At 37.2% G+C, this 60,948-nt stretch overlaps 8 protein-coding genes across 11 annotated transcripts; 6 read left to right on the forward strand and 2 right to left on the reverse strand.

Moving 5' to 3' along the window:
• Positions 1-10,084: 10,084 nt before the first annotated feature.
• On the forward strand, positions 10,085-11,491 carry LOC137748846 (UDP-glycosyltransferase 91C1-like). The gene has a single exon (XM_068489068.1). The coding sequence runs from the start codon at positions 10,085-10,087 to the stop codon at positions 11,489-11,491; it is 1,407 nt and encodes a 468-aa protein (XP_068345169.1).
• A 1,415-nt stretch (positions 11,492-12,906) lies between these two features.
• Positions 12,907-14,316, forward strand: LOC137748948 (UDP-glycosyltransferase 91C1-like). The gene has a single exon (XM_068489167.1). The coding sequence runs from the start codon at positions 12,907-12,909 to the stop codon at positions 14,314-14,316; it is 1,410 nt and encodes a 469-aa protein (XP_068345268.1).
• Positions 14,317-16,033: 1,717 nt separating this feature from the next.
• On the reverse strand, positions 16,034-18,103 carry LOC137738151 (uncharacterized). The gene is made up of 5 exons (XM_068477784.1): positions 17,951-18,103; positions 17,654-17,822; positions 16,708-16,791; positions 16,421-16,624; positions 16,034-16,308 (listed from the first exon to the last, which is right to left on the reverse strand). Exons 1-5 carry the CDS (start codon positions 18,014-18,016, stop codon positions 16,220-16,222), a joined length of 612 nt encoding a protein of 203 aa, XP_068333885.1. The 5' UTR covers positions 18,017-18,103; the 3' UTR covers positions 16,034-16,219.
• A 5,770-nt stretch (positions 18,104-23,873) lies between these two features.
• Positions 23,874-25,759, forward strand: LOC137742820 (protein ALP1-like). Its single transcript, XM_068482774.1, has one exon. It carries the CDS (start codon positions 24,087-24,089, stop codon positions 25,623-25,625), a length of 1,539 nt encoding a protein of 512 aa, XP_068338875.1. The 5' UTR covers positions 23,874-24,086; the 3' UTR covers positions 25,626-25,759.
• A 2,414-nt stretch (positions 25,760-28,173) lies between these two features.
• LOC137744598 (uncharacterized) lies at positions 28,174-33,535 on the forward strand. The gene is made up of 13 exons (XM_068484376.1): positions 28,174-28,604; positions 29,794-29,968; positions 30,204-30,287; positions 30,434-30,675; positions 30,816-31,059; positions 31,238-31,317; positions 31,422-31,506; positions 31,790-31,915; positions 32,012-32,125; positions 32,245-32,292; positions 32,638-32,722; positions 32,861-32,911; positions 32,998-33,535. The coding sequence occupies exons 1-13, from the start codon at positions 28,423-28,425 to the stop codon at positions 33,087-33,089; spliced, it is 1,608 nt and encodes a 535-aa protein (XP_068340477.1). The 5' UTR covers positions 28,174-28,422; the 3' UTR covers positions 33,090-33,535.
• Positions 33,536-34,835: 1,300 nt separating this feature from the next.
• On the forward strand, positions 34,836-45,054 carry LOC137738097 (uncharacterized). 4 transcript variants are annotated; one of them, XM_068477729.1, is made up of 16 exons: positions 34,836-35,152; positions 35,469-35,658; positions 37,051-37,587; positions 37,665-37,944; positions 38,612-38,910; positions 40,020-40,202; positions 40,387-41,142; positions 41,254-41,348; positions 41,451-41,510; positions 41,595-41,683; positions 41,858-42,424; positions 42,676-42,735; positions 42,924-42,994; positions 43,076-43,133; positions 43,422-43,641; positions 43,918-45,054. In XM_068477729.1, exons 3-16 carry the CDS (start codon positions 37,172-37,174, stop codon positions 44,631-44,633), a joined length of 3,870 nt encoding a protein of 1,289 aa, XP_068333830.1. In that variant the 5' UTR covers positions 34,836-35,152; positions 35,469-35,658; positions 37,051-37,171; the 3' UTR covers positions 44,634-45,054. The 4 variants fall into 4 exon arrangements, with proteins under 4 accessions (XP_068333830.1, XP_068333821.1, XP_068333804.1 ...); XM_068477720.1 differs by having other exon boundaries at positions 41,460-41,510; positions 42,661-42,735; XM_068477703.1 differs by having other exon boundaries at positions 42,661-42,735; positions 43,918-45,053.
• Positions 45,055-50,188: 5,134 nt separating this feature from the next.
• Positions 50,189-53,147, forward strand: LOC137734623 (protein phosphatase 2C 77). The gene is made up of 4 exons (XM_068473870.1): positions 50,189-51,530; positions 51,641-52,015; positions 52,235-52,340; positions 52,427-53,147. Exons 1-4 carry the CDS (start codon positions 51,006-51,008, stop codon positions 52,759-52,761), a joined length of 1,341 nt encoding a protein of 446 aa, XP_068329971.1. The 5' UTR covers positions 50,189-51,005; the 3' UTR covers positions 52,762-53,147.
• A 137-nt stretch (positions 53,148-53,284) lies between these two features.
• Positions 53,285-56,910, reverse strand: LOC137734630 (mitogen-activated protein kinase kinase SIPKK-like). The gene is made up of 9 exons (XM_068473883.1): positions 56,622-56,910; positions 56,441-56,525; positions 56,068-56,202; positions 55,359-55,583; positions 55,081-55,263; positions 54,761-54,984; positions 54,232-54,277; positions 54,023-54,122; positions 53,285-53,550 (listed from the first exon to the last, which is right to left on the reverse strand). The coding sequence occupies exons 1-8, from the start codon at positions 56,696-56,698 to the stop codon at positions 54,033-54,035; spliced, it is 1,065 nt and encodes a 354-aa protein (XP_068329984.1). The 5' UTR covers positions 56,699-56,910; the 3' UTR covers positions 53,285-53,550; positions 54,023-54,032.
• Positions 56,911-60,948: the final 4,038 nt, after the last annotated feature.

Below are 60,948 nucleotides of genomic sequence, written 5' to 3' on the forward strand. Positions count from 1 at the left end.
GTCGATTTTTTCGGTGAATTGACCAAGACCACCACCTGTACTCGACCCCACAACCCTCATTCTACCATTTCCACCCCAAACTCGATGAGATTTGGTTTCATTTTGTGAAGAATAGTACTACCAATGGGTGTGATGGGTCTCATGGCGGCGATCCGCCATTCCTGAAGCAAACTCAGCCAACCACCACTGCCCTCAGGTGTCTCTTGAGCCTAGGAACAAACCCCAAACAAGTTTGGGGGCGACGGAGCTTGGAATTCGACGAATCGAGGTTCACCCACTTTCGGGGTCCAAGGTTGATTTGAGGTGTTTTTCGGCCTAATTGGCCTTCGACCCAGGTATGAAAGTTGTTCCTCTAATTGAACTCTACTTGCTCGTAAAATTTGGTAATTTTTAGAGTTAGTCGAAAAATTGGGTTTTCGTTCGTAGAAACCACCACCCGCAGCGGTGCGTGGCCAGTGGGCCAACGTTGTTTTTTCATGCAAATTTTGATATTTTTAATCCATAGTTGGTACCCGTGTGTTGTGATTCAATAGTGAAAGCTAATGTTGAATATTTCCATTGCTTGAATATTTTCGGAAATGGATAAAACAATGAATGGTGAACTACAAAAGGCTTGATCCCGCATCAAAGGTACATAGGCAGTTTAACAGGAGTTAGATGCAGCCTCATATAATTGAGATAATCTTTTGTTGGAAATTTGAGGGAAGAAAAGAAATTATGGTGAATAAATTGAAAATTAAATCTTACGTTTTTGGTAAGTAAATTTTGGTTTTAGATTTTGTGAGTGATTAAGAAATTTAAATAAAGAATTATGATTAATGGTAGTTTATCAAACAAGCGTTTAATTTTGGCCTATCCCACAATTATTTTCCAAAATAAATTTTTCGAGTCGGGACGTCACAAACACCTCCTGGATTTTGAGAAGCTATGAATCGATCTCTTTGTTCGCTAAAAAAATGAAAATCTCCAAATAGAGTGCGGAAGCCATTGCTTGGAAGGCTTATACAAACCTTAATGCATTTAGTTTTGAAAATGATGAAATACAGTGCTTCAATGTTCTGCCAAACAATGCAGAGAACTCGAAGTTTCAAGATGCAGCCGACATTTGGTGGTTTGAAGATGTCTCGTTCATTCGAATAAATCATTTCGTCAAAGTGATCCAAGCCCATTGGACTGCAAAATGGCTCTCGCGAGTCACCTCAGGACTTGAAAGAATGTCCGTTAAGCATATGACACATTAGTTCCTAAGAGTTACAACCGAGTGCTTGGTTAAGGGTGTAGTAGATGGGGGCAATTTGTTTAATACTACTTGATGAGCCGATATTTTACTCTAATTTTAGTATTAGTTTTATTGATTATTTTGGTGAGATTTTGATGCTTTGAAGTTGAACTATATTTTTAACGTAGAACATTCAACTTCCTCTTAAGCATAAAGTAGTCAAATGGACAAATTTTGGAGCAATTGCAATTGGAAGATATTCTTGAGTCTGTTAAGATAATTGTTCAAAGTTTCAAATTTTTCTACTGAGCCATTTGACCGTGGCAATGAAATAAAGGCCCAACGCAAAGTTTTTCTAGATTGACGTTTTTGGACGTTTTGGACATTTTGGAGGTCAAGATGTCATATTTTGAAGAAGATTCCTTCTGATAATTTGTTGGGAACGACTTAATCTTTCAAAAAAGACATTTTTGGGATCAAATAGGAGTTAATTTGGTTGGTCAAAAGTCTGATTTTCTGAGAAGTTTGAATTTCAGTTCAAATAGGAAATCTTTTATTTGCTAGTTTATTATTTTATTATATTTCGTAGTTTAATTCTAAGACCTTTTCTAGGTAGGGTTTTACTTTATAGTAGCATAAACAAAGCTTATTAGCTAAGAGGGGAAAAACACATGCATTATGGTTGGAGAATTTCAGATTTTTTACCTACCAAATGTTTTCAATCCTTTTTCTAGTTAATGATATTTTCTTGGCCAAATCGGATAAATGATCCATGTGGTCATAAGGTATTCAGAAGATAGTCCATGTGCTAAAAAAACTCGGATTTAAACCCCTGTGGTGTACTCCGTTAGCAAATTTAGTCCAAAAGTGATTTTTCCATTAACTATCTGTTAATACATGGGTAAAATTGTATTTTGACATTTTTACTGGGATTTTGGTTTAACTACCATCTGAGTTTTCAATTTCTGATCGGTTAGAATTCTATTAGAGTTGGCATGCAACAGGAATGGATTCTTGCTGTGTGGCTTTGAAAAACACCCATTTGAGAAGACCAAGTGGTTTCTGCAATGGTGGTTCTGAGTTTTTGGGGGAGAGGGTTAGAGGGAGTTTCAATAACAGGCTTTGGGCTAATCAGTTGAGAACTGACAAGAGGAAGGTGATACCTGGAGCCGTTCTTGCTGTTCTTACCTCAAAAGATGCCGAGGCTGTCGTAAGTTAATCCTTTCTTACGTTCGATTGCCCATTTGATAATTTTTGAGATGAATAAGTAAATTTGTATGATCACTGCCATTTGTGTATGTTAATATTTGTTATTTCGTTAACTTTATATGTATGATGAATTATGAAAAATGTTTTCTTAATCATGGGTTCAGTCTCAGACTCTGCAAATGCCATCGTTACCTAGGCGGAGAGTAGACCTGAAAAATGTAGCTTCGATTATATTAAGACGAGGAAGAAGAAGGTGCACATGTCAAAGTACAATTTTATCCATGTATTAATTGATAGTTAACAGAAAAATCACTTTTGGACTAAATTTAATAACGGAGTACACCACAGGGGTTAAAATCCGAGTTTTTTTAGCACGGGAGCTATCTTTCGAATACTTTATAACCGCATGGATCATTTATCTAATTCGGCCTATTTTCTTTAGTTTTTATTATGATTGTTCGTAACTAGTTCTTTTGCTAGGGCAAAGCCACGAGCCTTAGCATGAATATGTGATTTTATTAATTTGCTTCTGAATGGATGCATGCTTGTTTTGAATTATTAATCACCGTATTTAAACTATCTAATCATCTTAATGATTCTCAACAATTAGAGTATTTAGACAAGTAATTTGATGCAATTTTTGTTGGAACATCACCCTCAAATTGAGGAAGGCTTCTTGTGATTAGTAATTGTAAGTTCACTTAAGGCAAACATCACGCTCTTAAGGGTTGCATGGTTTTTCAAAGGGTTTTCACAAAGCTTAATGAATCTTGCATGTTAGATATACATTTTCACTTGAACATCAAGAGAAAAATATGCATTAGGAAAACCTAACATTCAAAGCATGTATGTGGAAATTCATAAGTAATTGGTAAAGTTGCATAGGATTGTTAGTGGTGACGGCGGAACCCTAGTGTTTAAAATGCTTTCCAAAACCGTTTTCTTTTGCTTTCTTTACTTTGTTGAATTATTTAATTATTTTTATTTAAATTCGGTTTTGTTATTTTAAATTCCAAAATCAATTTTTTCGAAACTTTATTTCAAATAATTAGCTAAGGATTAGTTTAAATAAAAAATTTTCATTCAATCCCTAACGAAATTATTCATTCAATCCCTGAGGGACATTGCTTGAGCTGCTATATTATGATAACTTTGTACTCTTGCAAGTATTTTTAAGTGTTTTTATTCCTACTTTTGCAGGTGGTAAAAATCTTATCACTGCTCTCCATATGTTAAAATTGGATTATGGGAAATAAGGGTCTCATTAATGATTGTAAGGAAACTGGCTATTTGAAATTCATGGGATAAAGGTGGGGAAGTTGACTTAGAATGTGAGGAAGCAAAGCAATTAAGATTACTCTATGGTCAATACCATTGCTCATCTTTTTTGGGAGGGTGTAATGTGGAGTCAACTTTTTAAGCGTTGAGCTACTCTAGAGAAGCAATGCTGCTGCTATTGATGTGTGTCCAATGGCAGAACCATTTCAGGGGTGATGTTAGTAGGGAGTTATACCATGATTTGAAGATCTGAAGCTCCAGTTTTCAGAAATTGTTGATCTTTGAGTTGCTTTGTTTTCATTGTAGTTATATACTTGACTTTTATTTCCTAAGTTCTGTTTTAAGGGGGGTATTGTTAGGATGCCAGATGACATCATCTTGTGGTGACAGTTAGAGTTGGGTATTAGCATAAATAGTACATTGTAAGAGAAGAAAGGCAGTTAATGAAGATGTAGAGCAGGGTTCTAAGGCCATCTCCAACCGACCCGGCCAAATGGTTGTAAGGCTAAAAATAACCCGTTTTGACAAGAAAACCCTCTCAAACCGAGGGCTAAGCCAAAGAGCTCGTGGCCCCAACCTGGCCAAAAATGGGAGATCCGGGCAAAGGGCTGTGTAATACCCTGAAAATTTAAATATATGAATTTTATATTCATAATTGTGAATATGTGGGAAAAATTGAAAATAAATCGATTTATGGTATGAAGAATTTAATCGAGAACTGTTAAAGTTTTGTTTCCAGAAATTATTATAATTTACGGTTTTGTATTATTGAGATTTTATGTTATTTTTGGAGAAATTATATTAATTCATTTAAGTTTAGTTTTAAATTAAACTAGTTATGAAGTTTGGGAATTAATTATTTAAAATCCATAGGCCTTTCGAAGCCAAATTCTCTAATTTTTGGGGTGGAATTGATAGAGGGATCGATTGGCCTCGAGGTAAAGATCATTTTGACACCAACCTCGTCATCCATGGTGGCCGGAGTTGGGAGATAAAACTGGGTCGGGTCACGGTTCCTCAAGGGGATCCATTTCCCCTTCCTTTTTTTCCTCTCATTTCCCCTCCTTTCTCTTATTTCTTCTTGCCCTTCTCCCCCCATCCTTTCTCTTCTTTCTCCCATTTCTCTTCTCCCCTTCTCATCACAACCGTCCCTTCTTTTCTTCCCTAAATCTTAGCCACACACGTGGCTTTCCCCATATTTGGCTCAATAAATCTGGAGCCTTCTCAAAAATATATTGACCATTTTGTCATCGACTTTAAACGTTAATAACTTTTTGGTTATAACTCTGTTTCACGAACGTTGCGCTTACGTGTTCGTGAGATTGAGCTCTATTCAAAAATATAAATTATGGCTTCGAAAGGCCTACGGATATTAAATAATTAATTCCCAAACTTCATAACTAGTTTAATTTAAAACTAAACTTAAATGAATTAATATAATTTCTCCAAAAATAACATAAAATCTCAATAATACAAAACCATAAATTATAATAATTTTTTGAAACAAAACTTTAAAAGTTCTCGATTAAATTCTTCATAACCATAAATCGATTTATTTTCGATTTTTCCCACATATTCACAATTATGAATATAAAATTCATATATTTAAATTTTCAGGGTATTACAATTACCACCCATTAAAATAAATCTCGCCCCCGAGATTTCAACTGTCGCATTAGGAGAAGGAACTAAAACTATTTACACCATTTCTTTTATGGTGAATACAATTAAAATCTCTGTCTACAATTTTATTCAAGTTGAAAATAAATAAATCAACGAAGAATTGATCGTGATTCTCACAACCACATTCTTTGGTAAGGGAAAATATCAGAAGTTCTAGCCACACACATTGGCAAGATAGATATCCGAAATCCCAATCACACTAATTTAAATTTTAAATCATAATTATGGGTATTACCACTTACCATTACTTTTGGCAAAAATAATATCAACCATTTAGTCATAATTCTAATTGGCTACACACAACCGCTATCACAATTCTTCCCAAAATTTCTAACCACAACCATTGGCGATACCAACATCAGAAATTTTTTGTCATACTCAATATTGGCAAAACTAATATCATAAATTCCCACCATAATCTTTCTTTCAGCCAAATCAATATCAGAATTTCAAGCCATGATCATTAATAGTTAGGTAAATATCAAAATTTTCAAGCCAAACCATTAGAATTGGCAAATCAAATACCAAAATTCCAACAAAAATTATTGGAATTTCCAATCTCATTACTATGTGATGGAAAGAAATTTAAAACCCAATCCACAATACCGTTCACACTGAACGAAATCAAATCCCGTTCTATGATTTCATTCATATCCACAATTAAACTAAATTACCCTTAGTCATCTTTAAAACCTTTTTAAATCTTTCATTTTAATTGATTCTCTTGTAAATTGTTTCTAAGGGCAGCCAGATCGCCTAAATTAAGGACTCACAATTCCAGAGCACTATTCACATTCCATCAACCAAATGAGAGAAATTTATATATCGCGACTCTATCAGCTTAAGAAATTAACCCTTATTAATCACATAGTCATGAAAATATGTGCTCTTCATCAACTCTGTTCACAAAATCGAATTCAACAACGACAACTCATGACTATGATAGCCGAACCAATCCAAATTGTATAATCAATGTTGTGATCAAACTAATGAAGCAAACTCAATATAATTTGCTCCAACTTATCTGGCCAAATTTAACAGCTATAAGGTTAAACTTCAGTCAACAACAAATTTTATAACTTTCACATACTCTAACACAATGAATAAGAAAGTAATAATTCAACCAATTGGTTCCCGATTTCTCACCAAAACAGATAATGCATAATCTTAATTTAATCATATAAACTTTACACCATTATGCAACCAGTGCATGTATCAATTTAAAAATAGTCTCAATCATAGGACTAACTTATCTCACATAAACCCAAAATCACCAGTTCTAACAACGACCAAAATCAAAATATCAATCATAACATTTTTTTTTTCATTTAATTTGGTTCTATTGGTTCATTATACATCAAACAAATCAACCAAAACTTTAAGGATGTCTAAATATCGTCATAATATATCTTGATTAAAATGAGATAATCAAGATCTCATGTCTTTTGAAGTAAGTTAAGATGATCTTCCAACAAATATTAGTATACATAATACATTAAATTCAAATCACTTGCAATAGACAATACCATATAACAATCTCCACGGTGGGAAATCCACAAACACTTCCCATATATTTCATCCATACAATTACATGAGTTATTACAAACTTCTCCATCAATCATTTCCATCAAACGTAAAAAAAAACAACTGGGAAGTCGTTTATATTAAACGAACTCAAAGTCTCATTCCATAATTTTATTCACGTCCACCAATAATAAATGAAGAACACCTCATAGTTTTTTTACAAAACCCACATCGGAGGGTGCGACGGGTTTATCTTCGAATCACCAAAACCTAAAACAATTTCCTTCAACCACCACCACCAATAGGCTCCCCTCAACCTTAGGAACAATGCCCATGCATTGGTTTGGGCATCGGAGATGTAGTGGAGTCAAATAAAAAACCCCCAAAATCAAGGGTTTCCGATGGGTTCGAGGCAAATTGGAGCATTTCCAGGCCAAATTGGACTTGGCCGCAAGTATAAAGTTTGCTCTACTCTTTGAGATTTTTATTTTTGTAAATTTTGAGAATTTTTAGAAATAGTTGAATTTTCCGGCGAGCCAGGACAGCCGACCGCCACCTGCGGCGGCGGGTGCCAGGGAGCCGACATTGTGTTTTTAGGCTAATTTCGTTATTCTGATTATGCTTTTGAGACCTAACTGTTGTGGTTTGAATATTAGTACGATTGTGGTATATGTTGGATTAAATGAATATATTTGGATTTGGTTTGAATTTTTGTATATGTGAACTACGAATGGCTTGATCCCTGTTTAGGGTACATAGGCAGTCTAACGAGAAGTTAGATGCAGTCATAAAATTAAACGAGGTTAAATAATCGAGAATTACAATTTAGTTGAGAACTATTCTTAGTTTGAAAAAATTGATCTAAAAAAAAGTAAAGGGCAATGAATCGGGAATAAAATTTTTATGTTTTGATAAGAGAATTAAGGTTATAGAACTTGTGGAATTAAGGAACTTAATTAAAGGGTCGTGAATATTGGTGGCTAAATAAACAAGAGTTTTATTTTGGGCCTATCAACAAACTTAATTTCCGAAAATAAATATTTCGGGACCGAGCCGTGACAGGCTAGCCAAAAGCAACTAGCCCAAGCACATGCTACAGCATGATGTCAGGTTACTGTTTGACTTTTTTTTTTTTTTTTTTTGACAAAATTAAAAAAAAAATCTAATATTTTTTTTTATATAAATACCTAAATCATTTCTATCATATTTCTCACATCCTTTTCACAATTTCATACTACCTTACCTCATTTTATTTCAATTTTTCACCAATTTTTCACATCCTTTTCTTTCTATAAAGATAAGAAATCCGAAAGCTTATTAATTTAGTGACAAGTGACACTCAAAATATGTTTCAAAACCTTATTTTAATATGATAGTTCAATTCAATTAACCATATTAACTCAATTAAAATAATAAATTATGTTTGGCCTATGGCCTTTTGGTCCCCTCGGTTGGAGAGTTTTTTGTCAAAGGGTTATGTTTGGCCTATGACCTTTTGGTCTCCTCGGTTAAAGATGGTATAAAACATGGTCTGATACTGTTCATTAAAATATAATTTCTTGTAGAAATATAGGACTAAACATGATCCTTTGACCCTTTTTTCGGTTGGAGATGCCTAAAAGCAAGTCCACCCCTAAGGGGTAGGTTGACTCAAAGACATAAAATGGCCCGGCAACCCCTAAAACTCCTCCAACCCAGCCTAATAGGCTAGTACCCAGCCCAAGCCATCTGGTAGGCCGGCCCAGAATGTGTTGAGCCAAGGTCCGGCCTATGTGACGTCACAGGCCGTTTGAAATTTTTTTCGCCCTTTGCGGCAACATCCACGATGGCTTTCAGAGCGTGGGAAATGTTCCTCACCTTATCCGGCGTCATCGACAGTTGGCACAGTGCAATCTTAAACCGCACAAAAACCCCAATTCTAATTCAACCTCAAAACTCTAAAAATTCACCACAAAATCACCAAATACACACATAGATTAAAGAGGCAACTTGCCTTGGTGACGGGAGGAGTGGGCAGGAGAAGAGCAGGTAGGACCCTGGCTTCTTCGGGCTTGTAAGCCGACACTTTCATCGACAAGAAATTTGCAGAGCGGGTCTAGGACTTGCGGCTAAGACTGATGCGGATGTTGGTAGTGATGGCTTTGGATGGTGTGATTGGAGAGAGGAAAGCCAATGGAGGAGAGAGAGGCTTTGGTTGGAGGCAGATGGAGCGGCATAGAGATGAGGAGTAAGGAGTGAGATTCTTGGAGCTGATTAGTGTCGATATTGCTGCTTTCTTTCTCTCTCGAAGGCTCCAAATTTCTATGTGGACTCTTATTTTTTAGTTTTTGGGATGGGATCGTTAAAATTGATTAAAACTCTTATCTGAATTTTTTATTTATTTTATAAAAGAATTAAACAGTATTTTAAGTGGGCAGGATGCCAGCGCATTTTGTAAAGGTGAAGATCGTTTGTGCGAGCTCATTTTTTAGACTTTGTGTCAGCGCATTTTTTAGAAGTGGAGATGCATTTGGCCAATTACTGTTTATTGAGGTCTATCACTATTCACTGAGTAAATTAAATAGACAGAGTACGAACGTATTTTTTTAAGGGGTGGAGTTGCTCTAACATTTTCTAATTGGCCATAAGCTACCTGACAGCTGAATAACTCCGATTGCAAAACGCCAACTCTGCCTTTCTGCACGTGGGCCTCACCACCTTACCTTTCTGCTTGCATAGTCATCCTATCATCAATTGACGAAAGGAATCTTTTTCCATCTCTTCCTTCTAATCTTTCAAATTCAAAATCCGAATTATTAAAATTTGATTTAATAGTTACAAATAGATATTCACTTTAAAAGTTATAATAACTCTAACCGATCAAATTTTAATGATTTAGATTCTTAAACTTAATAGATTAAGAATCCGAAGGTGATCAATTTCCTTAATTGACAACTTCAAATCACCATCTCAATAATTTCACGTGGATTACCTGCTTGATCAGTCACGTCACCACCACCTTATCAAACCATCCAACAAGTTCACGTGGATTACTGCTTTATCATTAAACCCGCGGCTAAAGATTAGCCATGCATAACCAATCCAATAATTTGGCCAACATGGTACCTTTTCCTACTAGCCCTTTATGTACAACTTCTGGTATCAAAGGCCTGAGAGTCTCTCCTCTCAGACATGGAGCGCAAAGATGAGAAGAAACTTCACATCGCCATGTTCCCATGGCTAGCCTACGGCCACCTAATGCCATTTCTCGAGGTCTCCAAGTTCTTAGCTCAAAGGGGTCACCAAATCTCCTTCATCTCCACCCCCCAAAACATCAATCGCCTCCGGTCATCCTCCCCTTCCCCACTCATCGATTTCGTTGAGCTTCCTCTCCCTTCCGTCGACGGCTTACCTGAATCCGTCGAGTCCACCTCCCAGCTACCAATCAATAAAGCCCCCTACCTCAAAAAAGCCTACGACTTGCTCAAGCCAGCAGTCACGCATTTCGTCCAACACTCGGGCGTCAACTGGGTCGTCCACGACTTTATTGGCTACTGGCTGCCCCAAGTCGCCACTCAGCTCGGAGTCAATTCAGTCTACTTCAGCATCTTCAACGCCACTTTCTTGGCTTTCTGCGGTCCTCCGTCTGAGTTACTCAGCGATAAACGCCGGCGGCCGGAGGACTTTACGGTCGTTCCCGAGTGGGTCGACTATCCTTCCACCGTCGCTTATAAGCTGCACGAGATGGTGAGTCATTGGGATTGCATGGACGACGAGGTCTCCGATTTTCGGAGGGTCGCGGTTACGGTTCAAGACTGTAATTTTGTGACTATACGGAGCTGCACCGAGGTTGAATCTGACGCGGTGAGTCTGCTCAGAAATTTATACGGCAAACCCGTTGTTCCGCTCGGGCTGCAACCGCCCAGCTCAGCACCGCATCAGCCCGGCGGCGCTAACGATCGAGCGGATGAGCAGTGGGAAGTGTTGAGAGAGTGGCTCGAAAATAAGAAACCGAACTCGGTGGTTTACATCGCATTCGGCTCCGAGGTGACTCTAAGTCAAGAGTTTATGCACGAGCTGGCACATGGGATAGAGAAATCGGGGTTGCCCTTTATTTGGGTGGTCAACAATCGTCCGTTAGTGGAGGGCGTGTTGGGGCCCAATATCCTTCCACTCGGATTTGAAACTCGAGTGGACGATCGAGGTTTTATGTGGAGGGGTTGGGCTCCGCAACTTAAGATTCTGAGTCATGTCTCAGTTGGAGGGATCCTGACTCATGGCGGTTGGACTTCAATTATTGAAGCATTAGGGCTGGGGCGGGTTTTGATTTTGTTTTCGGGTGCAAATGCGGACCAAGGGCTGAACGTTAGACTAATGCACGAAAAGCAGGTCGGGTTGGAGATACCGAGGGATGAGCGAGACGGGTCGTTTACGAGTGACTCGGTGGCCGAGTTGATTAGGCGAGTGATGGTGGAGAAAGAGGGCGAGTTAGTAAGGGCAAATGCATGGGCCATGAAGGAGATATTTGGCAACGTAGAGTTGAACAAGTGCTTGGACGAGTTCACTCGGGTCCTTGAAACTTGGCCAGCTTCAACTTAATCAACTTTGGATATTTTATGTGACAGTCTTTATGGATGTGCTTTTAAAAAAATTGTTTTTACTACGTCGTAAGAATAAATAGTTATACAATAAAGCAATTCAGTGTTTAGTAAACTTTTAATGTAAAAGTACAAGGACAATGCAAAATGATTAAAAAGAATATGATGTGTTTAGTAAACTTTTATATAAAACTACAACAACGGTGTAAGACGACTAAAATGAATATGATGTTGGATGTGATATTATAATGTCTTTTCTTTAATCCATAATCTTTTATCTTCTCTATACTTCTAGGTTCAATTACTTTCTTCTTGTGAAGCGTTGATGAAACAAGCAGAGTGAATGCTGACCTTGAAAGTGAGGAAACACTGAGAAAAATTGCCGCTGAAGAGAAGGCAAAGCATTTGGAGACGTTAAAGGAGATTGAGGTAATACCGTCGTAGGTTTTAGGTAGACTAATCAACAACTTCTAAACCATTCGTTGGTTACTCAAATCATCACCATAACTTCTTCTATGGTTAATCAAATTAAACAGTTTAGCCAAATACACAAACAAGGAATCATCATCATTCATCTTAGTATATTCAAAATCTCGTCTAAGACCTTGAAGTTTTATGGATCTTAATTGTTTATCACCAACAAATTCTTGCTTTCAAAATACCCCAAGCTGCCTTTGCAATGTCCTGCGTAGCGATGCTTGAGAATATTTGATCTAAAACGGCACCTTGAATGATGCCAAGTGCTCTAGCATCCTCCATCAGATAGTTTTCTTTTATTTTTATTATGGTCACAATCCTCCAACAAAATAAACAATACTTGTTTAATATTTTAGTCCTTACATTTAGATATTATACTATAATAATTTTCTATTAATGCATTTAAAAACTCAAATATTCCTTTAGGCATTTAAACGAGTCACCAAAGTTGGTGATAATAGGAGACGGAAAGGGATCCTCTGGATGCATGCAAATATTCCTAATCCATCCAATTTGAAGATCCAAACTATAAAAAGTTAATTCAAAAGAGAAAATTATTATAAACGAACCAGTGGGAGCCACTCTAATGAAATGGACACACTGGATATTCCATTTTTTTTTTTTTTTTTTTGAAGAACCACTGGATATTCCTTTAAAGCATCTAACCACCTCACATTTCTGCATGCATGCTAAATTACTAATCCCATCATCAATTCTTAACCAACCTCACAACGCCAAGTCACCATCACGTTAATTGCAGTGTGTCATTTTTGACCACCTATCTATCACATCACCATCGCTTCATCAAACCATGTTCACATGCACTACTGCTTTAATTAGTGATAAGCCATGATTAAAATTCATGTAAACCCACTCAGTCCATCGAAAACCACTAGACACAGGACATTATCAAAGGCCAGACAGTCTCTCCTCTCAGACATGGAGCGCAAAGATGAGAAGAAACTTCACATCGCCATGTTCCCATGGCTAGCCTACGGTCCATTGATGCCATTTCTCGAGGTCTCCAAGTTCTTAGCTCAAAAGGGTCACCAAATCTCCTTCATCTCCACCCCCCAAAACATCCATCACCTCCGGTCATCCTCCCTTTCCCTACTCATCGATTTCGTTGACCTTCCTCTCCCCGCCGTCGACGGCTTACCTGAATCCGTCGAGTCCACCTCCCAGCTACCAATCAACAAAGTCCCCTACCTCAAAAAAGCCTACGACTTGCTCAAGCCTGCAGTCACACATTTCATCCAACACTCGGGCGTCAACTGGGTCGTCCACGACGCTATTTGCTACTGGCTGCCCCAAGTCGCCACTCGGCTCGGAGTCAACTCGGTCTACTTCAGCATCTTCACTGCCACTTCCTTGGCCTTCTACGGTCCTCCGTCCGAGTTACTCGGCGACAAAAGCCGGCGGCCGGAGAACTTTACGGTCCTTCCCGAGTGGTTCGACTATCCTTCCACCGTCGCTTATAAGCTGCACGAGATGGTGAGTCATTGGGATTGCATGGACGACGAGGTCTCCGATTTTCAGAGGCTCGCGGTTACGGTTCAAGATTGTAATTTTGTGACTATACGGAGCTGCACCGAGGTTGAATCTGACGCGGTGCGTCTGCTCAGAAATTTATACGGAAAACCCGTTGTTCCACTCGGGCTGCTGCCGCCCAGCTCAGCACCGCATCAGCCCGGCGGCGCTAACGATCGAGCAGATGAGAAGTGGGAAGTGTTGAGAGAGTGGCTCGAAAATAAGAAACCGAACTCGGTGATTTACATCGCACTCGGCACCGAGGTGACTCTGAGTCAAGAGCTTATGCACGAGTTGGCACATGGGATAGAGAAATCGGGGTTGCCTTTTATTTTGGTGGTCAACAATCGCCCGTTAGTGGAGGGCGCGTTGAGGTCCAATATCCTTCCACTCGGATTTGAAACGCGAGTGGACGGTCGAGGCTTTGTGTGGAGGGGTTGGGCCCCGCAACGTAAGATTTTAGGTCATATCTCAGTTGGAGGATTCCTAACTCATTGCGGTTGGAGTTCAATTATTGAAGCATTAGGGTTTGGGCGGGTTTTGATTTTGTTTTCGGGTGCAAATTCGGACCAAGGGTTGAACGCGAGACTAATGCACGAAAAGCAGGTTGGGTTGGAGATACTGAGGAACGAGCGAGACGGGTCGTTTACGAGTGACTCGGTGGCCGAGTTGATTAGGCGAGTGATGGTGGAGAAAGAGAGCGAGTTAGTAAGGGCAAATGCATGGGCGATGAGGGAGATATTTGGCAACGTAGAGTTGAACAGCAAGTGCTTGGACGAGTTCACTCGGGTCCTTGAAACTTGGCCAGCTTCAACTTAATCAACTTTGGATATTTTATGTGACAGTCTTTATGGATGTGCTTTTAAAAAAAATGATTTTACTAAGAATAAATAGTTATACAACAAAGCAATTCAGTGTTTAGTAAATTTTTGTTGTAAAAGTACAAGGACAATGCAAAATGACTAAAAAGAATATTATGCGTTTAGTAAACTTTTATATAAAACTACAACAACGGTGTAAGATGACTAAAATGAATATGATGTTGGATGTGATATTATAGTGTCTTTTCTTTAATCCATAATCTTTATCTTTTCTATACTTCTAGGTGCAATTACTTTCTTCTTGTGAATGCGTTGATGAAACAAGTCACTGAGAAAAATTGCCGCTGAAGAGAAAGCAAAGCATTTGGAGACATTAAGGGAGATTGAGGTAATACCATCGTAGGTTTTAGGTAGACTAATCAACAACTTCTGAACCATTCGTTGGTTACTCAAATCATCACCATAATTAACTTCTTCTTTGGTTACTCAAATCATCCTAGTACATTCAAAATCTCGTCTAAGACCTTGAAGTTTTATAGATCTTACTTGTTTATCACCAACAAATTCTTGCTTTCAAAATACCCCAAGCTGCCTTTGCAGTGTCCTGCGTAGCGATTGTCGAGAATATTTGATCTGAAACGGCACCTTGAATGATGCCAAGTGCTCTATCATCCTTCATCAGATTCTCTCGCAAGAGCTTACTCTCAACTTCTGTGACCTCTACCTGCTTTGCTGGAGTAGCAAAGCCCTTCTCAACCAGATTCCACAGCTCATGGGATCGGAAAATGGTCTTCATTCTGATTTGCCAGAAGTCGAAGTTGTTGCCATTGAAAATCAGAGCTTGTAGCTCTCGACCACCAGACCAGCCATGTTAGATTTGAATCTCGAGAGCTCGGGGCTCGTCAAAGCAAGAAAAAGCTCTAATTCTGATTTCACAGATTCTAACGCCCAGAAATGCAACCTGGCTCTGATGCCATGTTAGTGTATTTGAACTTGAGAGTGAAGTTTTACAGAGAGTTAGACACACAGAATGATTAAAAATGATGAATGCAATGAAGAAGAAAGAAGCTGGAAATGGAAGAGAATTGCAGAGAGAATTACAGAGGCTATGACCTCCTTCACACATTCATTCACTCACACACATATTACATGGAGAGAGCCATCTATCTAATCTAGCCTAAGATTTTAGACGAGTAGCAATTCCTTTTAACAAACTGAAATGTAACAAATTTTGTTACTACCTTGAATATCAGCTGATGCAGTTGATAAGAAATTTTGATTGCCTTGGTTTTTTGTCATGGAAGCTCTCTCGTTGCTTTAACTTAACTGAAATTTTGATACCTATTTCTATGCCAAATTTTGCAGGTCGAAATTCAGCCATACTTGTATTGCAATCCGGCATGTGTCTAAGCTGAAAGTAACCCAAAGTGCCTAATTAGGATTAGGCTAAGTTCTTGCAGCTCGAGTAGTTAAAAGCATTTATCATGGTATCAGAGCAAAGATCCTAGGGTCTCTCTCGAATTACCCTCGACCTAGGCAATTTCTTTTTTTCTGGCCGCCACTCCCTGTGGGTGACAACCACCTAGAATTCGATCTTGTAAGATGGCGGCATCGACTCCTCTACCGTCCATTCCAAGACCCGACGACCAGCAACTTCATACATCTCCTCTTTGAAGAAAGAAAAGCTGTGACTACTTACCAAGTTACTCCAACCATTCAAACATTGCAAATTAAGTACTTTATTATATGATCATAATCTGATACTGTAGCTTTTTACGCCAATAGTCCATATAACAATCAGCTTTCAAATGTATAAACAAACTGTACAAACTCTATAATCTCTATTAGCTGGGATCAACATATAAAGCTGGTTATGATATGGATGCTGCAATTCTCAGCTATTAAACTTGAGTAAACTCCAGAGCATTTGCATCCGGGTCTCGCGTGAAAATCGCCGGCCTCCCGGACTTGCTCAGCGTGTAGGGAATACCTGCAGTAGCAGATAGCAGTATAAGTCACCCACATTCCTTCCATAGATCAACATCCGTTGGACATGTTATTGAAAATGAAATTAACTGCAGATGAGGAAAACTAAAGCTTACCAGCATCGTCGAGGATTGCTTTCAGCTTAGACACATCCCGGATTGCAATACAAGTATGGCGGTCGCGGCCTCCATGAGCTGGTCTTCCGGTCAAAGGGTCGGGATTTGGAAGTTCCATGAGATGAATCATCTCTGAACCAACCCATAGCCAAGCACCTCTGTAGGGGAGCTTATCATGTGGCCTTGCCTCATTTATTTCAAGCCCTATTTTTTTTTTTATCCATCAATGATGTCAAGTCATGTACTTTTAAAATGTAAGTAAAAGATGAGAATTTTGAAAATTTTACCCAAAATGTTCTGGTAAAAGCTGAGAGATCTTTCAAGGTTTTCACACAGCAATCCGACATGGTGGACACTAACAACTCCAAAATCTGCATGAGAATCAAAAGATGAACAAGTAAGATGCATCAGAGAACGTACAAAAACTTGTCTTTCTGTGAATCGAGCCACAGTCGGCACTAAAGTAAGTGGAGAGGGAGCACACTGCTTCAAACAAACTTTTAGAGTATTTTGTAGCATATGTGTTAAACTGTGATTTGTACATACATAAGAAAGATTGGTCCTTTCGTGTAACGAGGCAACCAGTGTTCAAAACAAACATGTCCCAAAGATTGAGTTAAGCACGCAAATTAGAGTGTGTGAAAGGATATCACATCATACAATTAAAGTTCACTTAAAAAAAAAAGAGGATGTTTTATTCAAAACATTGTATGGTCATACAAAAAATAACTTAAAACGGTTCATCCGAAACTCAAACGTGAAATTAATTATTTTTTTTTTTTTTTGAACAAACAATATTATCTAGGGGTGTGTTTAGCCTCATAATAGACTAGCAATAATATGGTTCAAACTCGTCAATGGAATCTAAGACATCTCACTTACAAAAGAAGAAGAATATCACTAGACCGTAGTACTAAATGGCAAGAGGTTGGATGCAACACAAAATTAAAGTTCTTAAAACAATAAACAACAATAACAAATCTCACTATGAGCTCGGCTGTATGAACCTTAAAACATCGCTGCATTTGATTTAACATCAAGTCTTCCATTAACTTTAAATACTATATATTTTTCTTAAAACAACAAACAATCACAAAAAAAATTCTCTTTATTGCCATGGATTTTATCATTTTACATGTCTCAGTCACACCAAATTCCCAAATTTCCAAGACCCAACTTAGAAGACAATTTTTGGCAATCAAATAAAAGTGACCAAAGAATAAGAAGAGTTACCATTTTTGTCCTGAGCACCGACTGATTGCTTCTCCAGTACATCTCCTTCAACGGTCGCCTTAGCTTTCGCCACAGAACACCGTCCGTGACGTCTGCAACTTCTCAGACCGGTCCGGTCAATTTTAGATGATGGGTTCCTAAGTAGAGTGCTGACTCTAATCCCATCTTCCTGCAATCGATCAAATAAACAAAACCCAAATTAAATAAAGTAAAATTAAATTGTAATCATAAAAATAAAAATAAAAAATAAAAAAAAGAATGAAAAGAATGAAAAATGGGTGATATAATAAAACTTACCTTGAGTTGGAGGGGAAGGGTGGGAGGTGGGATGAGAAGGGAAGTCATGGAAGAGCAGCTGCTCATCTGGGTTTTTGTCTGTTTCTTGTGTTCTTTGTGGCCAGGCCCTCCCTACGGTTTGCAGATACAGTAATAAAATAAATAAATTAGAAAATATTAGAAAAACCACGAGCCATTACTTTATGTTTTGGGGTTATCCTTCCAAAACACAAGTATTATCCTCTTTCTTTTATTTTATTTTTTATTTTTTTTTTATTTTTTTAAACAAATGATATTATGCACATTAAAAATGAGAGATGAATTTAGCCTCTAACAATAATATGGTTTAAAATGGAACATCAGACCTCTAATTTACAAATTAAAAGAAATATTATTAGACCGTTGTATTATGTATTTTTTTTTTTTTTTAAACACAGAGTCAACTTTCATTAATATAAAAACTAGTACAAGGCCCAAAAAGAATTGGGTAAACAACTAAAGGAAAAGTAAAAGGCTCAAGCAAAATGAGAGCAAGAACCTAAGATACAACGCGAGGCCCACATAAGCTTAGGCCCGAAGGCAGCAGAAAATAGACAATAAAAAAACCCTAATCTCCATCAACAAAGACCATATCTCTGTCGCCGTCACTTCCTTGAAGTAAGCCAAACTCCGAACTAAGAAAGTAGACACTAGATCCAATTCTCCTTCACGAGCCCCTACAAATATATACAAACAAAGTATCATACATGTAGAGGGTGAGGCTAAGGGGGTATGTAAAATACCAACACTTGGTCTCGATGGGGTTACGGCATATGTATGCCGTTTAGGGTTGGGGAGTGAAGGAGGGAAGTGGATTTGGTATCCCATTCCTGATTGGAGCCTGCCTATCCAAGTACATTATGGGATAGGGATGTAGTATCACAAATAAGGAGGAGGGATGACAAAGTGTTAAAAGACAGAAAACAGTAAAAGTAGGCAAAAGATGCCGGATAAAGGGCAAGAAGTCCATATCTGAGACAAGCTCAGGGGATAGTTGAGACCCAATTCAGGAAAAACTGAGATAAACTCAAGAGAATCAGGAATAAAACAAAAGAAAGAGACTGGAAAGAGGAGAGGGATAGATGAATGCAGGGATGGGGTGGAGCAGAGGAAGTGAGGGGGAGGAAAAGAAGAAAAAGGCAAATGTGGGAAGAATGAGACTGAAAAAATGAGGAAGTAGCAGGTTGCCGCCTACCCCAAGTAAAAGCAAGGGCCGGTGGCTGAAAGTTGAAGTCGGAGAAGAGGTTTGAATCTGGGTTTCTAGAGAGAAACTGTGAGAGGTTATATTTCACACCCCATAAAGAATCGATTTTCCCACATGATGGCTTTTAATTTCTAAGCTTGGTTCTAATAAAGAGAATGATTTTTACATGTCATTTTCTTCACTTCTTGTCAGCTGTTATGATTGATTTAGTAACATATATATACCACTCAGTATTACGATCTGATGGTATTCCTCTTTACTTGGAAGTGAGAGGTCTTAGATTCGAATCTCGTGAATGGCGAATTCGATACAAAATTAGGCTGCCCATTAAGCGGATTTGCCGAACTCCCCCTCCCTTTAATGTAAAAATATCGATGTACTAAAAAACATATATGATCACTTGCAAAAAACTTGTATAATGTGAACACATGTTAGAAAAAAAAAAAAGTACACCAATTGTACTAAATGCTTAAAGACAAGTAGTATCACCGAGTTTTAGTAAAAACACATATTCTTGAGGCTTAGGTAAACTCCTTGGGTTTATAATAAGAAAAATTAATGAAAAAGACTTAAAAACTTTGAGTTTTAACGATAAGGACAAAATAAAAGGTAAAGTGAATAGTATTATAATTGATTTTTTAGTGTAAAAATATGATTTTTTGTCAAAATGAAGAGTACCGGAAGCTTTTCGTTAAAATTTCCTTTATAATAATTTATAATAATGTAGTACCTTACGCTTAAACTAAACATGTTATGGATTGTAGTATTGATGATTTACATGTCACGAAAATAATATTTTCAGAAAATTGTAGCAATGGTGAAGCACTTTAACTCAATTGGAGTAATAATCTCTCAACTAAAAATCCATGACTATTGATCCATTTACTTATCAAAATGTACAGTTATGATCATTTTCATCAACTTCGTCAAAATGAGTCACGTGCCATGCACATAAGGCTGAATTAAAGGGCAAATATAGGAAACTAAATGAGAAAAATTGGAGAAATTATCCCTCAATTTTAACCCAATTAGAGAAATGGGTCCCTCAATTTTAATTCAATTGAAGCAATGATTTATTAACTTTAACTCAATTGTAACAATGATTCTTCCAACATGACTCATTTTGACGGAGTTGATGAAAATGATCATAATTACATGTTTTGAGGAGTTAAGGGACCAATAATTATAGATTTTTTTGTGGATGAACCATTGCTTTAATTAAGTTAAAATTAAGAGACCATTACTACAATTTTCTAATATTTTTATGTTCATATCTCACTGATCATGACACGGTAAGGTCCTATGTCCGTGCCTAATTTGGTGAATTATGAATAAAATTGCATTGGCCGTTGAAAAATAATTATAACAACCTAAGAGCAGACTTTTCAACCACTTGATGAAAAACAGAGACTAATATATATGGGTATTTTAATTAATTATAAACCTGATATCAAATCACCAATAAATTTAAAGTCAATGATTCCAAAGGGAAGAAGACTATAAAAACTGTTGACAATTGACATGCAACTCAAGCTGCTAATAAAACAATACAAAACTCAACAACCTATGGAGGATGGGCAGCGAATGAGATCATGCTTTAGTCTGTCATAATTTTTTTTTTTATTTTTTTATCTCTATTAAAAATTTTGCAAATTTGAATTATAAATTACTTTAACGTACGAATTCAATCTCAAGTGAAATGAGACGATCAAACTAATCTAGCTAACTAACATTTGAGTTATTTGACTTTATTTTTATATTTTTTGTGAACTGTGTTGGATTACGAATTAATTCACGCTAAACACATGTAAATAATTATGGTTATAATTTATTTGGTTTGTGATTACAATGTTTTAAGTCGACATGTAAAATGTCAAACAGTCGATAATGTGGGTGTGTGAGTCGTGTACGTACCACGTGCTAGTCTTCAAACATGTGCTGTTTTGTTCTTCTTTTAGACTTGTACCTAAATAATTATGTAACTATCAATCACATGTAATTTTGAAATTAACAACGTCGACCAATAGTTTTCGGGTCAATGTGATTAAAAATAAGCCATTTTAATCTTGGAAATAAATCGAAGTCTATCGAAATTAAATCTAGAGCCTAGAGAGAAAGAACTTCATTAAGAACAAAGAACATGAGTTTCATGAAAAATAAATTCTAAGCAGACGTTTTTTAAAGCTGGATTGTTCAAGGATTTCTGTTATTTTATAGTTTAACATTAATTTTCATGTCAGCATCAAAAAATATTATGTTAAAAAATGATGCGGCAAAGATTAGTCTCACTTTTAAGAGAGTTTCTTTAGCATTTCTCATATCTTTCATGTAATTATGCTAAATTTAACAATGACATGCATTTATTAGTTAAATGGCAAAAAAAAAAAAAAATATTTACTAAATTTAGTTTTAATATAGTAGTTCTCAAACATGTCAGAGTGTAGTCAAGTTGGCTAGTAAAATGTACTTTCTCTTTTGTAAATGAGTAATGCTAGGTAAACGAACTTTTTAGACTAAATTTGTAAATCATATGATGCGTTACTGATAGTAGATAAGCACATTAATCAATACTTAATAATAATACAATCATCAACATCCACGTTATATGGATTACAAATTTTAATTTAAATATTCAGTCTCTCTAGCATTGCTCTTTGTAAATATCTTACTCTCCTTCGTTCATAAATTAGAATAGGGTAGTGATATCCACCCATTCATTTAAAAAAAAAAAATTATTATCATTAAGGGGATGAAAAGAGTTCGAAACTATTACAATAAATTAGGAGAGTAGAAGTTTCAAACCCATAACATATTGGTAGAAACCTAACACCTTATACATTGGTGATGTAAGACGACAAAGATAGAAACCTGAGAGTCACTCAACCAACTGCATCAATTAGGATATTGGACCACTTGCAAACATACTCATTTCTACTTCTCACACAACATTCTTAATTTTCGATTGTTTGATCAAATGAATTGAAAAATATCAACGACAAAAAATTAATAAGAGTATTTGAAAAGTAAAAGTAAGTATATGAATAACAATTTCATTTAGAATATCGCTTTATCAAAAACAAGATAGCTCCCTGTTTCACTAACTGGTAGTTGTTTTTAACGATTCGACTACAGAAATTGTTGGTTTTAAATAAAAGAGAAGTTGACCAAGCCAATCTTAAATAAAAAGTAAAAAGTGAAAGTAAATTGTGAGGTAGGGTTTCATTAGAAAGGATCGAAAATCCTTTTGTGTCAGTACTAATTCGTGCAGCTAACGTTTTAACAGCACCGTAACGACGCTCATTTATTGTACATTGTAAAAAGATGGTGGTTGATGGTTTTGTCCTTTAATTTTAGGATAATTCTGTTCCCACCCCTCAATCTTTTGAAATTAATCCCTTTAAAATTTTAATACGAAATAACTAGTTTGTCCCTTTAAATTTTAATTTATTTATGTTAAACACTTTCTTAACCACCACCAAATCTCATATTTGATAACTAAACCTACTCTTCGTCAATTTTTTTAAGCTCGCAAACCTAGTATTTTCCTTTATTGAACAAACTTGAACATGAAATCGTCTCTCGAGTATCCAAATGAGGCACGGGTCGATAATTTTTTTTTTTCTCATCAAATTTTTAGATTCAGACACCGTGATAAACACCTAACTAAAAAAAATAGAGGATGTCCGGTGCAAAATCCCGATGGATATAACATTAATATTCATCATTTTGCTATTTTTTGGAAAAAAATTCAATAAAATAACACTGACTATGTTTATGGATTTTAGTTAATACATAAATTTAAAATATATGAGTTTGTGTTTTTGAGTAAGTGAATGCCTTCAATAAATTTGGGGTCAACAATTCACGTCAATTTTTTTGGTGTAGTTAACTAAATTTTCATGTTACATCAAACTTCCCTAAAAAAATTGAAAACCCAATCTTGAGTACATTTACTCGATACCTCATCGCTTGCAAATGATTAAACGTAATGAGCGTTTACTAAATAGTTTAGTTGGAAGCCTTCTTTCATGCAAAAGATTCAAAATTTCTCACGATCCCTAATGGCTTGCAAATGATTACACGTATTCAGAGTTTAGTTTATAACATTTTTGCTTTTACTGTTACAAATTCTATAAAATATTAATACCGTAAAACAAAAGATCCAAAACAGTTTACTTCAAACCTTCTTTGGCACGAAACAGTTAAACTGTTTTTATATTCACTACTCGCAGATGATCGATCACACGTGTATTCAGAGTTCACCAATAACCCTACTAATTTTACCATTACGAATTCTATAAATATACGCGTACGACAAAACCCGGACAATTTAATTCAAAAACCTTCTTTGGCACAAAACATTCAAATTCACTCGACGCCCCATCATTAGCTTGTAAACGACTACAGGCACTCAGAGTTTATGAACCAGCTTTTCACATATTTCATTGAGAAGGAAAACTCTGAAGCACATCCTAAACACAAAATAGTGAATCTTTGGGGGAGCTTTTTGGCAACAAAAGTCATTTAGCAATTGAGTACAAGCAAAGTCACTATTTCACTTATTCTCCCCCTTTTTCCCCCTTTCCTTCTTCCTTCCCCCAACGAAACTTCCCCATTTCCTTCTGTTCCCCCCTTCCAAATTCCCAAAGTTTATACAAAAAACCACCGTCCCCCAAAAACCCCAACCGCGTAAAAGCACTCGTCCAAAAAGGTCAAGTCTCAGTCAAAAGGCCCCCCACTACGCGTTCACACCTGCATACACGCCTCGCACAGATATAAATATGCCTCCCCTCCAGTTCAACACCTCCAGCCAACATCTCCATCTCTACCAGTTCACCTCCAAGCTCGCAATTCAAGTTCACACAGGCATTTCTTCAAACACCTTTCGTCCCACCACCAAAGTTCAGACCTTTCATGGAAATTACTCCGTTCCCATTTCTTAGTCAAGAAGATGACTCCCATTTCTATACCCTGTTGTCCGACATGGACGAATTCGACATAAATGGCTGGAATCACAGCCTGAAGAAGCGGAGAAAGGACGATGGAAACAACCATGGTGGCGGCGCTGGAGCTGCTCCGGGGGCAATGAGCGACATACTCGCCTCACTGATTCTGCTGGACGAGGAGGAGAAGCTGGAGCAGGAGAGGTACTTGGTCGAAGCCCAGGAGGAAAGATCGATGCTTGAAGATAATCACAGGCGGAAGACTCGAGCTATGGAGGAGTACTACTCTGATCTTCAGCAGCACCATTCTCAATCCGACGAATCGGACCTGTCTAGGGCGAAACGGAGTCGACAGTCCGCTTCCGCTGCGGCCGCTGCTGCAGCTGAGGCCTCCGCGGCCGGTCCGGACCCGAGTTCGAGTGCTACGATCCCGGGTCCGCACCGGAGGCTTTGGGTGAAGGACAGGCCCAAGGTGTGGTGGGAGAATTTGGGCCGCCCAGACGTTTCGGATGAGGAGTTTCGAAAAGCTTTTCGGATGAGCAAGGGGACGTTCGACATGATCTGCGCGGAGCTGGAGTCGGCGGTTTTTAAGAAGAACACAATGTTGCGCGAGGCAATTCCGGTGCGCCAACGCGTGGCGGTGTGCATATATCGGCTTGCCACCGGGGAGCCGCTTAGGGAGGTTTCGAGACGTTTCGGGCTGGGAATCTCCACCTGCCACAAGCTGGTTCTGGAAGTTTGCGTTGCCATCAAGACTGTCTTGATGCACAAGTTTCTCCAGTGGCCGGACGAGGGCAGGATGCAGGAAATCAAGGAGGAGTTCGAGGCCACTTCCGGAATTCCAAATGTTGCTGGGTCTATGTACACCACCCACATATCAATTATTGCTCCAAAGGTGAATGTGGCTGCGTATTTCAACAAGCGGCACACGGAACGCAACCAGAAAACTTCGTATTCGGTCACGGTTCAAGGGGTTGTCGATCCGAGAGGCGTTTTCACCGACGTTTGCATAGGCTGGCCGGGTTCGATGCCGGACGATCAGGTGCTGGAGAAGTCTGCATTGTTCCAGAGAGCAAACAGAGGACTCTTGAAGGATGTGTGGATTGTGGGAAATGCTGGGTTTCCACTGATGGATTGGGTGCTGGTTCCTTACACCCACCAGAACTTGACGTGGACCCAGCACGCATTCAATGAGAAAATCGGAGAAGTGGAAAGGGTGGCTAAAGATGCATTTGCAAAGCTGAAGGGGAGGTGGTCTTGCTTGCAGAAGAGGACTGAGATCAAGCTGCAGGACTTGCCTGTTGTGCTTGGGGCTTGCTGTGTTTTGCACAATATTTGTGCAATGAGGAATGATGAGCTCGATCCCAAGTTCGAGTTCGACCTCTTCGACGATGTGGCAACGCCGGCAAATAGTCTGAGGTCGGCGGGATCGGTGCAGGCGAGGGATCATATTGCTCATAATTTGTTGCACCATGGCCTTGCTGCAGGCACCGGTTCTGGTTTTCTATAGGGGGTTTTGAGTTCGGCTTTTGTTCTAGTCATATTATAGAGTAAAATATGATATATATTTGGCTTTGTTTAGCTTTTTGTATATAAGCATTTACCCACCTTCTATCTATTTATCTATTCTAAATATACTTCCTTCTTTTTTGCCATCTGAAATTCTAAATCTGATCTTGAAGTTTGAGTGACCGCAAGACCAGCTGAGACTTTTTATTACGTTGTTGATGGTGAAATCTGTCGTATCACTAAATGTATATAATTGTGATTCTGCATCTTTCCCTCTGATTATGAAGCTAGTCAAGATTTTCATTTATGATTCATTGTCGAAGATAAAATTTATCGTGTCACCAAGCACCAACTGACATTTTTAATTACGCTGTCGGCAAAAAAGTTGATGTATCACTAGTTGTATATAACTTTGTACCTATCTCCCTAAGATGCATGTTTGAGCAATATAACTAGATGAGATTCTTGATTATGTTATTGAAGAGGAAATATGTCATATCACAAATTGTATATAATTGTGCACCTATCTCTTTTACTCTAAAGTTTGAATAACTATAATCCTACTCAAGATTTTCAAATTAGATTGTCAATAGACAATTTCTTGTATCACCGGTTGTATACAACCTCACATCTTTCATGTCACGTGCTTGATCACTTACGTTACCAGCTGCTCATGTTTTGAGAGATAGACACGGAAAAAAATCCTACGGAAGATACGTCAGATTCTTCCCGCTGTCAATCATGTAACTTTTACTTCTTGGCCATATCAAGCTATCAAACTAGGCAGGCCCCAAAATTCCCAGTTCAACAGAATATGTGATGGCGCATCATAAATTCCTAATTTTCAACCATACAATCTGTTTTGCGGTCATAGGTTTTATCAACTCTTTGTCCAACAAGCTGATTGCAACGCGGTTTCCCCTACTTTGTCACAACACCAATTATGATTTGTGTTGCTCTGCCCCCACTTTCCTCTCACCTTTGAACTATTGGCTTACCTGGTCTCCTCTGCTCCTTGACTTTAACCAACTCTTTCTTGGCAAGTTTGCGTTGATGGGGGAGACTACAAATCTATTTTATCAACTAATTAATCACTTTTACTAGATTTTTCAAATTTCCATTTGTCTTGTTTCGGGCAGAATCGGCTTTGTAACCGGTTGTTTGTTCACTTATATCGTGATGAGAAAGACAAAGATATCAACCGTGGATCGGTAAGAGTTTCTGCTTGTAGTTTAGGGAGTGGTGGAAACCTTGGTGTGAGATGTTTTTGGCCAGTTGGATTTTTGCCAGTCTGCATTTTGAAGTCGATTTACAATATCTGAGTCTTTCAATACATCTGCAGTAATCTAACAGAGCTTCTCTGTTTTTGCTTGATTATCATTTACTGAAGAGAAGATTATCATTAAGAATGTAAAATCTATAAACCTAATTATAAACATGGTAACATCAAGGCACATTTAGATTTTGCTCTCTAATTCGGAGATTCATTTGGTGTCTCAGGTGTATACACTTTTGTGTCGATCTCTCTCCTCGTGTACCCGATCAAGTTGATGAGCGAGATGACACATAGAGTCAGAGGTGTGTACATTTTTTTTGTGATGACACAGATAGAGACGGTGTATATAAATATATTTCTTCTGTGATGATACAAATAGAGACAAATGTGTACACATTTCTTCCGTGGTGATATAGATAGACACAAAGGTGTATACATCCCTTTCGTGATAATACAAATAGAGACAAAGGTGTACATTCCTTTCGTGATGTTACAGATAGACACAAAAGTGCATACGTGCCTCTCGTGAGGATGCTGACAGAGACAAAAGTGCATACATTCCTTTCATGACGAACAAATAAACACAAATGTGTATACATTTCTCCCGTGACGATACAGATAGACATAAAGGTATATACATTTCCCCCGTGATAATACAGATAGACAAAAATATGTATATATTCCTCCGTAATGATACAGATCGACACAAAAGTATACATTGCACCTGCAAAGACAAATACATATGAACGGACATGCATAGACATGCAAGTTATAACATTTTGGGAGCATTTCCATTACCTCCCCAAATTCATGAACCATCATGTTTTCCTTTTATTAAATGACTCTCATCAAGAAAGTACATTGCACCTGCAAAATGTTTGGTTTCAAATTCTACTCTGGCAATCTCCAACCATATTGACAGATTGGATTTCTATCATTAGTGAGGAAGCAGATAAGACTACAACAGCTAAAACTGTGCAGATTTAGTCTTTCACTTCCAAACCTGCCTACCAACAACTGTGAAAAATTTGGTTTCCATTTTTAGAAACTTTTCGTACATTTTGTCACGGGTAAAGTTTTCTTTTTGAGACTTTCACATATGGAAATCTTGTTATGCCATTGCAGCATTAAGAACATGAATTTACAAATCACTTTCTAAGTGTATGATTAATTATAATTTTTTGTCCAAAATATGATTATTTGTCAATTAAGGAATAAAATTTGGTTTATTCCCCTTGTTTAATATAAAGAGAATATATTTAGTTGTACTTAACATGCTGTACCACCTGAGAAATGCCACCCAACAGAGTCCAACTGTAGGAACCCAGGAACAGCCAACTGGACATGGACACCTGTCAGACAGACAAATTAGACGTTGGTGGAGAGAAATATAAAAATTGGTTGTAGAAGCTGTTTTTGGAGGGGTCTCATATTTTCATTCGTCCCGGGGTTTTTGCTTTGTTGTCACTCGTCACAATCATCCAAATTTCCCAAGCCATAGAGAGAGGTAGAGAGGGGGAGGATGGAGAACCATAAGCAGATGGAGAGGGACGAGGCGGGGCCCATGGCGGTGGAGGCGGCGGAGGAGGAGGAGAACGGGCAGGTGGGGTCCAGCCTCACCCTGGAGAGGGTGGCTGCGGCAAAGCAGTTCATAGAGAGCCACTACAAGGCTCAGATGAAGCACATCCAGGATCGTAAACAGAGGTAGGGAAAAAAGGCATTTCCTTTTGTTGAATTTACTGTTTTTAAGGATCTTTCTGTCTTGCCCAGTTCTTGTTTTTGCAATTTCAGCTGGTGTTTTTGTGATCAGAATTGTTTTTTATTCTGGGTATTTGATTTTTTTCTTTTGTTTGGAATGGAAAGCCTTGATTTTCCTGAGAAATGAGGGTGTTTCTTTGACTGCCCTGGAATTGCATTCCTGGAAAGAGTTGGAATTTGATTGGTTTTTTGGGAAATGGGGTTCATTGGAAATTCCCAAATCATTGTGCTTTTGGAATGCATATGCTTGCATGAAGTGGAAGTAAATATTGTTTAAGTTATGCTTATCGCGGAGTTGAATTGTGTTTAGATTTTTTCTACCAGGAGAGCTAATGATGATAGCAACCTTATAAGGAATATCAAACATGATAAGATTTTGGGTGCTGATTTTGCAGAATGACATTTGCAAACTAATAAGAACTGCATAGTGATGAATAATTATTAGTTTTGAGGCTTCGTAATTATATTATCCGCAAATCCTTAGTTGGAAGAGTAATTTTGTTATTGGTTTTTTTTATGACTTTAATCACCTTAGAAGAACTTAACTGGGTGCAACTGTGAACAAATTGAGAAAGATATTTAGTGTGGATTATTTGGCAGTTGACTGTGTGATTGAGCCCCTTTGGTTTAGCAATAAGCGAGAAACATGTTTCATAACATAAAATGGGTGGTGGTTGTCATTGGTTCTTTATGGATTGTTTGGATTGTTTCTCATTTGTGTTTTTTTCATGCCATTCCATCAGGTATAATTTGTGTTAATATTTCAACTTGTGCATGGTAGAGTCACCGGAAGAGAGTGCTGAAAAAGCTAAAATGTTGAGTTCTTAGGCAATAGAATCGCCTGTTAGTATGGTTATTTCTGTGGTGTTTTTCATCAATGTTATCTTTAATGCCTGGTCTGTTCTGTTTCCAGTGTCCATTATGGCGGTTTTACTTCAAACACTCTTGCATTCATGCCACATAAACTTTATATCGCTAGTGCTGAATATGTTCTTGTTTTTTATATGTTTTTAGAGTCCACTAGTTGTGATGTGCCTCCACCACTGCTAATTAAAGTGAAATTGGCAATGGTTAGAGGATAAAGGTTCTGTCATTGATCTTGAAATGTGCCCTCAAATGTGTTCATTGTTTCTAGGCGCTCGGTGCTGGAAAAGAAGTTGGCATCTGAACATGTACCAGAGGAGGAACAGATCAATTTGTTGAAGGATTTGGAGCGCACAGAGACTCAATACATTCGCCTTAAAAGGCACAAGATTTGTGTAGATGATTTTGACCTTTTGGCCATAATTGGGAGAGGGGCCTTTGGAGAGGTAGAGATATGCACCTCTTATAACTTGCATAGGTGCTAGGTTTAAAAGATTTTTATTTTCCTTTTCAACGTATTAATATACAGAGAAAGTGAGTATAAGCTTGTTTCTGTCACCCTTGGCCTCGAGTTGTTTACTGTTACAGTATGGTTTCATTTTCTTTGTTGTAGTTTTTTTCATATTCTTTGGTTTATGTTTGATAGTTTCTTGATACAATATTTATATTAATATTTTGCAGGTTAGACTGTGCCGGGAGAAGAAATCTGGCAACATTTATGCCATGAAAAAGTTGAAGAAGTCAGAAATGCTCAGTAGGGGGCAGGTAATTATATGGCACATCAAGAATTGATTTAATTTTAACTTGTTTTACCTTAAGGGAAAGAAAAACTTCAATTTAAGGTTCTCAAATTTTCATCCATTACTTCTATAGTAAATCTTGTACTCACTGGTTGTCTATCCACAACGTAGGTTGAACATGTTAGAGCTGAAAGGAATTTGCTTGCAGAGGTTGCCAGTCATTGCATTGTGAAACTTTACTATTCCTTTCAAGATGCTGAATACTTGTATCTAGTCATGGAATATTTACCTGGTGGTGACATGATGACTTTGCTTATCAGAGAAGAGTCTTTGACTGAAACTGTCGCTAGATTTTACATTGCACAATGTGTTCTGGCCATAGAATCTATTCACAAACATAACTACATTCACAGGTTGGTTTATCCTTCTGGTCACAGGCTTGCCAACATCGGAAGCTGCATTCTGTTAAAGTGCGTTATATTAATAAATGGTACATCAAGATAACATAATGTAACTCTTGCATTTGCTACGTCTATTTTTTTTTTTTTTTCAGAGACATAAAACCAGACAATCTTCTGTTAGACAAAAATGGTCACATGAAGCTTTCTGATTTTGGTCTTTGCAAGCCTCTTGATTGCTCAAATTTATCTTCCATAAATGAAAATGAAGTGCTTGATGATGAGAACCTGCATGAGACAATGGATATTGATGAATCCTTCCCAGAAACCAAAAATGGGAGGCGCTGGAAAAGCCCGCTTGAGCAACTTCAGCATTGGCAGATAAACAGGAGAAAATTGGTACTCAAATGATCCTTTCCTTGATATTCTAATGTGGAATTTCACCTCTCTTACAGTATTACTCATAGATTCTTGACTGGATAAAGTGCAAGCAACAAATGTTTGCTATTTGTATATAATAACACTTCATAGATTCAAGATGCAATGTTTAATGCCATTTCCTTTGTTTCAATGGTAGGCATTTTCGACAGTCGGAACTCCAGATTACATCGCTCCGGAGGTATTGTTGAAGAAAGGATACGGCATGGAGTGTGACTGGTGAGTCCACGATGTTGCAGCACTATTGGATTGCTATAGTAGCTAAAATATGTGTGAGCAAGTTCGTTTGTGAATTCTATTTCTTACCCAATTCCTGCTTGTAGGTGGTCACTTGGTGCGATAATGTATGAGATGCTGGTTGGTTATCCTCCATTTTACTCTGATGATCCAGTCACAACATGCAGAAAGGTTAATCAATCAGTATATATTTTGCTTATATTTTTTTGATTCAAGTGTATACTATCTCATAGTTTTCATTGTTGTGTGGTTTTCACAGTAATTAGACTGCAGTAAGATTCATTTCAACATAACTTGCCAGGTTGTGTTTGTCTCACATGTTTTTCTCAAGAAAGTTGAATTTACAAATTGTTTCTGAAGCAGTAACATTTGCGGAGTTCTACATTTCTTGCTAAAGTTTTATTGATATATTCATATCTCGTGCATGACCTGACATATGGAAGAATGTATGCAGATTGTACATTGGAAAAATCACTTGAAATTTCCTGTTGAGGCAAGGTTGACACCTGAAGCAAAGGATCTGATCAGTAGGTTCCTTTGCGATGTTGAAAATAGACTTTGTAGAGCAGACCAAATTAAGGTATTTCCCCTCTATTTCCGATGACTTTTACGGTTTTACCCTCACATTGTTACGCCATTCTTAATGAAATAAGTCCTCTTATTTTAAATGGATCAGGCTCATCCTTGGTTTAGAGATATCGCATGGGACGGACTTTACGAGACTGAGGCAGCATTTAAACCAGAGGTCAATGATGAACTTGATACTCAAAACTTTATGAAGTATGATGAGGTAAGGTGTCAAATATACTCCTGTCGGCTTACTGCTCACGAAAACATCCGACCTATACTAGTTGCTAGTAGTGAAGTACTGGATTGTGCCTTTGTGTCTAAAATTCAACTGTGCTGCAGGTGGATCCACCAGCACCTGGAAGAACTGGATCTGGACCAATGAGAAAGGTATGTTTCTCATAGCCAAAAAAGAACGGAGACTTAAAGTGGCACAATGTCAATTCATAATCTGGTGATGGCTTTGGTAATCTAAACGTGTAAAAGGGTACATTTTGACATACTAGATTAATAAAACAAATTTTCTTTATATTTCTAGGGGTTTGAACTTATCTAAAATATCAACTAATCTTTTTTTGGAGGCCCGGTGTGCTTATGCTCATGATCTTGTATGAAGGAACATTTTTACTCTTGAAGAAGGGAAAACACGGAAAGAAAATTCGTATTATATTAGTTTTGATTTATGTAAAGTAGTTTCCGTGACACTTTATGCTTGTTCTGTATCTTTCTTTGCAGACGTTGTTGACTCCTAAAGATCTCAGTTTTGTTGGCTACACGTACAAGAATTTTGAGGCTGTCAAAGGGTTGCATCATTCATCTGGTATGCATTGTACCGCAGTACAATTTTCTTCACATCTCTTTTTCCTTTGTCTTTCTAGGCGCAACATGCTACCAAGTTTTAATTTAATGAGTAACTTCATCTGCTAAATTTCCTGGATTATGTTCATTACTGTTACAGATCTAAAGAGAAGTACATCACTGAACCGGACATCTGTTGACTCTTCTCAAAGTAATAAATCCTGACCCGAACTGGTCTCATCGACTGTAAATTTCGTTTGTAATGTGCCCGTAATAATTGACTGTGTACCTGTCCAGGTGATTCTGTACTGGACTACTCCACTAAGTATTCCTCGTACGACATGGAAGCTCAGGTACTTGCTGCATCAGAGGATGTCATGTCAGAGTGACTCATAGCATCTAGTATGACAGGTGGACAGAGCCCTTCTAGGAATATGCTGGGCACACCTGCTTGTTTTTTCGGGTTAGGTTTTCACCCACATGATCAACACAGTTGACAGCTACATCTTGCAGAGTAGTGTACAGTAGTAATGTTGAAGACGCTTCAAGATGACCCGTTCAATGGGTTGGTTTTGTAGGAGTAGTACTAGTAGATCTTGAGAGCTTTTTGTATCCCAGTAGGTGTGAGAGTTTTGTCAAGGTCTTGGCTACCCAGGTTGGCATTCAAAATGTGCCTTCTTGTAACAGTTCGATCTTTTGGCATTCAAAATGTGCCTTCGCTTGTGGCAGTTTTCAATCTTTCTTCCCTTGATTGTCTATAGGAAATTATGGTTGCCGAAACATGAAAACACTGAGGTTTTGAGTCCTAAATCTGAGGATGTTATTGATGTTGAAATCTTATAGTCCCATATCTTCCCAATACTTGCGTCTCTTATTTCATATAAAATTGATTGCAGCTGAGTGCAGTTTGGCTTCTTTATGCCCTTTTTTTTTTCCTTTCTAGGAACCCTCGACGGTACGAGGGAAAAACTTTTCCCCTGTCCTCAATATTTAACTTTTGTTTTTTACCAATTCGTAGATAACCAAGATTCAATACAACAGTCGCCAAAATGCTTTTCTTTTGGAACAAAACAAACCACCAGACTAATGCAAAGAGAGATTTACAAGAGGAGGGAGCTGACGAGGCGGCTGAGTTCCAAATTTTTCGCGTGTTGCCACATATTTTAATGTTTTCATTTGAATTCGTATGATTAGTTTGACATATAGCGATCTAAGCGTCCTTGTTTATGCAAGTCCTCCATTGCATGACATGGTTAGATAGGAAGAGTGACATTCGAAATAAACATCAAACATTGTTTCTTGTCACGTTGTAATGGTCGGATGGCACAGCCTATCGCGAGTTAAAGGGACTCGTGCTTTATTTAGTTTAGGACAATTTAAAGTCCAAAATAATCTGAACTGCCCTTTTACTTGTAGGAATGAATGAAAAAAGAACATTTCCTATGCCAAACTACTCCGACATTGTTTTACAACGATCTTAAACGTTTTTGTTTGTTCTATTGTAATTAGATTTCTCAATCATTTTTTATGTTGAACTCCTTTGGGCGTTGTAAGGATAATTTTAAAATGATAAAATGTAGTAAGGAGCGATGGTAAAATTGCCTATTTTAGCATTTCAAAGGAGATGTACCAATGAAACCAAATAAGAAAACATGACCAAACTAGGTAAACATTTTAATGATATTACTATAAAGATTAGGATGTGAAATTTCAGTTTACCTTTTGTGTAACAACAACAAATCAACTTGAATTATAATACATGCACAAACATCTGAATCCTAAATCGTAAGAAAAACTCCGCGTATGTTATGTAACTGATTATACGTGTTATATTTTGGTACTCTCTGACACTACGTGATTTGTTATTAAGTTGAACGAAATATATACTGTAACGTTTTTAGTTAACTATCACTCAATCAACATCATGATCGAAAACTATAATCACATCACTTTTTTTAACTAAAAAAACTTGATTTTAATTATATCTTTTCATAAATTAATATTTTGTTTTTTCAAATTGCTCAATAATTGTCGCTTCGCAAATTGTAAATTCATCCCATGTGCCTATATGTATATATATATAAACCTACAGACAATCATACATGCATATATTATTACATATATGTTTACATACATTCATTGAAAACTCTCTGTAGCTGTTTTGACAACATTATTGTTCCCAAACTACCCCCGCCCAACGCCCACTTTAATTCATCGGTAAAACGAAACATGGGTATGACAGTAATTTAACCGTCCCCCATTTCCATTGTCGATCAAAACACAGGGTTCTTCTTCGTCCTCCATGGCTTTGTACGAACCTTCGATTTCGAGCTCGGAACTCTAATTAGAACCCTTGGAATATTCGATTCCGGACGTATCGACGAATCCCCAAATCAAAGAATCGCGCTTGCTTGGCCGCCAATTGGACATCATTGTCTCCGATTTTTGAAAGGTATAAGATTTGAATTCTGAACTTCGGTTTCGATTTAGTTTTGCTTGGTTTAAGTTCTTCGTGTCGAAATTTGGGTTTAATTTTTGAAGTGTGATTGAAGGTTTGTAATGCTTAATTTATCTAGGGTTTCGTGGATTCAACTTTTAGGGTTTCCATTTTGTATCTGCGAAGTTTTTTGGGGTTTTTAAGGTTTGATTTATTTATTATTGAAGTGAAATTATAGATAAATTTGAGCTTAGAAAGCAATGAAGCTCAAAAATCTTAAGAGTAGACCAAAAGTTGAAAATTTTATGTGACCGAGTATCTGTTTTGACAGGTACATTTTGTTGATTAGAATGGAGAATAATTGAAGACATATTAGGAAATAGTAGTATCGTTGAGTGAAATTTTAGCGCGAAAGAAATTGAACTTACGAATCATACATCAGCTGGAATAATCCGCCTCCGAAAAAAGAGTAGTCAGGGAATTTTTTATTTCCAAAGAAGGGAAGATGATACATGTAAAAGGTACCTATGGTGACTACGTTGTCACTTCGAGATAGCTGTACTAATTTAATTATCTCAATTTTTTTTAAGGTTAAATAGAATGATGAGTCAATTTTGATTATTCTAAGCTCATGACGAATGTTAATTGAGCCATCATATGGGTGTTGGTGATATCATGTGTTGTTCCATTTAGTTTGTTCATTAATTTAGTTACTATTTATTGGTCAATGAGTTGCTTATGGAGGGTCAACCGGAACTTCGAAACTCATAATTAAATGGTATCAGCAATGACTTCATTTAAATGTTAGCTTGTATGATTTTCCTTAGATCTTTGGTGTGTTCTTATTCTAATGAACATTAGTAGCAAACTGTGGAAGTACAGGGATAGACCTGGGAGGAGTTTGACTAAAGGATAATCTTTCTAGCGATTGTTTGATTGGGTGACTAAGGAGTTACCCTGGAGAAGCCATACCTTAAGAAGCTTAACCAAATCATTGTCAAACTCCCAGGAATGGAATATTACCCCAGTACAGTAAATTGTGCACGGTTGAAGTTAAAATGCTTTCTATTTACTGTCAACTTATCTGATTCTGCTAGTCTAGTTTTTAATTTTATTTTTGTGTAAGTGTTTGATCTCCTTCTAAAAAGTTAATTCTTGAGTACAAGGTAGTAATTGTCTTTGATATATATGTAACATGTCAAGTTTTGTGCATGAATTTATTGATCTTAATCAAATATCATTGTGTTGATTGGAATAATGTTAACATTAATGGAGCTGCACCCATAATGATATTCTTAGGTTTCGGTTCCTGTGCAAAATTCTCATATGGCATACACGTCAGTTGCATTTATTTTTGTTCACTGTGTGTCTGGTTTATCATGGTCTCATGGTTTCTCGGCTAATTGCTAGGTTGCTTATATATTAGGATATGTTGATAAACTTTCTCGTGTGGGTTGCTTCACCAATTTGCTTTTATGAATTTGCTTTTATGGATGTAACAAGATTGAACTTCTAATGTAAGGCTTAATTTCTTTCCTTCTTCCTTTTGGATTGTGGAGCTTGCAAGATTGTTTTAATCCTTTATGTTTAGGTTAGTAGTCTGTGGGCCAGTACTCTGAAATTAAACGTACTCTTACTTTTAACTGTGATCTTTTCGACTTGTTTTACCCTTGAACGAAGAAATCCACAATAAATGTTCTGTATGGTTTATGCATCTCAGTCCAGTTTCTTGTTTATACTTTTAGCAATTGGCTACTTCGTGTTATGTTTTGCATCGTTCTTTCTTTTATATCAGTATTAAGGATTTAAAATGACTACCCATCCTATGATAGCTGAAATCATTAGTTTGGAAAAAAAAAAAAAAAAAAGAACAGGGATTTGGCTTCTTATCTTATGATCCTTATCTGTTTCAGGTGCACTACCCAGTCATTGTTCTTAAGAGTTTGGGTTTTATGTGCTGTTGTGCCCCGTCTTTGTCATGCACCTCTGTATTTTCTGGCTTTGTGATACGGATAGAGTGTGGAAATTGATGCAATGGCAACTTCTAGCAAGTTTGATCTCTCGTCTGGTAGCCCAGATAGACCATTATACACCAGTGGACAGCGAGGATCCCACATAGCTACTGCATTGGATAGATCTGGTAGCTTTCGTGAAAGCATGGAAAATCCAATTTTATCTTCACTTCCAAACATGTCAAGAAGCACGTCTGCAATAACACAAGGAGATGTAACGAACTTCTTCCAGTGTTTGCGCTTTGATCCAAAGTTGGTTGCTGCAGAGCACAAGTCTAGCCGACAAGGGGACTTGAAAAGACTTGTGAGCGTCGCTCTTAGCATTTCACCTGATGAATCTCCATCTGCTTCAGTAAAAGGAAAGTTGCTACCATCTCCTATTCCGGAGGAAATAAAACGAGTTAAGGCTGGTCTGCGTGAAAGCTCTATTAAGGCCAGGTATATTTGTGTATATTTTGCAGTTTGGTTTGTAGTTGTAACTTTCAACTACTGCATAACATCAAATAATTTTACAGGGAACGTGTAAAAACTTTCAATGAAGCCTTATCTGCGTTCAACAAGGTTTTCCCAAGCGTACCATCTAAGAAGAGATCAAGAACAGAAGGCTTTTCTAGTGAACGTTCTAGTTCAGTGTTATCGAGTGATCGGTCAGTCCTGGGGACAAATATGGGCAAGATTGGTATTCAGAGTCATACTGTCACAGGTGGTTTCGAACTTGAGCAGCAAAAGTCTGAAGAAAGGACTAAGAACTCTATCCCGAACAAACGCACTCGTACTTCTTTGGTGGATATGAGGGTTTGTATTTTGGAAAAATTCTGCTACATTTGCTTTCTTCACTCGCCTTGTTCATATAATAATAATTATAATAGTAATAATATCTTGAGTACTGTAATGAATGTTTTGTTTAGAATTAGCTTCTAGGAACCGTTGTAGTTGTGGTTCTGGCTAAACTGCATTTTGGCTAAAGATTCCTTAGAAATCATCGTAAACTGTTTTGATTATTGTATTTTGCTACTGGGTTTCTGGGCTTATTCGGATGGTTAACCTTGATCTAATATGGAACTTCTTCCACTTAAATATCACTTTGAAATGTCATGCATGGGAAGATTTCTTTACTTGAATGAGTGGGGACATGGTATTGAAAGGTAGTTTGTTTTTGTGCATTTTAGTAGGTTTTGATATGTAGTCTTCTTCTTTATCATTTTTCTCGGAATTGTAGTGCATACATGATTGCATATAATTATGATTATGCATGCTAGTTTAGCACTGTTTTATTGTTCTGAAGCTGTGGACTGTGTTGCACATTGCATTGGTTATGTGTGCTTTTAACCATGTGCATCCCACCTGGTAATCCATGCAAGTTTGATTGATAATGTCTGTTGTGATCTTTAAGTTCCACTATTAGTATTTGCTGCATTGTAACTCCTCTAAGGGAAGACTGACATAAGTATGATAACTGTAGATGGATGTGCGGAGTACTTCTCTTGTGCGGCCATCTGTGATTGTAGACAGGGATAGGGAAATGCTGAGGCTTGCAAGTAGTGGTGCAGTTCAGGGAGAGGATCGAAATTTATCTAATAGTGTTGATGGCTGGGAAAAGTCAAAAATGAAGAAGAAGCGTTCCGGGATAAAGCCAGATGCTTCTCCAAGTATGGTATCCAGTAAACCAATTGATGGCTACCGTGAAACTAAACAAGGAATGCAGCAGAGGCCTGTGAATGATGTGCGTTCAAGGTCAAATAATGACTCCCATGGGTTTAGGTATGACTTCTTAATTAACAATTTGCTCTTCGCATAAGGACAGACTGCCTAAAATATTGTATCCCTTCATGTTTTAGGTTAATTTGATGGGCATTTTCGCAGTATTTAGATTTTTATTTCTAAAAGGAACTTGGAACAAGTAATTCCTTTTAGGTCAACTTACTGGTAAAAATGTCTCAGTGATTTTCAATGCTAACAAACTTATGCTTATTGTTTATATACTTCCACTGAGGATCCATAGAGGATGTAATAGCTCTTTAAACGTTGTGCAAGTTATTGTTTGTCACCATTCAATCACCATTTCTGTATTGAAGTTGCACAACATATGTAGAATTTAAAAGTGCCAAGGTTGTATTATGCAACTAATGGTTATGCAAATATCAGGTTTAATTTTACACTTTTTTATTTCCACTATCTCTATTTGGATATTGATGATAAGTGAGAACTTGTAGACACAACTTGACAGCACCCTCCAAAGTTGTAAAAGGGTTGGATGAATCAGAAAAAAAATGACACCTAATTGTATGGTTAAGTTGTTTTTGTTCCCATATGTAAAATGCATACTATTTCTTCCTTTTCATGTTTCCATTTGAGTTGTATTGTCCAATTATTTATGGAAAACGTGTTAATATTTTTCGGTCAAATGAGGAAAAAAATATTAGTGCGTGATATGAAAATACTCACAATTCTCTGAATCTGAAAAACCGTGTTTAGAAATTCTGGGAAAATTATGCCTTTTATCTGATGATAAAAAGGGCGATGTGCTTGGTGTTAACAATTGCCCGAAGGATATCTGTATCATTGTGGAGTCCTTTGTCTACCAGTAGTGATTGTTTAGACTTCTGCCATTATTGACGAGAATGAACCCCATGATTGGAGCTGGAATGGATAACCCAGGACTCTCTTCTGGGCTTTCACCTCATAGTACAGAGAGCAAAAGGTTTTTTCTATCATATGAAAACTTTTTCTAAATTGGGTGACTCGAAGGATCAATCTTCTTGTTGTTGACATGTTATTTCATTGAAATTTTGCATATTTATTTTATGTTGATGATTGCTTTTTGTGATATACTACCTGAGAGGAAATGCTAACACCTTGTATTTTTATAGGCCAGGAGTCACTAATGGAGCTGTTGGAGTCGGAAAGTCAGACGGAATCTTGCAACCAACTGGCTTGGGCTTTCGTTCATCCATCCCTAAGACTGAACCAGACAACCCTTCCCTTATCACTGATAAGAGAGATCGCCCTATTGGTACAGATAAGGAAAGGGCGAACCACAGAGCTGTTAATAAGTAAGCATATCATCCATAGTATTTTCTTATGTGGTTATCTTTTGGAGTGGTGTTCCGGTGGTTGTTAAGGGCCTTAAACTGCTTATTGATCTATACCTCAGTTCCTCCTATTTATTTACTAATTTGTGTTTTTTCCTCTATAAGACTGTGTTGATGTCTTTCTTTTATGCTGTATTTCTTTCAGGGCAAGTGTCCGTGATGATTTCAATTCAGCGAGTCCTACCTCAAGCACAAAGATGAATGCTTCTGTTCGGGCTCCACGATCAGGCTCAGGTGTGGCACCCAAGTTGTCCCCAGTTGTTAATCGAGCAAATGTTCCTAATGATTGGGAAATTTCTCATTGTACGAACAAGCCCCCTACTGCCGTCGGAGCTAACAATCGCAAACGCATGTCATCAGCACGATCTTCATCTCCACCTGTTGCTCAATGGGCTGGCCAGAGACCACAAAAGATCTCCCGTACTGCAAGGCGATCAAATTTTGTTCCTATTGTTTCAAGTAATGAGGAAACCACTCCTATGGATAGTCCATGTGATGTTACTGGTAGTGACATTGGGCTGGGATTTACCAAACGCCTGCCTGGAAGTTCTACTCAGCAGGTTAAGTTAAAAGCTGATCCTTTGTCTTCTGCTGCACTATCCGAAAGCGAGGAGTCGGGAGCTGCCGAGATTAAATCCAGAGATAAAGGCAAAAAGACTGATGAGATAGATGAGAAAGTTGGACAGAATGTTCAAAAGGTGTCCACTGTGGTCTTGCCATCAAGAAAGAATAAGCTGGTTACTGGGGAAGACCTTGGAGATGGTGTTCGGAGGCAAGGGAGGACAGGGCGAGGTTTTGGTTCCACAAGGGCTCTCATGCCAATGATGGTTGAGAAGGTTGGAAATGTTGGAACAGCAAAACAGCTAAGAAGTTCCAGACTTGGTTTTGACAAGAGTGAAAGGTTTAAATATTGTACTTCTGTATACTTTTCTGACTGTCAAATGATATCCTGTTTATTCTGAACAGTTAGTATTTGGGATTGACTCATATTTAAATATAACTTGTTACACAGCAAGGCAGGCCGACCGCCAACTAGGAGACTCTCTGATCGAAAGCCCTATACACGTCAAAAGCACACAGCAATCAATGCAGCAGCAGATTTTGTCGGTAGGGAAACTTTTTAATTTCTGAAGGAATAACTTTTTGACCTTATCTTTGTGTACTTTAGTGTTTTTTGTTCCTTATTCACTCTAGTTTGAATTTCCTAAGTTGGATCAGGTGATGGACATGAAGAGCTTTTGGCTGCCGCAAATGCTGTAGTTAATTCTGGTGCCTTTCTCATTGATAACTTTTGTTTTTATCCTATTCCAACATTAAATTTTTGTTGAATTAATAGTTCTATTATTGCTGCAGCTCATTGCTTCTCCAGTGAATTCTGGACGCAAATGGAGCCATATTTTAGTTTGCTATCTGATGCCGACATAGCTTTCCTGAAGCAACAGGTGATAGCCTGCTTTAATTAGGGGGGACAAAGGAATATATGTTATTATTTTCTTGAAAAATGATGTCACTGTCATTTCACCGAAATGTTTTACTTGGCATTTATATTCAAGAGTCAGCAATCCCCATCTCTGCTATGGATAATGAGGACTTCTAATTTTTTATTGATTTACCAGGGCAACATTGAATCTTATGTGACAACTCCAGCTCAAGTTCCTTCTAGTGTAGATGGTAGCACTACTGTTGCTAATGCGCATGAAAGAGTTGAATGTGAACCAAGGAGAGGTGACTTTTGTCCAGAACAATTTGTGCCAGGAACTGGAGATCATGCTGCAATTCCCCTCTGCCAGACACTCTTAGCAGCGTTGATTGCAGAGGAGGATTCTAGCAGTGTAAATGAAGACCTTACATTTGATTCATATGGAGTTGATTTCAATCTGGGTGCAGAGGTGGAATCCAATGGTTTGGATTATCAATCACAAGATAACATTCAGTTTGCTGGGCATACTGCTTTTAATGGTTATAGGATTACTGGGAGACCAGGATATGATGAGCCAGAAGGTGTAGTGGGCATCCCAAGCAAAGCAATCAATTCGGACTTTGGTCATTCGCGAAATGGTTTCCTTTCAGACCCAGCAGTGATGCCTGGACTTTCCTGTTCAGAATTTCAGTATGGTAACATGTCGTTTGATGAAAAACTTCTCTTGGAGGTTCAAAGTGTTGGAATTTTTCCAGAACTAGAGGTATGCTTCTAGAAGACACTAATTTTACTTTCTTTGGTTTTACTTGACGTATCATAACAAGCTTTTCCTTTTGAAGCTTTTTTTTTATTTTTTTTTATTTTTTTTTCCCCCTTTTCCTTCTGCTGCTGGGCTTAGAAGTGCATCGCTCCTTTTATGCTTAAATGTTTCAGAATTATATATTTTATCCTGTAATATGGGTTGTTAATTATACATGTTTTTGCATAATATTTGTTAAGCCTGATATGACACAGACGGAGGATGAAGGAATTGATGAGGAAATCAGGAAACTAGAGGAGAAGCACCGTGAACAGGTATTTTCATATATAGAACGACTCTGTATTATAATGAATTGTGGAAGGGATATGGATAGGAGGAGCTTAAAGAAATTAATCGTTTTGGATGTATTGGAACAGTTTTTAGTTGCTGCACATTTGATTTTGTTATGAACTCTGTTGTTAAGGTTTCCATTTAATGTTTTTTTTTTTTTCCTATGTACCAGATCTCCAAGAAGAAAGGTTTGCTGGATAGACTGATGAGGTCTGCCTCCATAGCAGAAGAATTCCGAGAAAAGTAATTAATCCTTTATCCTGTGGTAATTTTGCTTAACGTTCTGTTCATAATGATATAATGATTCAATTTGGTTTCATATAGGGAGCTTGAACAGCGTGCCCTTGACAAACTTGTTGGAATGGCTTACGAAAAGTATATGGTAATTTCTTTGACCTTTCATCGTCATATTTTCTTGCCATGCAATTACTCCTTGTAAGGTTTTCGGGATGCAAATTTAGGTGTAGTAACTGAGGCCTAGAGCTGTAACGTCTAACTTATCCATAAGATCCATAAAAATAAAGACTGTTTCTTTGGATGGCCCTCTACTGCCCTTTACCGTCAAAGCTCTTGCGTGATGTCTTTTAGTTCTTATTAGTATCGGATGTAGCTCTGATTTATTTGTCAAAGTTCTGGCTTGCTTTCTTTAACATATATATTTTTGTGATAGAATTCTTGGGGTCCTAATGCTACTGGTGGGAAAAGCTCCAGTAATAAAATGGCCAAGCAAGCTTCCTTAGCATTTGTTAAGCGGACATTAGACCGATGTCGTGAATTTGAAAAGACAGGGAAAAGCTGTTTCAGTGAACCCTTATATAGGGATATACTTCTTTCTGGCACGGGACAAGCAGAGGCTATTGCAGAGGGTGGTAATGCCTCCAGAGTTTCCGGTATTTCTTCTTGTGCCTCTGAATTAATATTTGTGAATGTGCTTTCTGTTCCATTATCTTCCGATGCATTTTCTTCTATTACTTGTGTAATCAATTGCATAAAGGGATGAAGTACTCTGCACTCTGGATATTTTCGATGCATTTTCTTCTATTACTTGTGTAATCAATTGATTAAAGGGATGGACTCTGCACTCTGGATATTTTCTTCCATTTCTTTTTCATTCTCTATTGATTGAAGTGTCATTTCTTATTTATATGTTATTGTCTCTTCTGCAGCTTCCATGGGTTCCCAGCCAAGCCATTCACAGTTTAGTCAGAATGCGGATAATCTTAGTGTCATCTCTTCAGATGTGCTTCAACCTTTAAATAACTTAAGTGAACAAAATGCTGGTATAGAAGAGACGTGGTCCAACAGGGTCAAGAAGAGGGAATTATCACTTGATGCCGTAGGGAATAATATTGGAACTGCAAATGCTGCATCGGGTATGGGAGGTTCTTTAACGAGCAGTGCAAAAGGAAAGAGGAGTGAGAGGGATAGAGACGGAAAAGGGCACAACAGAGAGGTGCAGTCTAGAAATGGAACTACAAAAAGTGGTCGGCCAGCGGTATCTAATGTCAAGGGGGAAAGAAAGTCAAAGACGAAGCCTAAGCAGAAAACTCAACTATCTATTTCAGTGAATGGCCTCCTTGGCAAGCCATCAGGGCAACCTAAACCAGCATTGCCATCTGGATCAAAGTCAGGTGAAATGACTACCAGTAACAATGCCAAGGATAAGGATGAGTTTTCCATGGATGTAATGGAGGACCCCATTGACCTGTCTCACCTGCAATTACCGGGAATGGATGTATTAGGTGGCCCTGACGATATTGATGGCCAAGGACAGGATTTGGGTTCGTGGTTGAATATCGATGATGACAATTTACAAGATCATGATTTTATGGGTCTTGAAATTCCAATGGACGACCTCTCAGACTTAAATATGATGGTTTGAAGTTTTCTCTGTATAGTCTTGTTCATTATACTATTGACAAATGAAACAAAATTACTGTTTCAAGAAATGACCAGTGATAAGAATAGTCATTGGACTATCCACAGTCCCCGCTACACATGCATAGTCGTTTGGCTATCGGTCCACAGTTAGGTTATATAGATTCTTTTGTAGGCTCCTGCACAAGTTTAATTTTGAGTGAACCTTTCGGATGTTGGATTTTGCTCTTGTATTAAGTTGGTGTCTTCGACTGTAAAGATCTTTTTGTTCAAGGCACCAGTTAGTATGGCTTAGTGATTATATCTTAGCGAACAGTGTATCCTGCCTGTAGCGTTTAGAAATCAGAGAACAACGCCCTCTTGTACATACATTTTATATTCCTAATAAAATCAGCTCTTAATTTAATGTATTATTCTCTAGCTGTCAAACTCATTATTTGAGGTTTGGCCTTCTGTATCTCTATAGGTTTATGATTGTTCTACAGATATCTTCGGAGAATGCCCCTTTGAGGTTCCGGTCTTCTCCAACTCAGTTTCCGGCACACTTTATTAGTTTTGGTGAGTATACCGACAAGCCTTACTGATGGTATACAAGTTTCCTTCCCCATTTTTGTAATGCTTCTAATCAGACATCATTTTCTGTAGATTTCAATTTAGTAGACTGGGTGTACCTTTTTGATATGATGTACTGTACCTGGAGATATGCTCAGATGAACTTCAAGATAAGTGCTCTTGTGGACCTTGATTTCAGACAGCTGAGGTAAGTCCCTACTCCTAAGGTTTCTTTGCTTTTGCACCGCATTGGTGCTCATGTTGCTCGAGGTTTATTGCTTTATCATCGCAAATATGATGTTTGGCTCACTCCTTCAGGCTTGTGTTATGTCCTGCGCTTACTTGATTCTGGTTTTATTTAGTTTGAACTTTGAAACTTGAAATGTGTTTATACCTTGTGTTTACTTCATTCCCTATACATTCACTTATTGCGAGTGAATTTAAGAATTCCAAACCCAAATTTAATGTTTAATCGTCTCCCAGTGCTTCCATTATCCAATTTTCTTGGTGTTTCGTTGATGTAGATAGTAATGATTGTGTTGGAAGAGGAATGGTAGAAACTTTTAACAAGATTTGAGCATTTTTTTTATTTCAGACGTTGTTCTCGGGTTTGAATCTGGTAGTGTCTCTGTTTCCTGAATCATGTTGATTTGTGGCCTAATCTGCAGTTCTAAAGTAGATGGTTTTCTAGGCGACGCTTCATACGCGTTGCTTGTGTTTCGGCCTCCAAAAGTATGTTAGTTTAGCAGTTTCATAACCATGGTGTATTCTACAGTCGGGAACCTTTGATTTATACTGTTTCAGTTGTTGAAGGGACTTCATCGAATTCTGATTTCGTCAACCCTATCATTCTATCCGAAAATTGGAAGTTTTACTTGTATGCATATGGCCAGGTTTTCAGATATCAGAAAGGTGACATGGGGTGGAGATGAAGCACTAATGTTTCTTCCAGCCATGTTCTTCCCCGTTGGGTCCATTGGCCGATTACATTTGGCATCGGGCCTTGGCGGGGAAGGTGTTGTCACTATGATAACAGTAAATTGCGTATTCTATGTGAGCATAACACTTGGGGCACGTTTACTAATCCGTAATCAAATTGAGAGGAATTGAATTGAGGAAGAATTGAAATGAGGTGGAATCAAAATCGGATTCCTGTTGAAGTTGTTTACTAAAACTGTGGAATCGGAGTAGGAATGATGTTGAGTCTATATAAGTTGTTTACTAATTCACTTCAATCGGAATGAAAACTCGGTTGATTACTATATTGCCCTTACATAAATAAATTATTTTCACACTAATTAATTTAATTAAATTCTTAATTAAATTTACATAATAAATTCATCTATATAAAAATATATAAATAGGTTTTATTTATTTATTAAAAAATGACATGAATGATGTTGAATCCATATAAATTGTTTACTAATTCACTTCAATTTGAATGAAAACTAGATTGATTACTAAATTGCCCTTACATAAATAAATTATTTTCATACTAATTAATTGAATTAAATTTATATAATAAAATTCATCTATATAAAAATATATACATAGGTTTTATTTATTTATTAAAAGATGGCATAATGAGTGTCAAATGCAGGGCAATGTTGGGATAATTAGAAACAAGGGCATAATTGGTAAATAAAATCCATTCCGGATTCCTCAAGTCACAAGGAATTGAAATACCTCCCTTATGTAGGGAGTCCAATTCATCCAAAATTAGGAGTTGGATTCCTTTATGCGTGTGGACTCCACATGTATTTTGATTTCCTAAGATTACGTAAATAAAGGTGTATCCCGTAATTGGAATCCAATTCTGTAAATTGATTTCGATTATGGGTACGTAAACTTGTCATTGATGTAATCAAGGATCATGTCACGTGACGAGTGCTAAACCCTATACTCCCCGAGACGCGTTCGAATCTGCCTAGATTTGGGGTTGTAGACGTGTAGTTGGAATTGCACGGGTGAAGTTAAAGCATTTATAAAAACCACTCATCAAATGCGTCTTGTATTTGCTGTGTTGTTTTCAAATGCATTTTCCAGCGTAGCCCACAGAATCGGAGTTTCTACAACTTTTATTTGGACGAGACGGATTACCAAGTTTAGTGCTTGGACACTCTGCTGCTTGCGTGTCGGTTCCAAGTTCCAACTCGTGTCAAAGGGATTTTTGGCACGGAAGTCGTGGCAAGAAAAAAAGCCCCACAACATTGGTACTTTTATGCGTGTGTGTGTTCTCATACAACACACAAAAGGGTCATCGCCGAATTCATTTAGTAAGGATTTCGAGGATTTTTTTAATTCTGCTATTTTATTATACATTATACGATCAGAAATTTTTTAAAATATATTATTTAAAATTGAATTTAAACAGTACTTGACGAAAATTGATCGTACAATATACAATAAACGCTCATGATTAAAGGATTCTTAGAATCCATGAACGAACCCATCCCTGTCTAAAACATGTAGAGAGAGAAAGGAAAGGGGGGGGAGAGAGAGAGAGTTTTGTACATCTCCCCCAACGCAACACAACACTCCACTGTAATCTGCCGCGTCACCTTGCACTCCAAACCCTAAACCAAATTTCAGAGCCAAATTTCCGAATACCAAAATATCATAGTCATGACGTGACAGGGTTAATAGTGCATGGAAAAAGAAAGTGGATTTTAAATTTCAGTCACGGGATTTTAATAAGATAATGCTTGTATCCCCATTGTATTCTAACTAGGCATTTACTTATTTCTTCATTTACCATTAACAAATATTTATTATCTGAATAAAATATTCGAAAGCGGTTATTCTTTTATCATCATCTAAAGATTATATATGCAAAAAAATTATTCAATTTGAAGATCGTTTTATCATTCATACGTATTAAATCAATCAATGATTTTGATAACAAGTAACATTTTTATGATAACATTCATTTGTTTCAAATTGAATAGTTTTTGTTTATGATCTTTAGATGATGATAAAAAAATGAACTATTTTGATTATAATATTCAGACGATAAATATGCACAAATTGTAAGTGAAGAACCAAGTAAATTCTTCGAGAGACCTGAACATTATCCATTTGGATATAGTGTTACACAATGCAACTTCTTTGGGGTTGGTTGTTTAGTTTTATGCCTCCAAGAGAACCTGGACTCTTTGTCGACTATTAAAAACAATTTAAGGCATGCGATAGTCTTTGTGTGGTAATAAAAAAAAGGATGTGAGTTGATAAGTCGGTCTTATTTTTCTTAATTTTTTGGAATATCAAGTGGTGAAGGTTCGAACTTTCCTTATTTATTTAAAATTTACTTAACAGTCCAGATCGGTTTGACTTGTGTGTAAAGATTCTGTTTTTTTTGTGTTTTTATTCGGTTATTTCATCCATTAATGTTAAAAGAGATCGTCGTCTTTATAATGTTAAAAGAGATCGTCCGTTCACGGTTTTTTTAAAACGGGGAACTCTTCCCCTTAGTTCTTATGCAAGGAAAAGTTTAATTTGATTAAATGGTCCACCCAATTCAATTGCTCAACCAATTAATTCAAAGAAAATAAGGGATATATTGATTCTTAACTATTCAACGCACCGTATTGTGCAAGTTAAGGGAATATTTCATCACTCTTGTATGATTGTATCCCTTCCAAGATAGATAGATAGATATAGTATCGCATAAAAAGAATATAGAGATACATTATTCACATACGTGTCTCATAAATATGCTAAAATAATGGAGTGATGCCAAACTACTACATTGGACATGCTTAAAACAATTCCTTGGGATGGTGTTACATTGTTTATATTTTCTTTTTGTTTTTGAGTAATGCTAGAGAGATCAATTTATTTAAATTATATTTTGTAAATCATACGACGTGGTTGTTAATGATTGAACTTTTACTTAAGTGTTGATTGTGTTTATTTCTTATTAGTGACATGTCACATAATTTGTAAATATGGTCCAAAAAGTTAATTTGCTAAGGAGAATCTCTCAAAAGTGAGACTCTCTGCCATCTCATGTTTTTGGCACAATATTTTATAATGTTGACATAAAAATTGACGTTGAAATGTGAGGTCACTTTTAGAATCAGCATTTCTAATAGGCTTTTTAGCTAAAATGGTTCCTGCGTTTGTTCGCCGCCAATCATTTAGGTCATTCCGTGAAAAATCTCGGTTAAATAGAAAACCAAGTGGAGTTTATTGGACAAAAAAAAACCTCAATTTAACAAAGACTCACAAAATGATCAAAAAGATTGACGGTGGACAAATTTCAGGACCACTTATATCGATTTTTAAAATCATGGACCAAAGTAAGGGTCATGTTAATCTCAATGATCATTTTGGATAATGGTAATGCTAGGAGACTAGTTTGCAAGCTAAATTTTGTAAACTAAATGGTATGAAAAATGATGATTGAATTATTATTTAAAGGGTAATGCTAGGGAAACTAAATTTGTAGAGAAAGTTTTTTAAACTAAGAGACATGGAAGTTGATGATTGATTTATTACTTAAACGTTGATAAACATGCTTATTCTTATTAGTGACATATAATTTAGTTTGCAAATTTAGTCTCCAAATTTAGTCTCTCTAGCATTACCCTTACTTAAATGTTTAACGTACTTATTTTTTATTAGTAACATCATTTAGTTTTTAAATTTAGTCTATAATTTTAGTCTACCTAACATTATCCTTCGGTAAAATGTCTTTCTAATAATTATTCTAGGTAAATAGTCTTACGAATCACCTTTTGAAAGATATGATTATTATATATTAGGATACTTAGGCCCACTTAATTAATTATTTTTTATTTTATTTATTAAGTTGATAACATAGGTGTGTAAAATGTATAGATGCCTTGCTTTGGTTAATTCCGTTCTTTGGCATATCATGAACACCTGTGTGTTTCTCCTTTCCAATTTTTTCCAAATTTTTTAATATAATGTTTCCAAGTTATTTATATATAAATCCAACACATCGCATTTTCACGCCTTCCTTTTACGCTTCTTCCTCTTTTTGCCACTTTCTCCTCATTCTTCCCACCTGAAATCTGCATGCAGAGTTTTGAAAACTGCGAGGAAACCCATCAGATCAAACACCTTTTGTTTCTTTGTCAATAACTATTAGGGTGCCAGCTGTCCTAATCGCTTGAGCTACAAGTCGTTACTTGAGCTACAAGTCGTTACGGAGCTGAGAACATAGTTGAGTGAAGAAACTCACCATCGAAAACCTTTGTTTCTTGTGTCTATTATTTTCTGATACGTTTCCAAAACTCTTGGGTTGCAAGGATTTGCTTTTAATCGTATGAGCTACCAGTCTCGTGGCGAAGTGAGAATCGTTGAGAGAGAGATTGAGACAAAAGTAGTTGGTGACTCAGCTTAACTTTTTCATCTGCTTTTGATTTAAGTTGTTGAAGTTGGTTTGGTGAAGAAAAACATGAAAGTTCCACAGGAGAGAGAGAACCAAGTTTCAAGAGGCTGATATGAGTTGCTTTTGATCCAGGGAACTGAGCTTTTCAATCATTTTCCTTTCTGGGTTTTTCTGTATTTTGTTTTGGGTTTTTCTTTTTTGACTTTTGTTTGCTATAAATAGGGCAAAGCTTTCTTCTTTTCTTGTGAGATCAGCGGGTTGGTAAAAAGTTAGAAGGTTTTGGTTCTCTAGAGGCTTGAAGAAGTTGAAAGATTTCTCAAGTTTTTCTATATATATTCTGTAATTTCAACTTCCCATTTTCTAAATGTTCATGTTTTTGAATTAGATCACAAAAGATTTGATTTTTACTGAAGGCGGTAACTGAAGACTGGTAATAGTTGAGTTTGGAAGGTGAAGGTTAAATCTATGGACGATTTAGCTCAGGCAGTTGCTGTTCCATACAGGCTAGGTAATTTGATCCATGAGGAGTCAGCAGCAAAATCCCAGATGGAAATTACTGGCCTCAAACTAATAGCAAATGCTTCACCCTTATTATTCGATAGTCCTCATGATGAAAAACAGGGAGTGGAAGTCGTGAATCGGGGAAGTCAGGAATATAATAAGTTTAGGCCAACGTGTGATCGCGTTGGCGATGGATCGAGTACTTGTGCTGCATCCACCTCGCTTTTTTTGGCCACTGGGGATGAGAAAATGTGCAGAACAAGCTGCAGTCGGAGAGTTTTGGATTTGGATCGTGTACCCCTTTGGGGTTACACGTCTATCATTGGAAGGAGACCGGAGATGGAAGATGACGTTGCAGTTGTACCACGATTTTCCCAGGTTCCGTTTCAAATGCTGATGGATGACAGTGTTTTGAATGGCATGAATCAAAACCCAAGTGACTTAACTGCTCATTTTTTTGGAGTATATGATGGACATGGAGGTTCTCAGGTATGCTAACTCAACTGAAATTCGAATTTTTATCCTATAGAATTTTTGTTTTTGTATTCATCAAGAGCTTCGTGTCGAATCCTCAGCTTGGTTTTTCTTCAATTCTGCAGGTTGCTAATTATTGTCGCGAACGCATGCATTCTGCATTGGCCGAAGAGCTAGAAGTTGCGAAAACAGGCTTAGATGACAGAAGCAATGGGGAGGAGGGTTGGCAGGAGAGGTGGAAGGAGGCCTTCTCCAATAGTTTCTTGAAAGTGGATGCTGAGATTGGAGGAGCTCCAAGAGGCACAGATGTGAGCAAAACTGATGCTTCTTCTGGGGGAGCTCCAGGTGGCCTTCTCCAACCTATAGCTCCTGAAACCGTCGGATCAACTGCTGTAGTCGCCGTGATTTGTCCAACACATATTATCGTGTCAAACTGCGGTGATTCGAGAGCAGTATTGTGCAGAGGAAAAGTTCCTGTGCCTTTGTCAGTAGACCACAAGGCAAGGCCTTTAATTTGTTTAGTTTTCCATTATTTCATCCATTTTGCATCTCGCTAAATCATAGGTACAACCGGATATTTATCACCTTGTGCCTCTCTCTCCTCATGCATGTGTCATGTGAGGGGAGAGAGAGTCACAAGGGTTTACCGGTCGCACCTGAGTTTCTCTTGTGAAGTTGACATTCTAGATAAACTGATTAGTTTTTGTTCTGGTTTTCAGCCAAATAGAGAAGATGAATATGCAAGGATAGAGGCTGCAGGAGGCAAGGTCATTCAGTGGAATGGTTCTCGTGTTTGCGGTGTTCTTGCGATGTCAAGGTCAATTGGTATGAGTTTTCGAAAGTTTGATTTTGATTGCATTGCACCATTTGTATTTGGATCTCTTGTTGATGAAGGTATTTAATCTAATCAGGTGACAGATACATGAAACCATGGATTATACCTGATCCAGAAGTGGTGTTTGTTTCTCGAGAAAAAGAAGACGAGTGCCTAATTCTAGCCAGCGACGGGCTGTGGGATTTCATCACAAACCAGGAGGCCTGCGACATTGCACGAAGGCGGATCCTTCTGTGGCACAAGAAGTACGGTGATACCATGTCAACGGAACGGGGTGAGGGAGCTGATCCTGCTGCCCAATCTGCAGCAGAGTACCTCTCAAAGCTTGCCATGCAAAAGGGGAGCAAGGACAACATCACTGTTGTAGTAGTAGACTTGAAATCCACAAGGAGGTTTAAGAAAAAACCCTAATTCGAACTATGATTTGGTAATCTGAAATTTATGCCAGTATATTACAATATTATATAATCCTAAAGCGACTCAACCCTTTCTAAGTTTTTCACCTGGGTTTAGTGACGCGCAAAGAAATTATTGAATGTGACCGTCACACTGCATGGTTAACTGTGTGAACGATAGATTGATTGCTAATATCACACGATGGTGTGACAATCACATCAAAAAATCTCCCTACAACTATAGCCCTTTAAGAATTCTTTTGCCCACCTTTGCTTTGTTCTTACTATATTATCAATTTGTACAGACAGAGAAGTCTAATGAATTACAATGGTGTTTTTCTACTCTCCTTTCCTTCTTGTTTGATAATCTCTCTAACAATTCAACCGCATTAACGACAATCCATAAGAAATGCACTAGCACAGAAGGTAAATTACATGACACGGATGAATAAATTTGCAATCGTAAAGGATGAACAAATGCTTTCGACGCTAGACAGATGAACTGATTTTCAAGTGCATTTGATGAGTAACAAACAGAATATTTGAACATAAAATACTACTTCTGGATCCGGTATAAACCTCAAATTTATGGAAAGCTGCACGCTTTCAGGCATTAAATTGCCTAGTTTGCAGTGTGGCAGGAAGAAGTATGACTAGTTTGCAAGGAAATCCATAATTCCAAGTAAAAATAATTTGTCGATTACAAAACTACGCTTACGCAACCAAGGGAACTAAAATCGAAAGAAAGTTTACTCGTGACAGTACTTCCACGGTCCCTAACACCGTAACACCGGCAGTCCACATCCTGTAATAGGCAAGCAGAGAACACAAGAGTCATTCTATAAGCCAATCTTTGGTTGAACAAGGTCTCTAGGCATACATTAGATCTAGTTCTAAATCAATTTTAGATTATGTAGTTTACTCCTCTTTCTTTCTGAATAATTAAAAATCTTGGTGGGTTTTCTAGAGGCTAGAAGCACTACGAAACTTCAAACATCTCACGTAAAGGAGCTTCAAGAAAAAAAAAATGAGTACGGTATAAATATTTGAACATAAAATGTCATAAAAAGAAGCTTCATATTCATCTACCATACAAAAAGAAATTCACAGCACAGAAAAAATACTAAGGACGACACATCATGGCAGTGATTCTTCATTTCCGCAATGGTCTTCATTCACGAAACCAAATTACATTTATGAAGAAAAGCAAGGAATTTTTGTATTTCAGTTTCAATAGTGAGTCCAAGACATGGTCTGAAACTCAGATTTGAACATACCGGCTAGGTTTTAAAATGTTGCAAGGGGAGATCCTGCTTCGGTGAAGTAAGAGGAAAGGTCAATATGCACGTCATCGTACATGCTGATGAAAGGATGTCTCTGAAATCAAACAAAAAGAGAAAATATAGAAGAAGACCACATTAGATTGGAAGTATCCACAAAATCCAGAAATCTTGTACCTAAAGAAAAAGGGTTTCACAGGTCATACCAGGAGATCCTGCGCCGACAATCTATCCTTAGGATCTTTCTGTACGCTGAGATAAAGAAGAGGCCCCCAAGGTAGCGTTAGCAACCTCAAAGAATTAGAAATAGAACAGGGAAAACATTCGAGATAAACAGGAAAAAAAGAAAAAAAACGTCAACAAAGTTAAAAACAGCAACTTCATCGACAGACACCACAATGACTGGAAATCAATAACAGCAGAAGTGAAAAAGAAACCCAAGTTTTAATTTGGTCAACAGTCCAATCCTTTTGGAAATGAACGGAAATGACAAAAGAAAAAACAAATAATGAATGAAAATAGATTAAACAATGACAGAGAATACACTTGTTTGTTATTGAATTCCATTACGAACCTAAATTATAAGATAAGAAGATAAGGAGCCCTGTGACACAACTTACAAGTGATTATGTACACCAAAAAACTTCAAGTGAGCTAATGAAACACACCTTAACCAAAAGACTTTTCTCAGAACATCACAAACTTAATACTGAACCAGCAAAAGTAAGATCTTACCATGCAGAAATAAATGAGCAGAACTCTGGAGAAAATTGATCAGAAGGTGCACAAGGTGGTGGTTGTTCGACGATGGCACTCATAAGCTCAAAAAAGTTATCCCATGCTTCACTTTGATCTGGTGGTGTATATGGGAATTGACCTGTTGCACACTCCAGCAGTACTAACCCCAAGCTCCAAATGTCACTTTTGTAGCTATAATTGCTACCGACAATTCTCTCTGGCTGCAAAACAAATTTTAACAGAAACAGTTGGTGCCTACACCTCAATAGCCCTGAAAGGCCTGAATGCTTGTTATACAATATAACTAATTAACTCACCGACATATAGTTGTATGTGCCAACAAATGTATTCGCCTGTTCGGACGTGCTTGCCTTTATTGCACTCACACCAAAGTCTGTTATCTTGATTTCTCCCCCATGATTGATTAACAAATTAGAGGGTTTGAAGTCCCGATGGATGATGTGCTTTTCATGATGAAGGTAACACAAACCCTGCAGCACCTGCACCAACAAGACAGGAGAAAACAACATGTTTTAATTAGTATATATCAAAGACGGAGAGTTTCAGGTCGCATAAAAAATGTGAGGTAACTTGCCTGCTTACAAATGGCAGCAAGATAAAACTCTGGAATCGTTTTGACCTTCTTCAGAAGATCTGCCAAAGACCCACCATCCATGTACTCTAGGATGATTGAAATGGTACCATTTTCATAGAAGGACTGGTAACATACAACAATGTTTGGACATTGTGATGATTGATTAATCTTCAATTCCTGTGCAATCTGCTTGCGGATAGACTCTTCAATGTTCATCTGAATTACCTGAAATTGGGATAAAGCATAAAACATTGTTGGAGCAAGGGCATAAAGCATACAACACAATATGCAGAAATATCCATTCGAAGGCATATCAGTGGATATCTCTACAATCTACGAAAGCATGAAGATAATTCTTAATAGTGTGAATTTCAAACATGTAAGGAATGGTGTTTATAATTAAGAAATCTTAATTCAAAGAAGTTTCTGAAATAGTAAGAATTAGCTCTACAAGAGACCTCCACTACTCAACTTTACCCATCTCAAGACTCGAACACATGATTGCAGCTTACAGCTTCACTTTCGGAAATCTATCTTCAGGCTAACACACGCGCGCGCATGCACACATATTTGGTAAATCAAAATGGACCACAACACAATCATATGAAGACCACAAAACGACCCCAACCTTCTTACGGTACACGAGGAGTTAGTTGACTAGGCTAGGGAAAACAAATTATTTGAAAATCGTAAGGGCTTTCCGCCATACCTTTAATGCAAAAAACTGATGAGTCCATTTGTGCTGAACCAGTTGCACAACCCCACCATTTCCCTTGCCAATAACTTTAATCGCGTCGAGATCGGCTAAACTCATCTGGTTGTCTGATGCTTGAATAGGTGGTGGCTGAGCATTTGCATTCACATTCACATTCAAAACCAAAAACACATAAAAAACCTATCTTTCTTATATAAAAGTCACAATTCACAACATCACAGTGCATATATTTGAATAATAAGCAAATCCCATTTTCCTAATCATAACAATGCTCATTAATTTGCCAAAATTCCGACCCAATTCAGTTCAAAGGTTCAATCTTTACATTTCACAAAATTAAAGGTGTGATCTTTGAAAAGTAGCTTACAACTTCAACTTCTCTATGAGAAACGATCCGAACCCCTTCTCTATTAACCAGGAGATCCCCATCCATGAACGTACCGCTTTGTGTCCTGCCAGACCACAAAACCCATGATATATAAATACATATATATATATATATAGAGAGAGAGAGAGAGAGAGAGAGAGAGAGAGAGAGAGAGAATTACAAGAACTTAGAGATGGAAACTTCATCAGGAGGAGGGAGAGTGAGCTTGAGGTTGGATCCCAAGCTTCCTTTCTTCATGACTATTTGAAATTTTCTTGTTTTTGCTTCTTGCTGTTGGTCGAAGCACTGCCTCTGGTGCTTCTGCTTTTGGTCTCGACAGATTCTGATTTAAAGGCAGTCTCAGAATTTTACAGAATGTCGACCTAAGTTGTTTTATTTAAACTAATGTAATAAAGGTAGGACCCTCAGGGATGAGTACTGGCGTTTCTACTGTTGGAAAATTGTGGTGGAGACTCCAAACTTCAGAGAGCAAATGGGGAAGACGATAGGACCGTTGACTTTTCCTTAGTGTATTTCACCCTTCGGTTTTTTTTTTTAAGGTAACTTTTATGAAAATGATTTGTACTAAGTTTATTTTAATAAAAAATTTTGTTATAATTTTATTTAATTAAAAAGATTTAAATCTTAAAAAAAAATTCTTAAATTTTAATAAAAATAACAAAATAATTTTAATTTTAATGAAAAATATATAATTTTAATATTTAAAAAAAATTTAAAAATTTGACTCACGGATCACAACGTCTACGCACAAACTATTTATAAAACTTTCTACACTATTTATGAAACTTATTACACTGTTTATGAAACTTACTACACTGTTTATGAAAAATTACAACACTGTTTATGAAACTTACAACACTGTTTATGAAATTTACTACACTGTTTATGAAACTTAACGGTATTATACTGTTTATGAAATTTTACGATGCTACAATATTTATGAAACTTAACGGTACTACACTATTTATGAAACTTTACAGTACTACATTCTTCTCTCTCATCTTCTTGAATTTTCTTGGCACATTCTCACCTTCCACACATTATCTTCTTCTAATTTTCTTCGATACTCATCAAATTTTCTCTGTATCTCTTAAATTTCGTAACTTCGTACACCAATTACTTAATTTTCTTCTATTGTCTGCCCATCTGCCACTTCATTTTCTCCTCCACCTACAATCTTAACTTTTTACATCACTTGTTATTATGTAAGTGGTGAAAATTTTTATTTTTTAACACAAGAATCTCACCACTTGTATAGAGACGTAGTGTATCACTCTGTGTTCCTGGTACATTAAAAAATCTCTCATCATCTTGACTATTATTGAGAAACAACACCACAAAAATAAAACTGGAAAAATGTAATTCAATTTGAAGTCTTTCTCTTATTCTAAGCAATAATAATAATAATAATGGCTTAATGTTAGCATGTGGTGGTTTGTTTGTTTTTTTTTTTTTTTTTTTCTTTTGTCCTTTATCATTAAATAAAGTTAGTGGATGATTTTTTTATTAGAATGCAAAGATTTAAAGTTTTTTTATTAGTTTTCATTTTTTTAAATTAAAATAAATGATCAACTATTTAGATCAAATTTAGTAAGGGTGATAATTGTAATATTATTAGGTGTTTATTAACGTGTTTATTTTCAAAGAAAAACTAATAAAAATGATTTCAAATCTTTGCATTTTAATATACAAAAATCACCTACTAACTTTATTTAATGATAAAGACAAAAGAATAAATAAAAAAAAACACAAAAAACCCAACTTGCACCGGGCCCGTCCGCCTCTTTTCTCCCATTGTCAGCTACATTAAGAGATTTTTTTTTTTTTTTTTTTTTGGGCTTAGAATAAGAAAAAAAAAACTTCAAATTGAATTACATTCCCCAATTTTATTTTTTGCAGTGTTGTTTCCCAATAATAGTCAAGATGACAAGAGATTTTTCAATATGCCCCGAACATGGGATGATACTCCATGTGTGTCACATCCTGGCCCGGGCCCCTACCACATCCCAGGCTCGACTCCACTGTAACACGATATTGTCCGCTTTGGATCGTGACCACGCCCTCACGGTTTTGTTTCTGGGAACTCACACGAGAACTTCCCAGTGGGTCACCCATCATGGGATTGCTCTCGTGTGCTACCCGCTTAACTTCAGAGTTCCGATGAACTCCGAAGCCAGTGAGCTTCCAAAAGACCTCGTGCTAGGTAGAGATGAGAATATTCATTTAAGGCTTACAAGATCCATTCCCCTGGGCGATGTGGGATGTTACAATTGGTCTCTCTATACAAGTGGAGAGATTCTTGTGTTAAAAAATTAATAACATAAAAAATAAAATATCCTACGACTTACATAATAACACATGGTGTACCACTTGTGTTATGGGCATAAGGAATAAAATTTCCAAAATGACATTCAAGCTCCAAAAATTGGATGGAGAGCTACATTTATTATTATAGGTATGTAGAAAATGTGAGAGAATTTTAATTTGGTAATTGAAAACAACGATTTAAATATAATTACTCAGAACATAATTTTCTCAAGGTTTTGATCTAAAAGATCACTTTTGGGTTCATCGTTTTTAGCGCAATATGTGCTTTTACAAGACCAAAAAAGGTCTAAGTTTCAAACCTTATGAAACTAAATCAAGAATTAGACATTATTTATAAAATTTGACCAATAAATAGACACTATTTATGAAATTAGACCAATAAGTAGACACTATTTATGAAACCTAGACCAATAAGTAAACACTATTTATGAAACTAAATCTAAGTAGACACTATTTATGAGAAGAAATCAAGAATTAGGCACCATTTCTAAAACTAAACTAATAGGTGAAAACTGTTTATGAAATTGAACCAAGAACTATACACTATTTATGAAATATGACTAAGAGCTAGGCATTATTTATGAAAGTAGACCAACAACTAGGCACTATTTATGAAACCAAACCAAGAAAGAGACATTATTTATGAAACTGGACCCAAAACTAGGCAATTTTTATGAAACATGACAAAAAATTATGCACTATTTATGAAAGTGGATCCAGAACTAGACACTAGTTATGAAATTGGACCAATAAATAGTGTAGTATTGTTCAATTTCATAAATAGTGTTCAGTCTGCGATGGAAGCACAAGTCCCGTACATCAAGTTTCAAATATATATTTTTTTGAATTGTGTTATTTTCATTAAAATTTGAGTTCTTTTGCCATTTTAATTAAAATTTAAGGGTTTTTAATTAATATTTAATTCTTGGATTAATCTCAGTTCACTACTCTGAAGTTTCTTGGTTTTCAACATTTGGTACATGAATGTTTTTCGTCCCAGAGTGGTACCTAAAGTCATAATTTTGAGATACTTTCATACATCTGTTAAGGTTGCTGTTAAATCTGCCGTTAAATTGTGACGTGGATGTGTCAATATGGACCCACATGAATATTAAAAAAAAAAAAAAAAAGGTCTAATCTCTATCCTCCCCCTCACCCACCCCCACCTTCCCCTTTCCTGATGCCCACCCACCACCATCCCTTTTCCCCGTCCCCTTCCCCAAAAACCCCTAACAACCCTCCCTCCATTCTCTCTCCATTCCAAAATTCCACCATAACCTTTTTTTATTATTATTGAAACACTATAACCCATTTCACTGTAACAATCATTCTTCTAAACAAAAATTCCACCATAATCCCTTTCACCAAATCACCAAATGAGTAGAAAAGAGAAATCTTAGGAAAAGATCTTGACTTATACATTGGATCAAATAGGTGGGATGCACGAACACCAGAAGGAAATCTTTGCAGAAAAAATCACAATCTTGAACCCAAATGAGCACGCGGAAGAATAAGGATTAAACGGCCTCTCGATTTTGTCTATCCTCAGCTGCACTATGCAATTGAACTTCTCTGGTGACAGATTGGCCCGTGTGTGCGCCAAGCTCTCATCCAGATCGAGAAATTATGTCATCTTCTTCGAAGAAACAGCGGCGTAAGCGGTGGCTCAAACAAGAGTTTGCGGCAAACCGGGTTTCCTGATCCGGATTCGCATTCTGGGCATCGGTCGTGGAGAGAGAAGGGAGGGAGGGTTGTTTGGGGTTTTAGGGAAGGGGAAAAGGGATGGTGGCGGGTGGGTATCAGGGAAGGGGAAGGCACCCGGGAGGGTGTGACATCCCACATCGGCCAAGGAAGTGATCATTATATGTATATTTCCATCCCTACCTAGCATGAGGCCTTTTAGGAGCGCACTGACTTCGGGTTCCGTAAGAACTCCGAAGTTAAGCGAGAAGGGGGCTAGAGCGATCCCATGATGGGTGACCCACTGAGAAGTTGCTCGTGAGTTCCCAAAAACAAAACCGTGAGGGAATGGTAAGCCCAAAACGGACAATATCGTGCTACGGTGGTGGAGCGGACCCGGGAAGTGATCCGCCCTGGGCCGGGATGTGACAATTTGGTATCAGAGCCTAACCCTGGCCGTGGTGTGCCGACGACGACGT

This window comes from Pyrus communis, chromosome 1, assembly GCF_963583255.1.
Source record: "Pyrus communis chromosome 1, drPyrComm1.1, whole genome shotgun sequence".
In the NCBI taxonomy this organism is placed as follows: Eukaryota; Viridiplantae; Streptophyta; class Magnoliopsida; order Rosales; family Rosaceae; genus Pyrus; species Pyrus communis.

Bases quoted from the DNA above. Each gene is read 5' to 3' on its own strand.
- LOC137748846 (XM_068489068.1), top strand. From the start codon at position 10,085: ATGGAGCGCAAAGATGAGAAGAAACTTCACATCGCCATGTTCCCATGG.
- LOC137748948 (XM_068489167.1), top strand. From the start codon at position 12,907: ATGGAGCGCAAAGATGAGAAGAAACTTCACATCGCCATGTTCCCATGG.
- LOC137738151 (XM_068477784.1), bottom strand. From the start codon at position 18,016: ATGAGCAGCTGCTCTTCCATGACTTCCCTTCTCATCCCACCTCCCACC. The intron at 16,792-17,653 runs GTAACTCTTCTT...ATTCTCATGCAG, and splicing joins CGGTGCTCAGGACAAAAATG to ATTTTGGAGTTGTTAGTGTC. The intron at 16,309-16,420 runs GTAAGCTTTAGT...CTGCTACTGCAG, and splicing joins AGCAATCCTCGACGATGCTG to GTATTCCCTACACGCTGAGC.
- LOC137742820 (XM_068482774.1), top strand. From the start codon at position 24,087: ATGGAAATTACTCCGTTCCCATTTCTTAGTCAAGAAGATGACTCCCAT.
- LOC137744598 (XM_068484376.1), top strand. From the start codon at position 28,423: ATGGAGAACCATAAGCAGATGGAGAGGGACGAGGCGGGGCCCATGGCG. The intron at 31,060-31,237 runs GTACTCAAATGA...TTTCAATGGTAG, and splicing joins AGATAAACAGGAGAAAATTG to GCATTTTCGACAGTCGGAAC. The intron at 32,293-32,637 runs GTATGTTTCTCA...CTTTCTTTGCAG, and splicing joins GATCTGGACCAATGAGAAAG to ACGTTGTTGACTCCTAAAGA.
- LOC137738097 (XM_068477703.1), top strand. From the start codon at position 37,172: ATGGCAACTTCTAGCAAGTTTGATCTCTCGTCTGGTAGCCCAGATAGA. The intron at 37,588-37,664 runs GTATATTTGTGT...ATAATTTTACAG, and splicing joins GAAAGCTCTATTAAGGCCAG to GGAACGTGTAAAAACTTTCA. The intron at 42,995-43,075 runs GTAATTAATCCT...GGTTTCATATAG, and splicing joins GCAGAAGAATTCCGAGAAAA to GGAGCTTGAACAGCGTGCCC.
- LOC137734623 (XM_068473870.1), top strand. From the start codon at position 51,006: ATGGACGATTTAGCTCAGGCAGTTGCTGTTCCATACAGGCTAGGTAAT. The intron at 51,531-51,640 runs GTATGCTAACTC...TCAATTCTGCAG, and splicing joins ATGGACATGGAGGTTCTCAG to GTTGCTAATTATTGTCGCGA. The intron at 52,016-52,234 runs GCAAGGCCTTTA...TCTGGTTTTCAG, and splicing joins CTTTGTCAGTAGACCACAAG to CCAAATAGAGAAGATGAATA.
- LOC137734630 (XM_068473883.1), bottom strand. From the start codon at position 56,698: ATGAAGAAAGGAAGCTTGGGATCCAACCTCAAGCTCACTCTCCCTCCT. The intron at 56,203-56,440 runs GTAAGCTACTTT...GCAAATGCTCAG, and splicing joins CTCATAGAGAAGTTGAAGTT to CCACCACCTATTCAAGCATC. The intron at 55,584-56,067 runs GTATGGCGGAAA...TCCCAATTTCAG, and splicing joins ATCAGTTTTTTGCATTAAAG to GTAATTCAGATGAACATTGA.